The following is a 72,089-nucleotide window of genomic DNA, read 5'->3' as shown; positions in this document are numbered from 1 at the left end:
CAATGATACAAACTTTACTAGTAGTGCCGTCCAGGATGAGGTGCAGAGAGTGGTGGTGCAAAGCATAGTTTTGAATGGACAGACAGAAAACGTCTTTAACAACTATTAATAGTCATTTTCTTAAGTATCCGGCTCACATTTGTTGTCTAAAATTCAGGTCAATGTTGTATTCTAGATTTGATCGGCCCTCCTAGCCGTGCAACCTCTCTAGAAATGGAACAACAGTTTTTTCGCAGGTTTTGAACAGTTTCTTTTGTGAATGATCTTATCAGTGGATTGATTGTGGCAGTGTGCTTCCTATTTGAGAAGAAAGGACCTCGGCGTCCTCTTTCAGAAGCATCAAACACATGTCCCCTTCCTTTTTGAACATGAAGGCCAAGGGATCTGAGACTGCCTTGATCATTGGATTGTAGTGATGTTGGAAACTATCTCACATTAAGATTGCATAGCATTTAATGCATATCCAGGAGCCCATGAGTGATCTTCGCAGATCAGGTGAATACCCAGTTCCTCTGTCTGTGTGTGTGTGTGTGTGTGTGTGTGTGTGTGTGTGTGTGTGTGATTTTAACCCTCACTGATGTTTTTTGATTTAAGGAAATGTTTGGTTAGAGATGCCACAATCTATTACCTCATTGTTGTCATTTGTCCACTAGCCTTACTTCTTGTCAACCAGCTGCTGGAATTTTTTTTAAGTAAAACAGTTTTTCTGTTGCTTTATTTATAATTTCCAGATGAAAGTGTTGGAATAATAGCCATCTCCAATAGTAGAAAATGACTGCTTTTTTTCTTTCTATTTTTAAAACAACATAACAATTTGAATAATTTTGTGAGCAAAGGTTAATAAAAACATTCCCCCCTCCTGACTAAGAGTTTGACCTTCACTTAAGGGCTTGGCTGTGTTTCCCTGGAAACACAGAAAGAGGGGAAATTAATAAGCACTGTTGCTTTTAGTACAAGTTTACTAGTACTAGTAAGTAGCCTGTGGACTCAAGGAATGATATCTCCATTAAACCAAAGCATCAATTTACACTGAATGTGATAGCTTAGGGGAGAGGATATGCCAAGGTGTAGCAACTCCTGTGAGCAAGCAAGTTCTCCAGGCAGGGTAGCTTTTACACCCTTCCAAGGTGAGCTCACCTGCATGCTGCTGAGGTCTTTGAGATGTGCATTGAAGAAGGCTGTCCATTCTCATATCAGAGGGTGATTCCTATCACCTCATAGGACCCCTACTACCCAAGATATATGACACTCTTCACCATACTAACAGGACCCTTTGCTGCACTCTGAGAGTATTTCTTGTATTGTGGTCCTTACTTAAATAAGGTAGATAATCTGACACAGGGGAGGAAAATCCTGTATCATTAATAACTCACCCTCAAAGTATGCTTTGGTTTGGCTCCCAAGACCTTAATGGGAGCAAGATTTCTAAAAACACTTTTTGTGCTGCTGCATAGCAGTATGATGTTGACAACTAAAGGAGCCCAGGAGTACTGCCACATGCCATTCTTATGATACAGGGGAAGGTATCTAAAAGTGATTCTCCCTCATTTTTTTATTTTATTTTACTATGTCCTCGAACAGAGCAGGCTCAGTAGTATACGCCTTCACCTTGCATGTGCTCAGGAAGAAGCCCACTTCATCTAAGTGGTTTTATTTTCCATATGAATGCACATGGGTCTTCTAAATAAAACTCCCATACTTCCTTTGTTCTGGGAGAGAAATTATTTGAGAATTCTCTCCTCATCTCACCTTACCTACAGGTAATAAAATCTCCATTTGTTTTGTTTATCTCTTGTTTGAGTATTGTGATCTTAACAGTCACTAAGATTCCACTTTATTTGAGACAGGGACACAATGGGGTCTAATGGCAGAACCTCACACTGGACCCATCCAGACGTGAGTCAGACGTCTAGTGAAGAAATTGTTAACATCCGTTTCTAGACAATCTCTTCTTAAAAGAAGAAGAAGAAGAAGAAGAAGAAGAAGAAGAAGAAGAAGAAGAAGAAGAAGAAGGAGAAGGAGAAGGAGAAGGAGAAGGAGAAGGAGAAGGAGAAGGAGAAGGAGGAGGAGGAGGAGGAGGAGGAGGAGGAGGAGGAGGAGAAGAAGAAGAAGAAGAAGAAGAAGAAGAAGAAGAAGAAGAAGAAGAAGAAGAAGAAGAAGAAGAAGAAGAAGAAGAAGAAGAAGTAAGGAGAGAGACAGGAAGCCTGGGGCTCTAAGGTGAAAGGGTGGATCTGGGAGGAATTGGGGGAGGAGAGAGGGAGTATACTTAAAATACACTGTATGAAATTCTCAAAGAATTAACAAGAAAATATTATTTTAAAACATGAAAAGAAACTGAAGACTGTGTTCCTAGGGTGTATTCATTACAATGAAGAGTATGTTGGCCTGAGCCTCTTTTATTAATTGAAGTACATGATTTTGAAAGCCCGTGCCCATTATGGCGATACAGCAGGGTCACTGACGTCATTATGTAGTTATGCTGGTAGTTCTCCTTACCAACGTCAACAGGCTGACTCTGTTGTTACTGCCTACATGACCGAAACACCTCAGAACAATAATACGAATAATGGCATCAATACCATGACTACAGAATACAGAGTGTTTTCAGGTTGTTGAACTTTGGACCTCTAATACATGCGCTGCTAAACTGTCATGTCTTTTTCCTTTCTTTAATTGAAAATCCCTACAATATATTCTGATCATGGTTTCCCCTTCTTCTATCACTTCCCAGATCTTACCCACCTCCCTATCCATCAATTCAATGCCTTCTTTCTGTTTTGCCTTAGGGAAACAAAAACAGAAATCAGTCAATCAAGCAATCAATCAATCAATCCATGGCACAGGAAACACACAGGTGAAACAATTCTTTTCTCTTTGTTGTAGCATTAACTATGTATAAAATTGTTTTATCTTTCTCAAGATGATTATATTTTCTTTTCAACATCAAATGAGCATTAGAATTTGTAAATTAGTTGTTGGTTCAGAATTAAAACCTCTTAAGTATTTATAACCTGAAATGTGGACAAATATTAAAAAAAAATGACAGAGTAACAATGCATACTAACTTCAGAATTGCACTGACAGCTACCTGATCCCCAACTGTACTATATCCCAAGTATGAACTTAACAAGCCTGTCTTATTTTCTTTATTTATTCAATGCATATAATATTTGAAAACTCCTGGGCATAATAGTGTGCAATAATATTGATGTGGCTGTTACAAAAAGGCAGTTATAAAGTCAACTTATGAGTCCATATATCTTACATAAGTTGTTACATGCCAAAATATTCCATAAGTGACAAAATTGTATTAAACAAAATTTCTAATATGTTCCTCAGATTAGCTACTAATGCTATAAGGAAATTGATTAACCTGACAAAGTTTGAAGCCATAAAGAAAATTTCTTGGAAAACTAAATTGCTCATAAAAATATGCATATCCAGTTATTAAATCACTCCATACTGTACCTCTTTGATATGTTATTTTTTTTTCTGTGTTCTTCTTTTGCACATTTTTAGAGGCAGAGACCAGGCAAGTCTTGAGCTTCAAATTTTGACTCTCATACTGAGGGTCAGCATCTGAACATTGTCCACCTTCCTTAGTTTATCATAAACTCCAGGATCAGATATTTGAATGATAACTATTCTGTGAAGCAAAGGGATATTGTACCCTGGAGCAGTGACTGTTCCCCTGATATGGTTACCCCCGCTCAGCAATAGAGACCCCCACTATGCTGACATGCTCTGGTCTTCAAAGCACCCAAGTTCTAGTGCTTGCTCTTTGTCCATAGAGCCCAACAGTCGCCAGGGGTGCAGCCCTTAGCATTGCCTTTCCAGTGTGGCGACATTATAATTAAAGTTCTTTTTCCAGATTTCTTATCATATCTTCCCTTTGTTTTCCATTTTTGGGTATGTGACAACTACTTTTGTCAGTTTGGACCACCACCGACAGGCTTCTGTTCCGTGACTCCTGTAACACTCAGATGCTGTTCTTAATAAATGGCTCATGTTAAGGTGCTTCTGAGAAAGAGAAATTTTCCCTCCAAGAAAGTTCTGGAAAAGAACTAAAATAACTGGGAAAATAAAACTCTGGCAATTTACTTGGTACAATTGAGCATCCATGGTGGTGTTCCCATGTTCCTTTGTCATTTCTTTATCATAAATGACTCAACTGAAGCCCAGTAAGATTTTTCTAAGTGCTTTGATAGCACTAGGTTGAGGAATTCCCTTTTCCTGTACTTCTTCCTGACAACAAGAGTTTCTCTCTATCATGTATTATCCACATTACCTTCTTGCTTCAGCAGATACCCCAAAGCAGCTAGCCATAAGTTGTATGAATGTCCTACTTAGGACAAAGATGGAGACAAAATGCAAAATTCATAATTGGTATTGGTACTGTGCTTGTTTTCATTTGTTTGCTGAGCAAGAATTGGGTTGAGGAAAGAACAAAAGAGAAATCACCAAAAAAAAAAAAAAAAAAAAAAAAACAGAACCTTTCTCAGACAAAGTAGAAGTTAAATACGGTGGCTCATGTTTAAGTTGGGGATCGACAAGACTCTCTTTGATTTTCCTATACTCTAGATTTTCTCAGACTTTCTCTGCCCCCCTTCTATTTGGCCATGAAGTTGCCTGCAGACCTCCATTGCTGAATATACCTGCTTTCTCAGACTCTAACACAAAAGGTGTGGTTTTCTGTTTTGTTTTGTTTTTTCCATTTCTCTCATCCCAGCAGGTGCAAACATTCAGAGTTTTCCTACTATGTTATTTTTCCCAAACTAATAAAATTGTCCTGGTGCTGCTAAAAAAGTTCTACCAAGATAAATATTATATACTTACATTTTTTAGTTTTATTGTTCCATTTCACATAAATTCCCCATAGAATATTGTACTTTCTGGACCAAAGACCTCCTATTTTCATTCCCACATTCAATATTATTTTCCTGAACCTACTTGTAGTTAGCATAATTAACAAACTGAAGCCAGAAAGAAAGAAAAAGAAAATTATGTGGATGTGAGAAAGAACCACTCATGCAAGTCTGAGTGAAGCATTTAGTCATCTGAAAATCAAGAAATCTACTAACAATCACAACTGTGGCTGTGGAAACTATCTAGACGGAGATGTGTCTTTTATAGAGAGCTATTTTCCAATGAAGATGTTGAGACAACAATGACCATATATAGATCCCCAATTTGCATGCCCCTCAATACTACTAACCCCTCTCCTAGCCATGTTCCCGTTATCCCGTTAACTTTTGTGTAATGTTGATTTCCTAACTTCATAAATGCCTATGTTCTAGAGTTTGCCTTATCAGATGGAATCCTGTGTGGTGCACCCCAGGAACCACCCTATGAACTTATGTAGACTCATCATAACCCTCTGAAGATAGCTGCTTCAGAACTCATCAGAGAAACATGTCTACTTCTTATAAACACAATGAGATGTAAATTCTCCCTTAAACACCACAGATGCTTTTGTGTGTATATTACTCTTTTCCTAAGCCTCTTTCTTTTTATTTTTAAGCAGAAAGTGATGTAAGACTATATTAATTATTAAGACAACACAGTGATTACAGTCCTATCTGTAATATCTTTTAACTTTTATTTATTTTTACTTTTTATTTATGTGTATGTGGTTTTTCTACATTCTCTCTCTCTCTCTCTCTCTCTCTCTCTCTCTCTCTCTCTCTCTCTCTCTCTCTCTCTCTATTAACCAGCTGTGCTTTAAGCTCTTAGAATTTTTCTTGTAATAAATTCCAACTCATCCTAAATTTTTTTTTACTTTTGGCAAGCAAAAGATCAGGCTTTTCTTAAGAAGTAAACCCTAAAGGATAAGGAGAGTCCTAAGCTGCTGACAGTGGCACTTTGCTGTGCCTTCTAATGTGCCCGCTATTGGCACAAGGTACCCAAGTTTAGAGTTGAGACCCTGTAAATGCATAACAATTCAAACAAACTATGTGAAATTGAGAGGGAAAACTTTCTGAAAGAAACATTAGGAGAAATGGATGGAGAGAGAGAGAGAGAGACAGAGAGAGAGAGAGAGACAGAGACAGAGAGAGAGAGAGAGAGAGAGAGAGAGAGAGAGAGAGAGAGAGAGAGAGAGATTTATGCTTACTCAATTTTGAGTTTGTAAACAAAAGTAAAATATTTCTGGGGTCAGGAGACACACATCACACTGAAACTGCTGGATAGCTGATTAGTTTCAAAGAATATGGAGAGGTCAAAATTGTTGCTGGTCCAGAGCTTGATTTAAATTTATCTTGGACTATTTTAGCCCCATTAATAGTCACTCCTTTCCTACCCCTGTGTCTGAATGAGCACTCTTGTGACTATCAGATGAAATCCACAATTTCCTACTTTCTTTTTATTTATTTTATTAATTTATTCAGATTACAACTCAATTGTTATCCCATCACTTGTATCCTCCCATTCCTCCCTCCCTCCCACTTTCATCCTATTCCCCTCCCCTAGATCTATGACCAAGGGGACCTCCTTCTCCACTATATGGTCATAGGCTATCAAGTCTCATCTTGGTAGCCTGCCTATTCTTTCTTTGAGTGCCATCAGGCCTCCCCACCAAGAGGAGGTGGTCAAATGTGGGTCACCAGAGTTCATGTCAGAGTCAGCCCCCACTCTCCATATAACTGTGGAGAATGTCCTGTCCATTGGCTAGATCAGAGTAGGGTTTTGATGTTTACTACTTGTATTGTCCTTGGTTAGTGCAATAGTTTGAAAAGAACATTGTGATGGGTGGATTGGGGCCCAGGGGACCTGCTCAAATTCCTACTTTCTACCAACAACAATGCCATGAATCTAAAGCCTAGAGTTGAAACTTCCCCCTGTGGCTCTAACCTGCTTATGTGACATTTCCTCTGGTATATTTGAAAAGTGCCTTGAATTATGACCTCATTCTGTTACTAGAAAAACTTCATCAAGCTGTTACCATATAAGACAGGGACTTTGGAGTAACCTAAATCTCTATTACTGGGCCATGGCTCTTCATGTATTCCTCCAGAGTGAACTATCACGTATGTTCTTTAAAATGAGATGAGAGCTGTGAGAACTATGATTTTGTGTTGATGGGTTCTATATTATGTAACAAGGGACATACAAGCTCCAACCTCATGGGTTTAATATTAAGCAATATGGATAGTAAACAACATAGACAAACTATGTTGGTAATTAGCTGATGTCCAGCTTAGGCTTATAGAAACAAAAGCTATTTTGGGAGGGGGGGGTGAAGTCTTTGGAACTTCAAGAAAGAAGATGAACAAAGGGAGATGACTTCACAAGCCAGTTCACTCAGACAGGGAAAGTTTGCGGAGAGACTGTCAGTGGGTTTACCTCAGAAAAGCCTTTCTATGACATCTGTGTAACAAGGGGCTATAGAACAGGCTAGTGTTCATATCAATACAAACACACACATTCTTTACATCAGATGAGTGTATCTTTATATAGAAAATCCAAGTTCATTATAGCTGAAGGTTTATAGGATTTATAAGCTTGGTCTATTTATTACTTTAATCCTAAAACCAAAGAAAAGATGACTTGACTATATCTGGGTGTAGTCTGTGAGGATTCCCTTACATATTTAGTAGGATCTAGTCTTGCAAAAACACTTGAGAACAGACAAGATGAAATTAGAAGTGTAAGTTTTAAACTGAACATTTTATAGGTTCAGGACCTCATAGGTACTATCTGTGATTTTTCTTTTTTAATTTTCATTTATTTTAATTTTAACTTATTATACTTTAGATTACATCAGATTCCTATCCCCTCGATTGTATCTTCCCGTTCCCACCACCCTCCCTCTTCTGCCCTATTCTCCTCTGATAGGCTTCTGATGGAAGGAGACCTCCTCCTTAACCATATGACCATAGCCTATCAGGTCTCATCCTGATAGCCTGCTTCCCCTTCCTCTGTATGCCTGCAGGGCCTCCCTACCAAGGAGAAGTGATAAATTTGGAGACACCAGAGTTAATGTCAGAGGCAGTCCTCGCTCTTCCCACATCAGTGGAGAACGAGTTGTTCATTAGCTATATCGGAACAGGGGGGTCTAGGTTTACTTCATGCATTGTCCTTGGTTGATGCAACAGTTTGGGCAGGCCCCCCTGGGTCCTTGTGGGTATCCTGAACCCTCTGGATCCTCCCATTCACCCTTTCTTCCATGCCACTCTGAGCACTCCACTCAGAGTCCAGCAGAGAATCCTAGCATCTGCCCCAATCATCTGCTTGGTGGAATCTATTAGAGGACATCGATGTTGGGCTAATATCCACTTCTAAGTGAGTATATACCATGAATGTCTTTCTGGTTCTGGGTTATCTCACTCAGGATGATTGTTTCTAGTTCCATCTGGTATAATCTAATTTTTATTGAGATGCATGGCACTGAAGAAATAATTTTCTGACTCAGTCTGAAGTTTACCCATGGAAATACAAATGATGGTCAGTTCAATTTGATGTTCTATGCATGCCAAAGGCCTGGCTTTATGCACAATTGTCTCTTACACTTTTCTCTTTATTGACCTTTGTATTGGTTGAAGGAATCTCTTTCCTGAAGTCAAAATTTTAGAAGTACCCCACTTCTCATTATAAAAATGCCTTGTCTTTAAATGGAGAACAATACCTTCCACAAACAAACTATTCATTACTACATAAATTGTAGAGTCTGTTGTCATCACTAAGTTCTTGATTTCATGTTCTTCATAATGTGGAAGTTAGAATGAACTCAAGTTTCAAGAACTTGACTACTTGGTTATGCCATCGTTGGCATTTTAATAGAGTGGACCCTTGACATTTGCGGATTTCGTGCTTCAAGTTTTGCCTATTCATGAACCAATATGTCATGTTGTAATTTGTAAATTTGTCGAGGCATAAACTCAAATCTCAAACACAGACAGCTAAAGCCACCAGTAACCTCTGGAGTGTTAAAAAGCTTATTTCTATGTGAAAGATGAGATTCAAAACTGCTTGTGTTATTGTGATGTTGGGGAATCTGGACTACTTCCAGATCTCTCTCAGAGTGGGTTATTTAAAATGTTCAACCGAGTTCCCTTCCACACTTAAAATTTCTTAGAGAATGCATGAAAAGCTGGTTGCCCAACAAATAAAAATAAATTATTGTCTATGTTTAGATTATTCTGGATTTCTGAACTACACCATATGTTTAAGGAAAGATTTGCAAGCTACAAAGATTGATACACAGATCAGAAAGCGCAGCACTGTTTGGATGATCGAAGACAGTGAATGACAGGGTGCCACATGCTACCTGTGTCCCATCCCATCATCCGATGCTTGCTTGTGTTTCTCTCCTGACCTTCCTTGTATTCTTATAAGCTAAACTGGGCATTTCTTTCTTCAAAACAGAGTTTTCAGTGTGCATTAAATACAAATGTGTTCTTCTGAAATAAGATTCAATCTGTACATTTCAGATGTAATTGTCACTATAACAGCTGTGTAGCTAATTCTCCTCTTTCCGTTAACACTACTGTAAGAAGTGTGTAGCTACCATGATTCTCCATCTAATTAGTTAAGAAAAATATCTTTCTCCTTCCATTCTTTTGAAGGATTTTGAAAGTTTTGTAAAACCTTTAGTTTTCAGCCTGCAAGAGAATCTTTACTATTACTTTGAATGTCTTTATTGATTTTAGACGCCAACTTGGCTGGATATATTTTTGGTTACCAATTTATTTCCTTACCATCCATGGTGACTTTGTAAAAAAAAAATTACAATTACCCTTCTGTGTATATCAACTAAGAATTTGTTTTTGTTTTTGTTTTTTAATTTTTTTATTAATTTATTCTTGTTACATCTCAGCATTTATCCCATCCCTTGTATCCTCCCATTCTTCCCTCCCTCTCCCCCCCCCATTTTCCCATTCTTCCCCTCCCCTATGACTGTTCCTGAGGGGCATTACCTCCCCCTGTATATGCTCATAGGGTATCAAGTCTCTTCTTGGTAACCTGCTGTCCTTCCTCTGAGTGCCACTAGGTCTCCCCCTCCAGGGGACATGGTCAAATGTGAGGCACCAGAGTATGTGAGAAAGTCATATCCCACTCTCCACTCAACTGTGTAGAATGTTCTGACTGTTGGCTAGATCTGGGTAGGGGCTTAAAGTTTTTTGAAGATGGTTTTAGATATTGAAGTTTTAGATTTCTCATATTGAATCCACAACCTTAAAGCACTGCCTGTAACAATAATATATTATTGATCGTCAATCCCTACAATGTCTAGCATGGTGCCCACTGCAGGATATTCAAAAATGTATGCAGCTTGTCCAAAATATGTATCCGCTATAAGCATATTTGGATGAACTTGTTATTATTTTCCACAGGAGGCATTGCATATCTCTGGTGCCACATCAAATGCATTCATTCAGATGCAGTCTTCCATAAAATATTCTTAATCATGCCAAAGTATGACTGTTCTTTCCAAAATAGATATTTGATAAGCTGCTGAGTTTCACATAAAGTGTAATTGTAAGCTTCTGTGTGTTTTAATGGTAATACTTGATAATAAGATCACGACCATTATATACTGGTCATTCAAAGCATCATGGGTAATTAGGTTCACACCTGACAGATGGCTTTCTTCTCTTTAATTGATTCAGTGTAATGTAACTTCTCACAAAAGAATTCACAGATAATTCATGGGAAATGACATTGATTTCTCTGATGAAAGCACAGCTATAACTTGGCATCTGCATTTGAATTGCATGCAGTTTTATTCTTCCTCATTGCAAAACGCTTGTGCAAGAATAGTGTCAATGGATCTGTGAGCATGTCAAACTTCTCAGTGATTAATTGAACATTTACAGAGAAAGACATCAAAAATACATCTTTTAAATGAGCACTACTGGTTTCACTTACTGAATTGTATAGTTTAAAATCCAATGCAAGCTACTTGAAAATAAATTACCAAAAAGCTTTTAAAAATATCTCTGTTTAGTCATCTATATAATGGGGGCAGTAATAACTTCTCTTTTAGTAATTTAAGAAAATTTGTTGGTACAGTGAATGCAGGTGAGGTATTATCACATCTGCAAGCCATGAAAGAGGGCTCAGAAACATTTGCAATTGTAGCTTTATCTTTTTTTCCTTCATTCTTTCCTTCCTGTGTCTGTATTTCTTCTTTCTTTCTTTCTTTCTTTCTTTCTTTCTTTCTTCACTATTGCCAAGTATAAGCTTAGTGAAATACTTCTTTAAATTACTTTATTATTTTTGAGATAATATAATTACAGCATCCCCCTTTCTTCCATTTTCTCCCTTCAAACCTTTCTATATACCCCTTCTTGCTCTCTTTTTAGATATAACCTCTTTTTTATTAATTGTTGTTACATATATATATATATATGCCTAAAAATAATAATAGCTAAAGATAAATACACCCTCCTCAGCCTGTACTATGTTACTTGTATATATGTTTTTAGAGATGACCATTTATATTGGATAACCAATTGCTATCTTCTTCCCTAGGAAAGATTATTTCTCCTATTTTCAGTATTCCTTATTTGCCTATCATTCCTTATGTAGGCTTGAGGTTTCATGAGCTTTCCCCATCCTCATTGTCTATCGTTGTTTTCCTTGTTCAGCTACTGTTTAGGCAGTAATGCTGATGAGATTTTGCGGATGTAGCTTCTGATATTCTGCAAGCCACAATCTTATAGCAAACTCTCTGGCCCTCTAATTTTTACAATCATTCCATTTCCTTTTCTGTAATGATTCCCAAGCATTAGGTGAAGAAGTATTTTGTAGATGTATCCATTGACACTTGGCTCCATACCTATGCATTTTGATTTACTGTGGTTTTCTGTGATGATCTGTCTGTTGCAAAAGATGGTTTCTTGAAAAAGAGTAAGGAGTAATCCTATCTTTGGGTATAAAGAAAATGTCAAGAATAGAGGAATTATGATTTTTAGTAAATTGGTAATTTTACGTTCTCCACCAAGATCCATGACTTCACAATCCCTGGGTTTCTGGCTAGGTTTGTAATATTAGTGAGGTTTTTCCTCTTTTTGAGTCTGTTTTAAGTTCAATGCATAAGGATTTGATTACCAGTTAGGTATGTCTGCCACAATATATCCTTAGGGTTCTTATACCAGATTAGTTCTTGTACCACACAGATACCATAGATGGGTCAGACTTCTGCTTGCTTCCCACCTTTAGAAGCTTGAGCAATGCATTCTGGTACCATTAAACCTATCCCCCAGGGAGGAAACTTTCAGGTCAATTCCAGCTCAGGCATCTCTGAAGTTCTGAAGTGCATGGTGTCTTCTGCAGTAGGGACTTACGTCCCACCTCTGGGTAGCCATCAAGGAAAATGACAAGAACCTTTAATGTTTTGGGAGTCTATGGACAACACTGACCAAGGTCTCAGAAAGGGACTCTCATCCTATTATTGAGGGCTTTATTACATGATCTCTGACTCTTGGAGGGAACATTGTCAGCCCAAAATAGATTTTCATGTAAGCTATGTATGTACTTGTTTTCATATACTTGTAGGTACTTTAGTGTTTTGTTGTGAGGGATGGATAGTTAATAGTATGATTAATTCTGATTTTTTCAAACATCTATCCTGTTATTTTGTACCCATTTTTCTTTCTCCTGTATTTTTCTGCACAGTTAAGGAAACAATTGACTAGGTAAAAATGGAGACCATAGAATTGGAAAGAATCCTTGACAACTATCTATCTGATAGAGGATTAATATCAAGAATATATAAAGAACTCAAAACAAAAACAAAAGGTGTGAGTGACTGAAGGGACTCTGACCAGCTAGAAAGTGATGAACAGGGCTCCTCAGGCCTTGCCATTCTACCCCATTCCCTCTGCCTTGTTAAAGCTTTTTAATTTACATTCTTAAAGCTAGCCCCCAAGGTCTATGCCCTTATTTGACCACTTCCTCCTACTGAGACTGACCACCAAGGTCCAGCTATGAAAGTATTGAAGGCCAGCAATCAAAAGCTCCTTTGACTCATCTAATTAATATGCTTAATTAAAATTAAACACCTCATGCTAATATGTGGTTTCCCATTTTACATTTATAAACAGCCTTTTTCCTACAGGTCATATTTGTCTCCCCTCTATCCAGAGACTGTCCTTTGTCCCCACCCCCAACCCAATATGTCTCCCCCACATCCCTTGTCCCTTTCCCCTTCCCTCTGGTCAATCTCCTTCTTTGTCTCTTATTTCCTGCCATGTGTCCCTTTGGGACAAATAAATCTCCTTTGTGCTGAGAACTTCGTCTTGGGGATCCAGAGCCGATATCATTTCTTCCAATGACCCATAACAAAAAAAGGACCTAGGGCATGAAAGAGTTCTCAAAAGAAGGAAAAAAAGATAGAAAATGTAACAAAGATGTTCATCATCCCTAGCAATTAGAGAAATGCAAATTAATACAACTTTGAGATTTCATTTCACATCAGTCAGAATGACAAAGGTCAACAAAATGTCTGGCAACAAATACTTAGTGGTGTGTGTGGAGGAGGACTTCTCATTTATTGATGGTAGAATTGCAAAGTGATATGCAGTCAACACAGAAATTTTCAAAATGATGAAAAGATAATAAATCTATCATATAATCCAGCTAGATCACTCATTGGCATATTCCCAATGTATAGGCAAATACCTACATCTGACATTCTACTCCACAGATAACTGCTAAGCCATGCTCATTGCTGCTCTATTCCCAATAACTAAGGAATGGAAATAACTGAAATGTATTTGATCTGATGAATGGATAATGAGAATGTTGTATATATAAAAAAGAGAATACTATTGTGCTGTAAAAAAATAAAATAATATCATAAACCTTTCAGGTAAATTAATAGAACTAGAAAAAATCATGTTGTGTGTGGCAACTCAGATCCAAGAAAACAAATGTCACCTGTCTGATTCTATGCCAGTACCATGCTGTTTTTATTATTGTTGCTCTACAGTACTGCTTGAGATCAGGGATGGAGATTCCTCCAGATGATCTCTTATTATATAGTATTGTCTTTGGTATTCCAGGTTTTGTTTTTTGTTTTTTGTTTTTTGTTTTTACAAATGAAGTTGAGAAGTGTTCTTTCAAGATTTGTAAAGAATCATGATGGCATTTTGATGGGAACTGCATTGAATTGATTTTGATAAGATGGCCATTTTTACTATGTTAATCCTACTGATCCATGAGCATGAGCAATCATTCCATCTTCTGATATCTTCTTCAATTTCTTTCTTCATAGACTTGAAGTTTTTTTCCATATAGATCTTTCACTTGCTTGGTTAGAGTTACACCAGGATACTTTATGGTTTTTTGTGGCTATTGTGAATGGTTTTGTTTTTTTAATTTCTTTCTCAGTCTCTTTGTCTTTTGTGTAAAGGATGGTTACTAACAATTTTCATAATTTAATCTTTTTTAATTTTCTCTATAAGATTTATGTTATATTTAAATGTAGACAATAATCATCAAGGATCATCTGTATTATTTTGTGAATACATGACTCTCTGGGAAGTGAACCAGGACTCATGATTTAATTTTATATCCAACTGCCAAGAGGAAGGTGTTTATCAATCGTAGGAGAGTCTTGGTAGAATCGTTTGGATCACTTATCTATCTACAAATAGTGATAGTTTGACTTCTTCCTTTCCAGAGTTTAGCCCTTTGATCACCTTTAGTTGTCTTATTGCTCTGTATTAAAGAGATAAGGAGAGAGTGGACAGCTTTGTTATGTCCCTGATTTCAGTGGAATTTATTTAAGTTTCTCTTCATTTAGTTTGATGTTGGCTAAAGGCTTGCTATATATTGCCTTTACTATGTTTAGGAATGTATGTTGAATCCCCAATCTCTCCAAGACTTTTAACATGAATGGTTTTTCAGTATCTAAGGATGTGATCATGTCTTTTTTCTCTCAGTTTGTTTATATAATGGATTACATTAGTGGGAACTGAAGACCAAGAAATAAGTTCATAAACTGATGGAAACTTGATTTTTGACAAAGAAGCCAAAACTACACAATGGAGAAAAGATAGCATCTTCAAAAAATGGTGCTGGTCTAACTGGTTGTCTAACTGTAGAAAAATGCAAACAGACCCTTATTTATCATGCTGCACAAAACTGAACTCCAAGTAGATTAAAGATCTGAACATAAAACCAAACACACTAAATCTGTTAGAAAAAATTGAGGAAGAGCCTTGAGCACACTGGCACAGGAGCCAACTTCCTGAACAGAATGCCAATAGCTCAGACTCTAAGATCAACAATTAATAAATGGGACCTCATGAAACTGAAAAGCTCTGTCAGGCAAAGGACAGAACAAAATGACAGCATACAAACTAGGAAAAGTTCATCACCAACCCTACATCTGACAGAGTGCTAATATCCAAAATACAATAAGAACTCAAGAAATTAAACACCACCAAACAAAATAATCCACTTAAAAATGATGTACAGAGCTAAACAGAGGATTCTCAACAGTAGAATATCAAATGACAGTGTAACACTCTGCCATTCAATGTCCCTAGTCAACAAGGAAACAACCCTGAGATTCCATCTTACACCTATCAAAATGGTTAAGATTAAAAAAAAAAAAAAAAAAACTCAAGTGGCAGCCCATGCTAGGGAGAATGAGGAGGAAGAGGAACACTTCTTCATTGCTGGTGGGAGTACAAACTTGTCCACCCACACTGGAAAGCAATCTGGCACTTAGAAAATTGGTAATAGTTGTAACTCAAGACACAACCATACTACTCCTGAGCATATACTCAAAAGATGCTCCGCAATACAACAAGGACATGAGCTTCACTACGTTCATAGCAGCTTTATTCCTAACAGCCAGAATATGCAAACACCCTACATATCCCTTAACAAAAGAATGACTAGAGACGCTGTGGTACATTTACACAATGGAATCCTACTCAGCTATTTAAAAAAAAAGGAAATCTTGAATTTTTCAGATAAATGGATGAAACTAGAAATTATCATCCTGAGTGAGGTAACTTAGACCCATAAAGACATGTATGGTATATACTCATTTATTAGCAGATATTAGCCACATAATGCAGGATAACCACATTATAATACACAGACATAAAGAAACTAAATATCAAGTAAGACACTATGGAGAATACTTAATTCTCATTTAAAAAAAAAAAACAAATAGTATAGACACAGGAAGAAGTTGAAGAGAAGGAACAGGAAGGGAGCCTACCATAGATACCCTTGGAATGACTCCACCCAGCAGGAGATCCAAGCAAATGCTGATACACACAGCCCAATTTCAAGGTGGAGTGCAGGGAGTCTTTTGGAAGAGGTGATGAATAGAAGGACCTGGATGGTTCAAGATCTCCACAAGGAGACTGATAGAGCCAATGAATCTAGGCATCTAGGGTGATGCTTCAGAGAGCAAGGACCATGCATGGTGGGAACCTAGACCCTCTGCTCAGATGTAGTAGACAGGCAGCACAGTCTCCTTGTGGGTCCCCTAACACAATACAGGAAGTAGAGACTACTTTTGGAATGGACTCTGGTCCCCACACATTAATCACTTCCCCCTGGTGGGGCAGCCTTGCCAGGCCACAGAGGAAGAGGATACAGGCAGTCCAGATGAGACTTGATAGGCTGAGGTCAGATGTTAGAGGAAGAGGGCTCCCCTTTCTGAGGACTAGGGGAGGGAATGAGGGGGTAAGAGGGAGGGAGGGGAGAAGAGAGGGGGCCACAATCCGATATAAGGTGAACAAATTAAAAATAAATAAATAATAGTAGTAGTAAAGCAATACAAAACAAAACAAAAAATGTCATGTGTTCTCTCTTACCTGAGGCTCCTAGCTCTATATATTTAGATGTGAGCTTCTAGTCTCCAGTAAGTACAGAAACTAGGAATGCATAAAGGGCCCACTGGTGGAGTTGGGGTGCAATAGAGGAACAACAGAGAAGGGAAGAGCAGGCTACTTGTGATCTGATTGGAGAAATGGAAAAAAATGGGGGCAGGGCTTAAATTAGGGCTCTAATTACAGATTAGATAAATAACCTGTATTTTCTTAACTATGATTCCTATGACTAAGATCTCTTTAAGAAAAATATTATTATTGGTATGAAGTCCAGTGTAGACATAAAAGGAACTTGGAAACAAATTTATGCCCCCAAGCGACTGAATTTCTAGTGGAAAGTGAAGAAAAGACTGACAAATAAAAATCAGTTAGCATGAAAATAATTCAGAATCTAGAAATAGTCTACAAATAAACCAGATTGGATCCACTTCCCAAGATAACACATAAGGGTCCAAGCAGAAGGAGAAGCTCCTAGCTGGTTGCTGAAGGAAAGAGAGTGTCGGAGGAGGACACAAAGGAAGCATGGGGATGCTTCAGAAAGAAAGTACTGGGGAGGTAGGAAGAATCCTAGCTTCTGAGGAACAAGATGCATGCTAATTTTACCTGCCTTCAGGCAAAGTGATGAGATATGGTTATGAGTTTCAACCCTCCATATGATATTTTTAAAGCATAGTGAAAGTTAAACACCAAATAGTTCTAACTTTCCTAGATGGGGAAAGTGTATAAGTACCAAGGACTCTTAGATTGGATTGAAGTAATCAGGGCCCTTCTATCTCTGGAACAATGATTTAGTAAAAAACATAAGATATCCAAACATAAGACAGTACTACCTTAGGATGTTTGAGTAATCCTTGATGTGGCACTTACTAACTGGCTTGATGTTATAGAAGAGACTGGAATATTCCAGAATAAAGGCCATACTGAAATACCCAGAAATGTGAAGCTTAAGAACTAACAGGATTTAAAGCCCATAGTATCTTCCAGAAAACACAGCCTTGGTGTGGTCAGTGATCAGCGTCTTCTCTTCATTTTTCATTTCCTGTGTGGATGGAAGCCACCACAGTCGCTTCACACAACAGTAACCTCTCAGTTGGCACCTGTGCACCACTGTCACTAATCTTAGCTGTAATCCTAACTTCTTATGATTGTCTCCACAACTTCCTCATATACCAAGGCTTTAGAAAACAACCTCATAGATGGAGTCTACTCATCTTTCTTTCTGGAGAAGGAAACAAGTAGCATGCTAAATATAGATCATGAACTCAAACACTCCTGATTCCCAATGAAGGAGGTTTTAGAATAGTGTAATTGTGTGGCTTGCCACTCACTAGCCTCATCAAATCGTGAAGAGCATATAAAGTGACATAGCCTATTTGTATACAGGACAGTTTCCCAACCAGGCAGCTGAGATGAATGGCTGACCCATATGAGTGCTTTCAGTCATCAATGTTTTTTGTTCCCCCAAGGAGTCCTGGAACTAAGATTATTTTAAGGTCAATACCAGGAAGGAAGCTGCCACCAACATGGTTCTGGATACACAACTTCAAATAATTTGTCTGTGAGTCATTGAGTAGATAAACTGGAGAGTATTTGTAAACTACTGAATTTCCTATAAAGACTATAACAAGCATTCAGGATAATGCTGCAATGTTGGCCTGGGAATTAAAAGGAGATTTTGTAGGGGAAAAAAGGTTTCTAGCATCCTAGAAGAATCCTCCAGATAGATGCTTTTTCTGGTGAATTTTCATAAACATGAATAACTTTCTCTTCTGCAACTACAAGGTAGTATGTGTCTGAATTACTTGCTCTAAGATCATACTTTGCAAGGATATTTACTGGGTACAATAGTAATGCATTGCAGAAACAATTGATTCAAAACCAGTATGTATTTGGTGATGCAAGCCTGGGATAAAAGTAAGATTTTGAAAACATCTTCAGCTCAACATTCATGCAAGGCTGCCCATCATAATCAAAGATTACCCAGGTCAGTCATTTCCTTATGGTCCTAACAAATCATAACAAACATAAATTAGATAGCTGGTGACTTAAACAGAACTACAGAAGGGAAGCTTGCAATGCCACCTCTTACCTCAATCTTCTCAGTCTTGGTGATATAGCTCTACACAGCAACGTTTCCTCTTACACTTCTCCTTAAAGACCCGTGCTACGCAGCATCAACTGATCAGCATTCCAAATTTTCAGGTGTGTTCAGAATCGTAACCAAAATTGTTCTGTGGAGCACTGCTCAGATCTTCATCAAAGTGGTCCTAAATTAATGAGAAAAAGCAAGAGAGCCTTCTCTGTGCCTCTGGGGTTACAAACTACAATCCAGAAATGTAAGCCTTGTAGTATGTTATGAGATAAACCTCCTCTACATCCTTTCTTTGTGCCAGGATGATATCTTGTCTCGTGCAGTAGAGGATATCTTATATATTAATCTTAACACTTTATAAAATAGTAAGCATTTTCTATAGTCTCTAATGCTGCTTATCTTAATTCACTGAAACTATTCATCTCCAGAGTGTATTTCAAATATAATACACCTTTAGGGGATATTCTCAGTCAGGCCCCGTATGCACATACACACAACTATTGCAAAAAGATCAACATAAATGAAGGCCTGTGTTTAGAACCAAGTAAGGAAATATCACTATTGAAATTTGCATCACAGAAATCTCTTCTTATCCCTACCTTATGTCTGGTGGGGCAGCTGCTGACATTAGAACAGAAGAAAAAGGTGGACAAGTGATTCCAGGGATCAAATAAAGATATTAGAAAAGTGATCACCCCTTGCAATTTTCACATAGTTATTGTGTATTTAGGAATATATAAAGTTGCCTAAGGGGATACTTATACAGTTGAAGAGTAAGACTAAAAAGTTGGAGAGTTCTAGGAATAAAGGCATCTGGTAGAACATATGTCCATGGAGGAAGCTGAATAGGAGAAGGAAAATTGTCATCTTTGCAAGCATCTAGGATAAGGTGGCAAAGGCGGTCAATCAATAGTGGTAGCTATTAGAATTTCACACTTTTCATGCAACTCTTCATTGAGAGTCAGATTTTCAGGGGAGCAGAGACTCCCTGGGGTGTCTAATGTCACTGTGATATGACATTTATTACACTCATAAATTATAAGATGTTTTACAAAGAACAGAACTATAAATTAAAATGAAAGCTGGCCTCCTCACAGGCAGCTGCTGCTAAGTGTTCCTACAAGGTCATGTGATATGGGGGTAAAAACTTTAATCCAATAGCTTTAGAAAATAATACTTTGGGCTTGACTTTTAAAGCTAAATAAAGACAGGTCAGTGAGTTCAGCAGTCATAATGGGCTGTTCTTCGTGAGCTTTCAGAATTCCGGCAGAATCTCCCCTAGGAGTTAAACTCATGACTTCAGATCACCTTGAAGTGCAGTCTTGAAATACAAGTATAAGCGCACACACACACACACACACACACACACACACACACACACACGCACACGCACACGCACACACACACACACATACACACACACATACACACACACACACACACACACACACACACACACATACACACACACACACACACACATCTCAATGTTATGTTGCTTTTTCTTTGAATAAAATTTTAATAAATGTTCTCTTGGCCATCTTAAATGATTTCTTCTCTAAATCATGGTTTAAATACACTATGGTGTTCCCTTTAGTTATTTTATAGATTACCTGAGCAGGCATTTACTGACCTAAATACTGATGGCCACACAAATTTAGTTTTTAATCTACGTTCTTTTACTCCTGCCTAAGATGGACAGTCCAGCTAGAGTGAGAAAACAACAATCTCAACAAAAACAAAAATATTAAAGAAAATGAGTATTTGAAATGTTTATTTTTTATAAACATTGTTATAGGATTCCTTGTTTGTTTTTAAAGTATCTTTCCTAAATTATGGTATAAGTTAGTAAAACAAAAGATAATCTACATTACTTACAATGAAAATACTGTGTAGTTTGTTGTTTTAATTTTTTTCCTTAGAAAGGACTGAATGCACACTTTTAATTGTTTGGAGGGAAATACTTACTTTTAGACTTAGAGGGTTTTCTGCCTCTCATTTCCATATGTTTTTGTTCTAGAGATCTATTCAGTCTTTTTAGTGTTTTTAAAATTAACTTTAAAATTTTAATTCCTAAGCCTTATGTCCAATGCCAGGTTAGGAAAAGTAAGTTGTGTAGACAAGTTTCCACACATCACAGAAAGAGTGTCTCCATCTCCTCATCAGTGTACAGAGGTGTGGATTGCTTCCCAGTTCTACTTCAGAATTCAAAGAAAGAAACAGTGTTCTCCTCTGTGCTCTTTCTAGATAATTAAAGAATTGCCTCCACAGTATCTAATGGGCTTTGAAAAGAGGGCAGATTTCTTTGTACCTCTTATCCATGTAAAGAAGCTGAGACTTGGAAAAGATGAGGTGATTGTGGCCACTTAAAAAGCCCTTTGACTCCAGGTTAGCAGCCACAAGATAAAAGCAGGCAGGCTGTTGATTTATATTCAATAAAATGAGATTTAATTGTTGATAATTTACTTATTTAAGACATACTTATTTATTTGTGTCTGTGTGCATGTGCATACATGCGTGCATCTCTCTCTCTCTCTCTCTCTCTCTCTCTCTCTCTCTCTCTCTCTCTCTCTCTCTCTCTGTGTGTGTGTGTGTGTGTGTGTGTGTGTGTGTGTGTGTGTGTGTTTCTGGAACTGGAGTTCCAGGCAACTGTAAGCCAACCATGGACTGGGAGCCAAAAGCTAGTCATCTGCAAGAGCAACAAGCAGTCTTAATCATAGGACTGTCATTTCAGCTCTGATTGTTGGTTTTCCTGTCTTCCATATTGGGGAGCTCCTGAGTCTCCATGACTCAGTGTTCCTCATGTCAAATAGAAAACCAAAGCATTACCTCAGAGAGGAAGCACTTCATGAGCTAAGATGATAAAGTGAATAATTAAGAAGATTTAGCATTCGACTAACTACTTTTCTTATTATTGAGGTAAAACTACCGAATAAAAGTCACTTAAGGACAGGAAGGGTTTGTTTTAGCTCACAATTTGCCAGGATATACCCATTGTGCTGTGGAAGGAGAAAGAGCAAGAGCTTGCAGCAGTTGGTCACACTGCATCTGCAGTCGGGAATCAGAGAGAGAGGAAGGCTGCTGTTCAGCTGCCTTTTTCTCACTGACATTGCCAGAGATTTATTTCCATGGCTTTTCTATACTGTGTCAAATTAACAGTCAATACAATCCATCACAGATAACGCTGAGCAGGGAAAAGAGTTAAGAGCACCAGTGGCCAGGAGCACCTGGTGAGGCTGTTAGGGTTATCTTTGGCAAGTTTGTGAGCAAGGGGGGGGGGGGGGAACACCAGGAGGTTGAGATGTCACCAGAGCTGGAGGCCAAGAGGACAGCCAGCAGAAATGCACTCATGAGTCTAGGATATGTTGTTGCCTGTGCCTGTACCATTCAGCAAAAGCTGGCTCAGTGGGCTCTGAAGGCAGCAGTGGCTTGGCTCTATATAAGCATCGGGATTAATCTAATTTATGACCAATAGATATTTTGGGAGCTTTCTGAAATGTGTAAAGTATGAGAGCTACATGTGGTTGGGAATCTTTTACTTTAATTTGTACTTAAAATCGATATGTGGTGTCAGAAGAAATAAGTCAGCCATTAGAACTGCTTGCACCTTGCACAGAGACCAGAGTTCAAGTGCTAGCACCCACAACAAGAGACTTTCAACTTCATGCAACATCAGCTCCAGGGAAGTTGATCCCTCTTCTGGCATCTTCAGGCACCCACAGACACATGCAGAACACAGGCATATATATATATATATATATATATATATATATATATATATATATAAAACACTTGTCTATGTGCGAAAGTTGTAAGCTTGGCTCTACCTTTTCAACGGTAACAGCATCACGGTGTGAAGAAGAGAACAGCAGAGGTCTCATCTGCAGAGGCCACCTGGGGAACGTTGATGTGACAGCATTACCACAACCAAAATATCAGGGGATAGGTCCAGTTCTGGCTTCTGCTACTAGGAGGTTTACAACTGTACTGCATATACATGGCTGTCTATATGAACATGTTTTTCCCCAAATGGCTTGCATGCCTTCCATTGAAGACAAGACAATGATAGAACTCAAGAAGCAACACAGGAAGCATGACCAATGGTATATTTTTCAAGTTCAGAGTCCAAAACTGAAGATGGCACATGCTGACCTTTAATCCACTTATAAAAATAAAACATCTTCATTTATTGAACTGGAGGACACGACTATCTGAGGGCCTATTGCCTGTGTGCGCATTGAACATCTCAGTTGCTCCATCTCCAGCTCGCCAGGAGAGGCTGCTGCAGAAGCTGTATGCCCACAGCTCCAGAGCTCCCGAGAAGAAGGTCAGGCCAGTAGAGCCATTGGTATCTGTCTGATGCAGCAATTGGCACCCCCTCTCCGGGAAAGCTGCTCCTCTTCAAATGTGGTTGTGTGTGTGGAGTAGAATACAGTGTTATTCACACAGTTTCCTAGCATCCAGTTCACTGAAGCTACAATGGGAAACCATGGCATTTAGCTCTAGTACAGTAAATATTAATTGCAGCTCAAAACATCTTAAAGCTGGCTATAGTAAAAAGTCATTTGAGAAAGTATAAAAAAAATTGAAAATAATGGCCAACTACTGAGGAAAATCTTTTCAACACTCCAGAAATTTTTGCACATGTTATTTTGCCATTCAGTATTTTAAGGGGACTTAAGACTCTGTTGTTATTTTCCAAAACATAAGCACCGATAAAGAGCGTGCTTCTCCAGCTATAATATTCTCTGTCCCTATTGGAATAGGGCACACATCTAAAGAGGACTACTTTGGAAAAACAGGCTTACAATTTCTACCAATTTAGTAGCACCCAATTTGGAGAACATTGATCATCTGTTTCTAAAATGTCAAGTATCTCTCCATTTAAATATTTTTCTGAAAGATCTGGAAGTTGTTTAGCGTCCTTTTTCTTCATTTTATTTTTGGCATCTATCTTCGTGCTGTGACGGCTTCTGAGACTAACTCGACCAAGCATGGCTTTTCAATAACTTGAAGACATTGCCAGGACTTCCAGATGTCCTCACTTATATTCCCCCTCGTCAAATAAAAATGGTACCACAATGGGGCATAATATTTATTTTCTAAAAATAATCCAGTTTTTTTTCCTTTGGGACAATGAGTCAATCTGCTTCTGGTTTCATAGTTTATTCACTTAGGATTCCAGCAAATTGTTTTCATAGTGGAAAAAGAGAATCGGGTTTATGGCACAATGCAATGTAATAAGATTTCATTTCTGAAGAGTCTGCAAAATGCTAGACAAGGTCAGTGGGTTCCAGAATGATTTTGAGTTACAGCATAGAAGATAAAATACCCTGTTTAAAATCCTTGCCCGTGGAACATTAGTCTTTTAAGAACCCGAAAAGAGGTCAGAACAGTAAAAATAATAATGATGATGGTGATGGCTGCCCCAACGTTTTACAAACTTAATTCAATAACCTTGGATAGGCAAAGAGACAGAGAGAGAGAGAGAGAGAGAGAGAGAGAGAGAGAGAGAGAGAGAGAGAGAGAGAGACAGAGAGAGACAGAGAGAGACAGAGAGAGAGGACACTTTTTTAAATGACCATCAAAGAATAATTTGCTTCTAATTGTTGCATGATGTTATCACCTCAGAAACAGTGGTTGTCTTATTATTTCAGAAACACTGGTAACTCTCTTGTCTCTTATGCTAATACGCGAGCTTTCTTCAGGGCCCTCGCTACCAGTGTTTCTTGGCTGCTTCTGAGTTTTCTTGTGTTAATTTCCATTATACTCAAGATTTCATTTATGCTAATAATATTCCAAATCTAATAACCGTATGTTTCTAGTGTAGCAAGAATGAATACAATATAAGTTAATAGTATAATACAATGCTCTAGGAATTTGCTGACACGATACAAAACATCAGTGTGCTATAATTTCCGACAACAGTCAGGACTCATATGCTGACAAGCAGAGCCAACTGAGGGCTGCATCTTGAAGGTTATTTCATTTTTTGGTTTCTGTTTCATGTCTCAGTTTCTTCATCTTAAAATTTGGGGTAGCATCACCTGCACTACCTGCCACTGCCATTTTCTTTGAGAGGCTGTGTTCACATTCCTTTAGGAATCTGCATTGCTGCATGCAAACGCGGTAAGGTGTGACTTTGATTCTTCCATCTGAGACTGCTCAGTGATGTTATCATAGCCTAGGAATCATTAGCCTTTCTCTGTATGGCCCTCTAATAATTACACGAAACAAAACTAGGAAGACCTGTTTCTCATCACACACTAGAGTCCGATGCATGAATGGTTTGAAAATCCTAACAGAAAAGAACAAGCAAGACTTTTATTTCAGAAGTTCTTGACTTATCTCTAGCCAGGGAAGAACTAAGTCTCAGCCAGGCCTTTCACTGTACTAATTTAGAAAAAGACTGCAAGTGATGGGGCCTTTCACAGATTGCTTTAAATGAGAGAATTCTTTTGAATTTTTAATTTACATTATTTATTTTGTGGATGTATGCATGAGTGCGTGTGTGCATGCAAGTGTGTGTACGTGTGCACATATGCATGCATTCAGATATGTCGTAGATGCTAGCTTGTGGGATGCAGATCTCCCCTTCCACCATGTGGGTCCCAGAAATGGAAGAAAAGTTTTCAGCCCTGATGACAAGTACCTTTACCAGCTAATCCATCTCATCAGCCCAGAATAATATTGATCATCGGCTACTTAAGTCATCGTTCAGTGAACCCCAGAGTGCGTTATGAAAAGAAGGCGATATTCTAAGTGATGTGAAAACAGTCTCAATCTCTGAGTGGGTTGGGAATGCTCCGGCTAGGTGTCAGAGCACAGACAGAATAAGGTTGGTTTGTCACATGGTCACAGTTTATTTTGTCCGTAACTGAAACCTGCGCATGGGTATATCTACCTAGGAATGATATTAACAACTGTAACATCGCAATTACTGATGATAATCGGAGAAGCCAAGATGGGAGGGTGGAAAACTGGACGAAATTAGAAATCCGTCAGGCTTATTAGACACACGGGCATCAGAGCACAGCAACGCGGAAGGGACAGAGGATGACAAGCCCATCTTTCTTTTTCTTTAGTCTTTGTTCTTCTCCCATGTAACAGCTTCCATTCTCTCTCCTCCTCCGATGCCCGCTCCTCACAACTTCTCTCCACTCAATCCACTGCTCCTCAGTTTCTCTTCAGAAATGAGTAGGCCTTCCATGGCCTAACAAGATGCAGTAAGACTAGGCACAGACAAAGCAATCCCAAAGTCAATAATAAGATGTCTGAATACAGAATAAGCATACAAACATTTATCACAGAGTTAAAGTAGTTCTTCAGTGTACAGAGAAAATTACCCAAACCATTTGAGCAATGCTGCTTCCTAAAATTCCAAGGTTAGCTCTTGGTACTCATAACAAATATAGGCATGTGTTAATTTATTCAGATTACAACTCAATTGTTTTCCCCTCACTTGTCTCCTCCCATTCCTCCCTCCCTCTTTCACCCTATTCCAGTCCCCTAGGTCTTCGACAGAACAGGACTTCTTCCCTCACCATATGGTCACAATGTATCAAGTCTCATCTTGGTAGCCTGCTTATCCTTTCTCTGAGTGCCCCTAGGCCTTCCCAGAATACTACTCAGCTATTAAAAACAAGGAAATCCTGAAATTTGTGGACAAATGGATGGAACTAGAAATGGCCGTACTGAGTGAGTCAACCCAGACGCAAAGAGACCCTCTTAATATGTGGTCTGGAATGTAAGCAGCTGGTAAGCAAAATCCTGATAAGAAGAACCATCTGAGACTGTGGGCTTGTTGTGCCACAAAGAGTGCAAATAAAATGTCATGTTGACTGAAACATTTTGTAATTTAGAGACTCACCCACAGTAGCATCTGGAAAGTTTAACTGAATATTTTATAAGCATGATATTATGGGTTTCCTGTGAGGTCACTGAGCAAAGATTTCATAACCTCTAACAGAATGCTTCCTTCTCTGAAATAACTTGCCTTTCCAGGAGAAAGAAAAGTAGAAATAAAAATAAGAAGCCATGCTATCTGCTGCATGTGCTGCTTTATGTGTCATTATTCACCTTAAATTTGGGGCTATTTTATAGCTTCAGTGTCCTCCTCCATTCCTCCTCCCTGGCGAAACCACTCCCAGATTCCCTTTTTTTTACTATCACAGGGCTCAATTGTTTTATTATCAGGGGTATTCCTAGTCTGTCTATAAAAACCCATCTTAAAAGAAAACCTCTCTGCCTTCATTCTTCAGTAAAGAAAACATACTATAATAATTAGCATTAAATACTGGGCTTATGCCTGGCAAATACAATTCTGATTCCTATCAACATTCTGAAAAGAACAATTCCTGATACCCTGTTACCAGGTCAAACATCAACATGAAAACTTGCCAAATAGATCCAGCCCTAAGGAGTAAACCCTTGGATCATAGGTGACTGGAATGCAAAAGGGGTTTTAAATTCTGTCCTCTATGGATTCTTTAGAACAGTCAATCCCAGAACCAAGAGAAGTCGGAGCACTGTACTCTGCTCAGATCAACCCCACAGCTCTCTTGTTCTCTGCTCATCTCTCTAGGTGTCTTCTTTATCCCCCCAAGATTTTGCTTACCACAACGAAGACAATTTCTAACTTTATTTTTAAGGTGTATTTTTTTTCTTTTATGTTGGTTGTGCATGAAAAGTTGTGCACATGAGTGCAGCTACCTGCCGTGACAAGAGGAAGACAAAGTGTCCCTGGAGGTGTAAGCCTGCAGATGTGGGAACTGAGAATGGAAATCTTGTACCCTACAACAGCAGTCTATGTAGCTAACCACAGACCTATTTTTCTCTATAAAACATGGCATTTCTTTTCTTTTCTTTTTTCTTTTTTTTTTTTTTTTTTTTTTTTTTTCATTCTCTGAACTCTGACATCTTTTTGTCCCAAATGTAAGCCACATGACTCTGCCCCTTGGAACTGCGTCTTCTGCACTAGCACAACCCTCTGTTAGCTTACAAAGTATCCTGTTGAACAGTATTCAATAACACGAACGACATAGATGCCCTGAGGCTGAGAAAACACACTGCACACCTGAGGACACCATATAGACAGGGGAAAATCCAGTATGCTTTGGTTGGCAAAACCCTGAACAAGTGAAAGAAAAACCTAAGGACAGAGCTGAGCTTACTCACAAGGGGTACACACTCTGAGCTATTATAACGTACTGTCTAGGAAGAGTTTGCTTGTATGCCTAAGGCTATGTGCCACAATATACCAGTGAAACCAGATAGTATTACTCTAATGATACGATTTCTCTCAAGTGTCTAATTTTACTCTGGAGGTCAGTCATGTAGAGTTACTACATGCATGTATGTGCCCAAGCCTGTACAGAGTTACTACATGCATGTATGTGCTCAAGCCTGTGAAAATCTGGTATGCAAGACGTGGATGATCTGCTCTCCTTTAGCATCCTGATTTCAGAGATTTAATTATTTCTCCTGTGAAACCACAGGAAAAGAGGCACCTGGGAACTCACGTCTAGTTTATCTTAACTTGCTGTTTTGCTTTTCCTAATTTTAATCCCTAACCTCCCAGTATCATGAACCCTGACCATCCCCAGCACTTTTTATAATAGTGCTTAGTGTCTTAGTGAATCAAATCCCAGCATGGTTTTAAGGACAGCAATCAAGAGGAAAAGCATGAGGAAAGACCCTGGGTCAAAGGGTACCTGGTTGCAGAAGCCACTGGCTTTGCTAGATAACATTTACTCAAAGGCGACAAGCCTCACAGAGCTGCAGCATGTACTCTGAAACATTTAGTCATGGAAGAACATACTGAGGATGTCTGGTAGAGTTTTCAAAGGTGTGGAATATGCACTGACGCATTCGCCATTGTACATTACAATGTGCTCTAGATCTGTAAGAGATGAGTCTAGAAACTGAGGAATAATAAGCCCCATTGGCCAATTTAATTGTAAGTAACCATGCTTCACGCGTGGATTTAGCTATCTCATCTCATGACTTCCCAAATGATGCCTCCATTCCATGCATTCAAAATAGTTCCTCCAAAAGCATGTTCACTGACAACTTACCATAACTCTCACTTAATCATTTAAGGTGCTGGGCTATTGAGGAAGATAGAAGAAACCGTGGTATGACCTGTGTTCAGCCAAGATTATTACTGGGAATGGCCAAACAATAGAAGCTCACATGAAATACTGGAAAATAGCAACAAGTGCCCGAGAAACACATGTTGATAATGTCCTAATCTATTCTGCAATACATACTGGTGCCATCTTACCCAAAAAGCAATCTAAGGTAAATGAAAAAAAGTGATTAAAACTTGTCCAGGATCTAGCGTGGAGGGTAGAAGACAATTATTATAGCTCCCACAATGAATGAGGCTAGCATTTATGTTAAATGATGTATTATTAATATATTATAAGTGAATTTCAACATTTGGCTTAGCTATCATAATGGATTTCATCCTACCATGTGAGGCTTTCATACCAGGTCATGGTCTAGCTTCTATCACATAAGGACAGGACTGAGATAACCACCATGCCAGGTGAAACGTTATCTCCTTGTCCACAGTGATGGCCACAGCCAGAGTAGAATTTCCCGATGCACTGTATCTTTATTTCTACTGAAAGATGTCTCATAGAGTATGTGCACCATCCCTTCCTTTTCTCTCCCTTATACATGATATATGCTATGCAGAAAGAAAAATAAGATTATAGGCCAAAATACACATTGAACGTCTAGTGCAGGATAGATTGACGGGATGAAACAGTTGAGATTCGTATTAAAATTCCGGTAAAATAGATAAGAAAATACAGTAGAAGACTAAGGAGGAGATGAGAGTGGCAGGAATTAGAAAGGGACTATATAAGGATGGGAGAAAGAAAGATGGACAGATGGAGATGAGGGAGAGGGGGAGAAAACATGCAAACACACTGTAGTGTGTCTCCCCTTTTCCTTGTAATATTTTATCATATGACAATTCTATTCTTATGGTCTTGTGTAACTTCAACTCTCTCCCGAAAAGCCCTATTTCTTGATGCAAGGCCTTGATTTTTTTTTCTTGTATCCACCACATAGAAGTTAGATGAAGATAAGACAGCCAACTTCATTATTCTCCATTCGTCCTCGTAACTTAGCAATGTTTTCTAGATGGAAGTTGAGAAAGGCCTGCTTATTTGCAGGGACTAATGAGGAGACAGAGGCAAACACAAAGGAATAATGTATCCTGAAAATTCACTTAGAACCTCTAACTTTTCTATTAAAAAAAAAGTGTCTCAGTTAGTTGACAATTTGTGATTCATTATTCCTTGGCACAATACAATCAGGCAAGTCTAACCAAAATGTAAAATAATAAGGTCTAAGGAATAACATGCAAAATGTTTTACTGTAAAATCAAGTTTATTTTTATTCAGTAATAATTCAGGATAATTGAAGATCAAAAGTTAATAGCTTATATTAAGGTACATTAAGGAATGATTGGTAGTCAATATACAGTTGTCTATAAATTTTAAATAATATTGCCCAAAGAATGTATATTTCAAAGATAACAATATGTTTTTATCTTGCATTTGCTCATGTATACAACATTTATTCATTTATTTAAATAAGCATTTTTATTTTCCTGTTTTTTTTTAACTTATCAAACAACTGAATAACGAAAATGTTAAAATAGCATGTCCAAGTTCACAGAGCTACAAGAATATAGTATTGATATTCCAACAGAAAAAAAATCCACCATTCTGAACCTCAACCTCATACCAAGGACAAAAATAGGAAACAGTTCCAATATCAAGGTGTGTGTATGGGTTGATTCAATAGAGTAATCATACACATGGGATGGCTTATCCACACTCTAATGTTGCTAAGATTCTTTCTAAAGCCTGTGTATCATTACTGTATCCCTCAGTATTTGAGTCACAACCCAGAGGGAAGAAACAAAATCAATAATTAACACAGTGCAAAGTCTGTTGTTGGGATGTACCATGATGTATGACCCAAGGCTGAGGCGTGGGAAGCATTTTCGTGGGAAATTTCCTCCCTGGGATTTAAATACCTGTTGTTGTCATCTGCCAAATGTATTGACAGCATCATTTTAGGACTTCAGTCTGTTTAATAAACGTTTGTCTTATAATGGGAAATTTAAATAGAGATCACCTTGGATGCCTCGTAAATCTAGTGTCCTGGAATTGCTTTGTGAAACTTGGTGATTTATCTAATTAGTTAAAGACTACTCTTGGAGCTGTGCAAAGATTTATTGAGTTCTGCTCCTTGAGATATTCATGGAACAGCCTTCAAAAATACCTATTTGTAAACATTTTAATCAAAGCATTTGTGCTATCACTCAGTGGTAGGCTGTGGGAGGAATATTAAGACACTGGAATGCTACATCATGCTTAATAGCTAAAAAAGCACATTTAGCTTTTACATTCAGAAGCAATTTCCTTTCACAATATTGGCAGGAAGAGGGCAACAGAAGGGAAGGCTCAGCAGCTAAGGCTAAGCTAGGCTAACCTCATAGAACTGCTTTTAAAATGCCATCAGAGAAAAAGTGACAAAATTGAGTCACCTGTCTCTGGCTTTAGAAAATGCAGCTTGCCCATTCCATTACTTTTGAAATATCAGCCAAAATATGAAGGTGAGTTTTGTTCTGTTTCTCCCCTCCTTCTGGGGGATAATATAAAGTCTACAGAAATAATGATATGATTGACAGGTCATGTGATTGGTAACGTGTAAATGAAGTGGCATAAATTGACTGGAGAGACCATTTTAAGTACGGGTTGTGATCATCAACACTGACTGTACTGAAGCGATAGAACACAACACTAAAAATGTTCTGTCTTTCGAGCAACACAGACTTACTCACAGTAATCTGAATATTTAAAGTTAGTAAACAAGTGAAGAGAGAAAGTCAGGGTTGACACCCCTTCACTAATGTTATTGCGATACTCAGAGGAGCGGAGAACTTTAAAACATGATAATGTGGGCTTCGCCTTTGAGAAATTCTAAACTACAGTCTAAGTATGTATTTGAGGGAACACTCTAGATTAAATCTAAAGCTTGCTCACCAGTAACAGCTTTTAAATGTCTGAGTAACAGACTAGTACACAGAGGCAGTCATAAAGGTACAGTTGCAGGTATAAATGAGATAGAGGTAGAAATGATAGATTTCGATGAATGCATGTGGCTGGTCACGTATGTGCATGTGGGTGCATATATAAACTCTTATTGAGCTGAGGATGTAACCTAGTGTCAGATACTTGCTTAGCACAAATAAGGACCTAGTTTTGACTACCCTAAAAACAAAACAGTATTTTGTTAGGGAAAATGATAAAGATGGTACACAAGAAAAACAATCTTTTTTTTTTTTTAGAAAATGTGGTCTATAAAATATGTATTTAGGAAGAACTCATTAAATATTTTATGAAAAATTAATACTTTTATGTAAAATTTGCTGAGCATTTCATCTGTGCTCTACAGATGACTCCATATTTTGTAAGTTTAACTACAATTTCAATTATAAATATTCCAGGAACGTTCACTAGCTTATGTCCAAGAAACTGGAAATTTTATCTCATGTGGGCTGGAGAGACAGACATATCTAGAAATGAATAGCAGGCAAGAATACACTTCAAGAGTAATAAAATGTGGAAGGCAAATCTGATGCTGTGGAAATGGTCTCAGAAATTGTAGTATAAGAAATACATAAGTAAATATATTTATATAATGGAAGTCATCAGGAGACATCAGTAGTCCCAGAATGATCCTACAAGGTCTCAATAGATTCAGAGAACTAGGTGTGTCTTAATTAGTGTGTATGGATGAGGAGTGTGTGTGTGTGTGTGTGTGTGTGTGTGTGTGTGTGTGTGTGTGTGACAACAATTGCAAAGTTCTAGGAAGTCTTGAGGTTGATGCTGGGCCACAGAAGGCATAAGATGAACTTGCTGTAGTAATAACTCACTAGTATTTCTATGGTTCTTCCCTCCAGCATGCACAGTCTTGGAAGAGAACCACAAACACACTCACACCATGGCAAACTGACATGGAAAATATTGTTATGGATTAAAATTAATCTTCCTTGTACCACAGCCTGAGAAAGTAATTAAGGAATGATGAGGTGAGCCAAGAGGACAGCTAGAAGCATTTCCAACCTCCTTTTCGAGGAAAAGAAATGAGTTTCAAAATTAGTAATAATGAAAATGATGAGAAGAGCAAATAGACAACGCACAGGATGAGTTTCTCTGACAGAGTATTGGTGCTCATAATATACAAAGAACTCAGAAAGCGAACAAACAAAAGGAAATAAGCAATTCACTTTTAATATGGTGTATGGAATTGGTCATAAAATTCTCACTCAGAGGGGAAATAAAATAGATATCCAACGTAGATGGAGAGAGAGAACTGGGTGGAAGAGGGGGTAGGGAGGAGAACAAAGGGGGTAGGGAGAGAGCAAGAGTGAGGAGAAGGATAAAAAATAAAATAGCTCTTTAGATAATAAAAAAGAAAAATTCTCAAAAGAAAGGAAAAGGGCCAATAAACACTTTTAAAAGATTCTTAGTATCTTCAGCTATGAGGGAAATTAAAACCAAAACTGCTTTAAGGTACCCTCTTACCCCCATCAAAATAGCTCTCAGCAGAGCACAAATGACAGCAAACATTAGTCTAAATGTGACAAAGAGGAACTCCCCCAGACTGCTGTTGGAGCATGGAAACTCTAGTACAACCACGTTGGTAATCAGTCTGAAAGTCTTACACACATACGTACACACACACACACACACACACACACACACACACGCACACACACACACTTAGACATAGGAGTGGCATGTAATCCAGCTATATCAATCCTGGGCATAGACCCATGTGACTTTATACCCTACTTCAGAGATACTTATACATTTATGTTTATTTTCACTTTACTTGCAGTAGGTAGAAAATGGAATCTACCTAGATATCCATCAATAGATGAATGGATAAGAAAAACGTGATTTGTACACACAATGGAATATTAGTAATAAAGAAACATAAAATTGTAAGTTTTGCAGTTGAATAAATGCAACTGGAGGTAAGTCAGACCCAGGAAGACAAATGCCACATGCTCCCTTAATGCGAGGTTCCTATTTCCAAATCCTGTTGTGTGTTTAACTTTTGTGTGTTTATTCTCTTTGTGGAAGCCAGGAAAGTAGAAATGGGTTTGGAATGGGTAACATAAAGGGATGGGAGAATCCTAGACTATAAGTGAAATGGAAGTAAATGAAATACTAGGGGTGTGGGGTGGGAAGGCTTATGCAGCAGGTGGCACAGCGTGTGAAGGGAATCAAGGGGTGCAGGGGAAGGCTGTATTGAAACATCTGATCTAACAACTGAGTTTAAAAGTTGAAGTGTTAGCATAATATATGTAAAACAACGACAAGTGGTTAAAATAGTGAAGCGAGTAGGAAGATAAAAAGAGGAAGGTATTGAATAAGTTAACAAAAATTCATTAGTTAGCAATTGGTAAGATATTAATTAGTAACAATTAATTAGTAAGCTAAGTTAAAATACAAATTTGAATCATAAACACACAAAAAAATTAAGAGTTCAAATGGAATTGCTACCTATGAAGACACAATGCTGCTCCCAGATGACATGCAAATTAAACGAAAAATCACAGTATAGGGCATGGGATACCTATCTATGAGTTCGTGGACTAGAAAGCCCCCAGAGGTCTCAAAAACAACATGGGTCATTGCCACTGTCCTTGGTTACCCAGTGTACATACATGGTAACACTCTATATGGGCAGGGAAGGGCAAAGGAAATCTATCTCTCTCTAACCTGGAAACTTCCTGTGTGTTGGCTAGCTTCTATAGTGCTGGAAGGTGTTCTGCAGACTCAGGAAAAAGACATCAATGTTTTTACCCAGTGTGTGATCCCTTGTGCTTTAATACCATCCTGCTGGGCAAGATTTACCCTCTATTGCAATAGTGAGGTGACCATTATGCAGTAATTAATCATAATTTTTATTGGATTTAAAACTTGATCTATAGAAGGGAATTTCATACCAGTATTACCATAATGCTAGTTTAAAGCCCTTGCTTGGAAAGGTCATAGCTTTAGCATAGAACTTGCTTTGCTAAATGGTCACATTGTCATTGTACCTTTTGAATAATTATGTTTACACTCATAACCTGGACTACTCTCTGTGTTGGCCAGAAAAGCTTCTTTTTCCAGTAGGCAGCAGTCAACACGAATGCACATGACTGGACAATTGCAAAGAATAGGACGCTGAGGGTTCCAAGCCCTGAATACAAACTACACCAATACTTCCTCAAGGCTAAGGGAATGTATGTCTCAGTGAACCTACAAAAGACATGGCTACATGCTCAAGTCCTGCACAAGATAAAGTCAGACAAAGCTCTGAAGTAGATATGGTAGATAATGCCCAAAACCCACCCCTCGCTGAAGAACTATTGTGAGTAGTAAGTTTCTGTGGAAGGAGAGTGGTTCTTTTTGTAGCAACTGGTAAGACTCACGTGCGTCTGTGGAGAGTGCCATACTCTAACATATAGGCAGCAGTAAGTGGACCTAGTGGTTATCAAAGAGAGAGAAGCAACTAAAGAAAAATGCATGAAATTGGGAAGGGGATGTGTTGGAGGGATAAGGGGGCATTTGGAGGGAGAAGTCAGTGTCAATATGGTCATATTTCAGTATACATCAAATGAAACTCTCAATAAGGGAAAATTTAAGAAATCGGAATGGTTTTAAGGAACTAGAGCATCGGCAATCATCATCAACATCGAATTGAATAGAAATCCCAGAGTCCACACAGATGTAAGCCAGTAGATAAGGTAGGCAGGAGCCGTGCTCTGCCCTGCAGTAAGTAAAGAAATAAAATATATGGAGCTATGCAATTCTGCCACCTCATATCCATCATCAAGGGAGTTGTGCAAATAATTAGCAGCCAGTGAAAAAAACTAGTGGATGAAAGTTTAATGTAGAAAAAGATGTTTGCTTAGTGTCAAAAAAAAAAAAAAAAAAACCCTATATTCAGTTCACATTAACATGTGACATTTAATCATTTACTTTGTTGTAAGGAAAACCAGGAAATCATTGCAAGAAAGTGAAAATGTTTTGTCTACAGAAGAAGCAACGGACATCCTCCTGTCCAGGTGCAGGAGAACAAAGACCAGGTTACTAGCAAACTTCACACAAAACACACCCAGAATAAGAAGTGGCTGTAAGTAAAAGGATGTTCGTTAATTATATTATCAAAGTTACAAGCAAAAATTAAATACAATGAATCTCTAAAAAATAGAGAATAAAAATATGTGACAACTAAATATTCAATCATGTATAGGAGTCTGGCTCTAGAATGAAGACTAGTAAAATAATAGGTGAAATTCAAATAGATTTGAAGGATTCGATATTAAAATTGATGTTCAAAGTTCTCTTTACTATGTTAAAAGGCACAGACAGTTTACTTAGGAAATATAAACAATCATCAAAGAGTAAAATGGCAACGTATTTATAACTTGCTTCCAAATGATTAAAATAAAGTGTGAGTGTGTATATTTGAATGGAAAGAACAGAGACTTTACAATAATTCACAAAAGTATAGCAAAGAATACAAACCCATGACTTAGCAGAGGCTGTGAGGTTGCTCCCTGCTCCATCAGTCAGTTCCATAACTGCAAACAATTTTTTTTAATTCCAAGCATCTTATAATCGCATACATTGCTATAATCCAGATCTTAAATGCCTATCAAAGAACATTATGATAGGCAGATTTGGGCCTAGGGGTCCCGCTCAAATCAAGGCACCTGCCAAGGACAATACAGGTGGTAAACTTTAAACCCCTACCCAGATCTAGCCAATGGGCAGAACATTCTCCACAATTGAGTGGAGAGTGAGGTCTGATTTTCACACGTACTCTGGTGCCTCATATTTGACCATGTCCCCTGGAGGGGGAGACCTGTTGGCACTCAGAGGAAGGACAGCAGGTTACCAAGAAGAGACTTGATACCCTATGAGCATATACAGGGGGAGGTAATGCCCCTCAGGAACAGTCATAGGGGAGGAGAGTAAGGGGGAAATGGGAGGGAGGGAGGAATGGGAGGATACAAGGGATGGGATAACCACTGAGATATAACAAGAATAAATTAATAAAAAAATTTTTTTTAAAGACCATATATATCCAAGAGTCATTATTCAGCTTGTGGGGATATTTGTAGATGGCAAATCTTTAAGTAGAGCTTTGTGGAAGGCAGTTAAGTGTTCGGAATTTCTCCTTCAAGGGTTCTTTTTCAACCCAGCCCCTGTTCTGTCATCATTATCTGGTTGCCAAGAGGGGGGCAGTCTTCCTACTTCAGATAGTGTTTCTGTCACTGATTGTGGGTCCAACAGGCAAAAAGAGACCAGGTCAAGCAAACACAAATTGAAACCTCTGAAACTATAACAGTAAGTAAACATTTTCTCCCTTGTTATTCTTTTTTTTTCTTTTTTTACTATATTTTATTAATTTATTCATTTTATATCTCAATTGTTATCCCATCCCTTGTATCCTCCCATTTCTCCCTCCCTCCCATTTTCCCTTACTCCCCTCCCCTATGACTGTGCCTGAGGAGGACCTCTTCCCCCGTATATGCTCATAGGGTATCAAGTCTCTTCTTGGTAACCTGCTATCCTTCCTCTGAGAGCCACCAGGCCTCCCCACCATGGGGAAGTGGTCAAATATGGGGCACAAGAGTTCGTGTGAAAGTCAGTCCCCCCTCTCCATTCAACTATGGAGAATGTCCTGTCCATTGGCTACATCTGGGTTGGGGTTCAAAGTTTACTGCATGTATTGTCCTTGGCTGGTGCCATAGTTTGAGCAGGACCCCTGGGCACAGATCTGCCTGTTGTAATGTTCTTCTTGTAGGTTTCTAGGACCATCTGGACCCTTCTATTTCCCCATTCTCCCATGATTTTCTCACTTAGAGTCCCAATAGGAAGTCTTCCCCTCTGTCCCACTTTCCTGGTAGGTGAAGACTTTAATGGCACCTTAGGCTAGTGTCCATATATGAGTACATACCATTTGACTCTTTCTGCTTCTGGGTTAACTCACACATTTCTAGTTCAATCCATTTGTCCACAGATTTCAGGAATTCCTTGTTTTTAATAGCTGAGTAGTATTCCTCAGTGTAAATGTACCAGGTTCTTTATCCATTCTTCTACTGAGGGACACTTAGGCTGTTTCCATGTTCTGGCTATTATGAATAAGGCTGCTATGAACTTGGTTGAGCAAATCTTGTTGTGTGCTGGAGCTTCTTCTGGGTATATTCCAAGGAGTGGAATAGCTGGGTCTTGAGGAAGCCCTATTCCCATTTTTCTGAGATAGCACCAGATAGATTTCCAAAGTGGCTGTACTAGTTTGCATTCCCACCAACAATGAAGTATTCCTCCCTCTCCACATCCTTGCCAGCATGTGGTGTCACTTGAGTTTTTGATCTTAGCCATTCTGATGGGTTTAAGAAGGAATCACAGTGTCATTTTTATTTGCATTTCCCTGATTACTAAGGACGTTGAGTATTTCTTTAAGTGTTTCTCAGCCATTTGATATTCCTCTGTTGAGAATTCTGTTTAGTTCTGAGCCCCATTTCTCAATTGGGTTATTTGATTTGGTGGTGTTTAGTTTCTTGAGTTCTTTATATATTTTGGATATTAGACCTTTGTCAGATGTAGGGTTGGTGAAGATATTTTCCCAGTCTGTAGGCTCTCGCTTTGTTCTGTTGACAGTGTCTCTTGCCTTACAGAAGCTTCTCAGCCTCATGAGGTCCCATTTATTAATTGTTGACCTTTCGGCCTGGGCTGTTGGTGTTCTGTTCAGGAAGTTGTCTCCTGTGCTAATGTGTTCCAGGATCTTCCTCACTTTTTCTTCTAACTGACTTAGTGTCTCTGGTTTTATGTTGAGGTCTTTGATCCACTTTGACTTGAGTTTTGTGCATGGTGACAAATATGGTCCAATTACATTTTTTACATGTAGACATCCAGTTAGACCAGCATCATTTGTTGAAGATATTATCTTTTTCCATTGAATAGATTTGGCTTCTTTGTCAAAAATCAAGGGACCATATGTGTGTGGATTCATATCTGGGTCTTCTATTCGATTTCATTGATCAAGCAGCCTGTTGCTGTGGCAGTACCATGCCATTTTAATTACTGTTGCTTTATAGTACAGCTTGAGATCAGGCATGGAGATTCTTCCTGAGGATTTATTATTGGCAAGATTGTCCTAGCTATTCTGGGTTTTTTGTTTTTCCATATGTAGTTGGGAATTGAACTTTCAATGTCTTTAAAAATTGTGTAGGTATTCTGATAGGGATTGCATTGAACCTGTAAATTGCTTTCGGTAAGATGACCATTTTTACTATGTTAATTCTCACGATCCACAAGCAAGGAAGATCATTCCATCTTCTGATGTCATCTTCAACCTCTTTCTTCAGAGTTTTGAATTTTTTTTTCAAACAAGTTCTTCACTTGCTTGATTAGAGTAACTCCTAAATATTTTACATTGCTTGTGCCTAATATGAAGGGTGTAGTTTTCCTAATTTCTTCCTCTGCATGATTGTCATTTGTATATAGGAAGGCTACTGACTTTTTTGAATTAATTTTGTATCCAGCCAATTTGCTGAAGGTGTTTATCAGCTGTAGGAGTTCTCTGGTAGAATTCTACCACACCTTCAATGATGTGCTAATACCAATACTCTTCAAGCTACTCCAAAAGATAGAAATGGATGGGACATTACCAAATTCATTCTATGAGACCATAGTCACATTGATACCTAAACCTCATAAAGACCCAACAAAAAAAAGAATTTCAGACCAATTTCTCTTATGAACATTGGCCCAAAAATACTCAGTAAAATACTCACAATGCAAATACAAGAACATATCAAAGATATTATTCACCATGACCAGATAGGCTTCATTCCAGGCATGCAAGGATGGCTTAATATACGAAAACCCATCAATGTAATCCACCACATAAACAAACTGGAAAAAAAAACCACATGATCATTTGATAAAATCCAACACCCATTCATGTTTAAAGTTTTGGAGAGATCAGGGATACAGGTCGCATACCTCAACATAATAAAGGCTATATACAATAAGCCAATAGCCAAAATCAAATTAAGTGGAGAGGAAATTCCTCTAAAATTGGGAACAAGGCAAGGCTGCCCACTCTCTCCATATCTCTTCAATATAGTGCTAGAAGTTCTAGTGAGAGCAATAAGACAACAAAAGGAGATCAAGGGGATCCAAATGGGAAAGGAGGAAGTCAAATAATCCCTATTTGCAGATGATATGATAATGTACATAAGTGACCCCAAAATTCCACATTTTTCCCTTTAAGTTGATTACTTTGGGTACTTTGTTACAGTAAGAGAAGATTTACTAAACGTTAAGAGGTAAAAATGTGTAGACTTTTGTAGCCAGAATATGGAAACATTCCACACCATATAGTCTCTTTCATGCTGACATTCCTGCATCATTCCTGTTATATAAAAGTGTCTTCTTGCTACAGAAGAAGTAATTCATTTTATTTTGGTGTTTTATTCCTAGGTGGTTTTAGAAATTCCAGAACCTTCTTTTTCTTTGCCCATTCAGAATGAGGTTGTTATTCTTGTATTATATGGCTGAAATCTGCTAATAAGTGTGTACATGCCATATGTGTCCTTCTGGGCCTGCGTTCCCTCACTCAGGATGACCTTTTCTATATCCATCCGTTTGTCTTCAAATTTCACAATTTCTTTATTTTTAATGGCTGAATAATATTCCATTGTGTAAATGTCACAGTTTACTATATTACATTGAACAGACCCAAAGAAGATAAGTAAAAATGGAGGATGCTTAACTCTCACTTAGAAGGGGAAATAGAAAAAAAACAGAGGTAGTGCATTAAAGAGAAGAAAAATGACAAGAGCGGGAGTGTGGAGAGGTGTGAGTGTGGAGACACATATTATAACAGCAAGTGCATGAGGACAAAAAGCCTGTAAAGAAAAGAGAAACTGTGGACTAGGGCATCTCTGTGATAAGCTGGAAACCTAAGTCAAGGAAGGCTCCTGGAAGGATATGAGGAAGACTATAGCAAAGACTGCTACTATCAAGCACCATACAGACTGAAGAGGACTCGCCCCAACTAGACAAGACTTCTAGTAGGAGCAGGGGAACACAGCCCACCCACAAAAACTTCAACTCAAATTTTTCCCTGCCTATAAGATGTGCAAGAATAACGATAGAACAGACAGAACAGAGATTGAGGGAGGGTCCAATCAATGCCTGGCCCAAACCAAGACCCACTCTATGGGGTGGGGGGGAGCTAACTCTTGAAACTATAAATGATGATCTGCCATGCTTGCAGACAGGAGCCTAGTATAGTTGTCTTCTGAGAGGATCCACTCAGCAACACTTCCAAACGGATGCTGAGACTTGATGTCAAACATTGGGTGATGCGCCCTGCAGAAAAGTGGGGGAAAGGAGAAACAGACGTGGAGGTTACAGGAACTTAACAAGAAAACCAACAAAGCCAACTAACCAGGACTCAGAGAGGCTTTATGAGACTGAAGCAGCAACCAAGGACCATGCATGGACTGGACCTAGGCACCACAGCACAGATGTACCTTACAGGCAAATGATACTTCATGTGGGTCTTCTAATAAAGTGAGCAGGGCCTATCTCTGACATGCACCCTGTTGCCAGTTGTTTTCATCACTTCCCTGTGGCAGGACTGCCTTCCCAGGCCACAAGGGAAAGGACACACATGCTCAGTCTTGATGTAACTTGAAGAGGCAGGGTGGATGGGAAGGGAGGCTCCTCTTTTCTGAGGAATAGAGAAACGGGAATGGGAGAGAGGGAAGGATACAACTGGAAGGAGAAGAGGGATGGGGCTACAACAGGAATGTAACGTGAATAAACAAATTTAAAAAAAAAGAATGAGGTCTACAACAACTACTACTTTTGACATGAAGCAAGCTTACAGGTCAGTTTAAGAAGCCTTAGACATTTTATTTCTTTCATCAGCATTTTGTACTTTCAGAATGAAGAGCCGGGGCACATTTTCTCAAACTTATAGCTAAGTATATACATGCTGCAAAAGTCAATTGTAAACGATAGTGCTATTTTAAAAATTCTGTTTCTATTCCTTTATGCTAATACAGGTGCTCCTTGACTTGCAACGGAATCACATCCTAAAAAGCTCATCACAAGTTGAAATTATCATCTACTGTGAAATGTTTGCATTCATCCTAACCACAACATGCCACACCTCTGCACACCAGAAAGTTATTATCAATGGCCACTTGCTTCAATGGCCCCTGGGTAACTGGTAGCTGTGGCGGCGGCTGCTACACATCAGCAGAAGCAAGCCCTGTACTGCCTATTGTGAGCCATAGAAATTTCACAATTTGAGGCATTTCTTTCACACCAGCATCTGACTACTAATCCATGACTTTAATTTTATACATAGAATTGTGGCACCTGATACTTAGTCCATATTCAAATAATTTCATTTCTAGAGGCACCTGGATAATGCTAATATTAAGCATGTTTGACCTGATTTTCCCTTTTCTTTTTCTGTGTGGGTTTAGCATGTATTCTTTAATACAATTGTGATCAGTGACCTCAAATAATCCTTACTATTGAAGCAAGTCTGCCATAAGTATCTAATTTAAAATGTACATAAATTAATGCTTGTTGATAATTGTAAGCTATCAGATAAGATGAACTGCTCCTCTGTGCATACTTTCTTCAGAAGCATCGTGGCATTCCTGTTGAATAGCTCGCTGACAGAAGAGAAGGTTATTTCCTGATTTTATCTTTGTGTTGTGACAGGGAGCTAATATGGAACAAGCCAAAATTTATTGCCACAGACCTTCCTCAGAGACAGAAAATAAAGGTGGGATGATATTCCTCTAATGAAATAGGCCTCACAAGTGATTATTTCTAACCAATGCTTGAGCTTCATATAAGACAGATGGAAATAATAGATTGTGTCTTGCCAAACAGTGGAGCTGTTTCCTGCCAGATGTTGACCAATAGTGAATATTTAATTCTGAGGCTAAATGTTTTACTTTATTTTCATATGCGATATATGGTGTGTCTGTTTTTATTTTCATTTTCTTTTCTGGAAGCCAACAGCTACAACACTGGTTTTAGAAGAGAAAATATCTTCAAGACAAGCTCAAAGGCTATGGATACTCATTGCTTGGAAACAGATGACTAGGCAAAAGTGGCCACCAGAATCCTTCTAGAGTACATGATTTCTTCTCTGGGAAAACTTCAAGACACAAAACAGAGCTAACATGCCCTGAGCTCCAGCAGCGGATTTCAGGTTGTTGGTGACATCATGAACCCAGGCCAGGGATGAGTTCGAACGGCAGGACGGGAAACATGAACCACTGCTGCATGGTTGAGTTGATCCCTCTTAGGGCTCCCTGCATACCTTGACCAGGAGACCCCTGAAAAGCAGGATAAACCAAGAAACAACCAAAACACCCAAAGGTTGCTGCTGTTTCTCAGGTAGCATGAAAGCATTCCATAACTAGTTCTTTCTGTGCTGCTTTTTAGTGTTTGGAGAGATCGCTGAAAGCATCGCAATATTCATTGGACATCAGTTAAAACTAAATATCTATCTACTATGCTTAGAACAAAAGTATTCTAGAATGGAGAGAATTGCTGGCGCCACTGTCACTTAGGAAAAGATGAATACGTGTTTTGGCATGTTGAAGCTTTTTTCCTGTGGACTTCTTTCCTCCTGTTTGCGTTTTGAGAGTAAAAAATAACTGGTTGATACTAAAGCTACTAAATTTGAAATAAATATTTACTTATGCTTTAAATGTTCATCTAAAAATAAACACCATTTCAATGTACGCAAGAGAAAGCATAGCAGGGAACTCTAACTAATCCAATGAGCAAGAAGCATACACATTGTTACAATAACTTCAAATAAATGAGTGTGTCATTGTAGGCAATCAAAATGAGGTGCGTGCTGACATAGCGCATACAATGAGGAAAAAAAATGCTTGGAGTGTTTCAGCTGCTCACGGGACATTTTGTCACTGTATGATGGCGGCAGATAAAAGTCTTCCTGATTTGAGGCTGTTTGTATTTATATTTGTAGGTTTAATTTTTATTATGTCCCTATAAAAAAAATTTCTCCCCAAAACACAGGGCTTTATTTCCATTCTTGGGCAGGGCTTCATAGGCCTCAGCAGGGCAGGGAGTAGGCTCTTTATAGAGACAAGAAGCCTCTACTCCACTTGCCTGTGATGAGTGGGTTCCGCAGCGCCAGGATCACTTGAGTCCCAGCGCAGGAACATCTTGGGGATGTAGCAGTCCTTGTTGACAGGCTTGGACCCCTTCTTCTGGTCGTAGCCGCTCAGTGCACATCTCCTTCACTTTCTCCTGCGCCATGTTGCAATGCGTATCAAAGGCCTTCACCTGGCCCAGAAGCTTCCTGTTGTCACCACAGTTAGTGAGCACTTGTGTCTTGTTTTTGACAGACTGTGTGAGCACTGGGAGGAAACCTGTGTTGAACTCCTCCTCCTTCCACTTCTGTGTCTCCTCTGGGGTCATCTCACTCTTGGGTTTATTGAGAAGACTCAAGGCAGAAGTTTCTTTCACAGATCACTGCTGCTTCCAGAGTGTTGCTTTACCCTCTCCCTATAAAATAAAAATATAAAAATGCAGTTTACCATTTTGTTATGAGAAATTACTAGATCATCTATTCCTTTGGCTACATTTTATTAGAAATGCTAATATTATATAGAAATAAATGAAAAAATTATATATGACATGACACAATCCTGAATGAACTTTTAAAATATACAGGATAACAAATTATTTTAAATTATGGTATGTGAAAGGGAATATATTCATATTTATGTCAATGGAAATAATTTATATTTCAGTACTTGTAACAATTGCACAGACTACAACATTATCTTATAGAAGTTCCAGTTCACTTTTAATTCCTCAGAGAAGTAACTGCTAGGGCTTTTGCTGATGCCTTTTTATTGAAGCAACTGTTGTTTTCCAGACTCGTGAGAATTTGTTACTAAGGAAATCACACTTGCTTTTAGCTTCTCTTTTTCACTTTTGATCTTTGACTTGATGATTTCACTGCCATTTTCTCCCACTTTCTGTGGAAAATATCAAAATATTTATTTAAACCAACCTACTGCCACATTTGTACGCTTTGGGTTCAGCATTTGATACTGCATTTGGAAAAAGAAACTTTCTTATGTTACTTTGAATTATATTTGATTATGGTGGTAATTATATGTAAATACAGCAGTTTTAGATTTAGCTTGAATCTATTCTGGAAAAAGAAATTTGATTAGGAGACGTGGTCTCTAAGATTTTAGTTCTCTTCATCAGATTTGGAAATAATTCTCTTGTTTCCCTTATGCTTAAGGCACGGTAGTTAGATGGCCAGTTCTCACTCACAGGAATGATAGGTCTTCTGAAGGAGTTAAGATAGTTGAGTGGAGAGTGGGGTCTGACTCTCACATGTACTCTGGTGCCTCATATTTGACCATGTCCCCTGGATGGGGAAACCTGGTGACACTCAGAGGAAGGATAGCAGGCTACCAAGAAGAGACTTGATAACCTATGAGCATATACAGGGGAAGTCCTTCTCAGTCACAGTCATAGGGGAGGGGAGTAAGAGGAAAATGGGAGGGAGGGAGGAATGGGAGGATACAAGGGATGGGATAACCATTGAGATGTAATATGAATAAATTAATAAAATAAAATTTTAAAAAAGATTTGCTTTTGTGTTCTTGCCTACAGCCATTCTGAGCATTTCTAACTGAGAGTATTTCTCAAGCTATTCTAAAGTTTTTTCTTTAGAAAATGTTTATTTCAGAGGCCTCATGGGCATCGTGAGAAGTCACAGTTTTTCATCCAGGAAAAGATGCAGTGAGAGAAGTGCAGGTGTGAAGACAGTATTGAAGGGAGTGCTAATGTGAGAGTGGGCGGGGCCAGGAGGAGAAGTGAGCTGCAGGTACTGACTGAAGAAGCTGGTCCTCCTCCACTAGGGTACCAGGAGCGCACCCATCCCAGCCAGTGCCTGGATTCAGGCCATAGAATCCCGATTTCAGACTTTCAGTCACGAGAACTCAAGAATAATAATTTACTTTGCTTTAAATCATTAAATCTATGATAATTGCTTGACTATCAAGGAAATGCACAAAATTACTTTCTCCAATGAAAAGAGCTACAAGAATGAATAAATCCTCACCAAGGGGGAGGGAAAAGAACCATTACAGTAACAATGCAAATTTTCATATCAAGAGTGATAAATATGACAGAGATAAAAACTATTCAAAGAAAATATTAAAGTGTTTTGGACAAATTTACATCTTTAGATTTGGCAAGATAAGGTGGGCATCGTCCTGTGGAGCTTGTTGTAACAAAAAATAGCATAAATATGGCAAAGTGAAGTATATCTGTATTAAGATTACACTTCTAATTAAAATCATCAAACCTTCTGACACAACATCACTGCAGGTGATAAAATAAACACTTTTGATAGTTTCCTCTTTCACAGAAGGTAACAGTCAGGATCAGCTGACAATCTTCAAAGTAAAGATTGTAGGAAACTGGAGAATTCAGTCAAGAAAAATGGGCAGACCTTGGCAAGCATGCTGACCCTTCTGCTGTTTCTATCTTTTCCTCACGACTTCAGCTCCAATCCTAATAACAATAGTCCATCAATGGTCCATTCTAGACAGAGCAGAGTGGGAGCTGGGACTCTTCCAAACATGTATTCCCAGGTGCTGCTGCTATGTAGCCTGTCCTGTAGTTCCCTGGAGCGCCCACATAAAGGGTTCATTACAAATCATCCCAATTTCCTTGCTAAAAAAGCCCTCCATTGGGGTCGTTTTAATTTTTTTTTTCATTACCGTGTCAACTAAGATGGTAGAATGAAATTGGATTAAGTTGCCACACGTCTGACTTAGCTTTACTTGTCAACTTGACACAGTCTCGAGGCACCTGAGAAGAAAACCTAAACTGAAGGATTGCCCGGGTTAGATTAGTCTGTCTGGAGGTTTGTAGATTTGTCTTCATTATTAATGGAGGTAGGAGGGCTCTGGTTATCATGGACAGCACAATCTGTAGGCAGGCATCCATGAGCTGTATAAGAAAGCTAGGTAAAGATGAGCCTGTGAGCAAGCCAGAAATTGAGCCAATAAACAGCATTTCTCCAAAGTTCTCCCCTCCAGGTTTCTACCCTAAAGTCCAAGGATGAGATGTGACTTGAAAATATAAACCATCACCAAATTCCTTTTCTTCCCCCAAGTTGCTCTGCTTCAGAGTGTTTTATCTCATCAACAGAATGAAACTAGAATACTGTCTGAGAATCTCCAACAAAAAGGAAGAATAGACTGTCCAAGAATAGCACTGAAACGACTGTATTTTCCTTTGATTTTTAAGGTCATGTTCATTCCTGTTTGTCAGAAGGACCCAAGCTCTGATCTCTACCTAGGCATCATCGCAGATGGGAGTGCTCCTCTCTTTCCATGGCTGTGAGTTTCCTGTTTGACTGAGACTTTTACTCACTGTGCTCTATCTGAAATGCACTTACGTCTGTAGCATGCTGTCCTCAGTACATCCTATAGCATCAGAAATATTTCAAAGAGATATGCTTAATTGCAGGATCACTTAGTTTTTTGTTTGTTTGGTTGGTTTTTGGTGTTGGTAATTTTTGAGTTTTGGAAGATAAGAATAACCCTCATTTTTATCAAAATACACCCTGGTCCTTTAAAAATATGCTTTTCCTAAGCATTTATAATTTTTTGAATGTTAATGAGTATCTCAGATTTATAATTCAGCTGCTATTAAGCATGTTATGACAAAAGACTGTAATTAGATGGACTAGAAAATATTTGGCATAGTTAAGGAAATGTGGTTAAACTGCATAATTCCATTGGATTAATCTTACACTATCCCATATAAGTTATATTTTATGAGCTTTAATAGTAAGATTTTCTTATAAATCCCAGCTTCATATGTTCTTCCTTGAACAATGGTAAAAAAAGGAAGAAATAGATAAAGTAGTGACCAATGGCAGGCAAAACAGAACAAAAGCAAGTCTGATGTTAATATACTGATTTTTATCCATTCCTGTACAAGTGAAACTGTGTTAATAGTTCATAAAAACTTCTCTGATACATGAAACAGTTAAATTAAAAGGTTTTTGAGATATCTTTTATACATTTGGATTACATTAAAATTACTTATCTTACAAGAGTAAATGTTAAGTTATAGAAATGCCCAAATGCCTAATATCATCATGGCTTTTCCTTCTTTGATTTTGTAGTGTCACTTTCTACATTTCACTGGAATTCTAGAATTTTCCCAGACTACTCTTCTGCTCCATCGTTTCTAATTTTTGTGTTGTCTTTGATTTGCCACAATGGCATGGGAGGTCCTAACTATGTAAGAACACATTATGCGTTAAAAAAAACTGACTATGTACAGATCTACTAATTCTTCATACTTGTTCAAAGGCACTACATGGGTACTTCTTCCCAGTCCCGGCTTCTTATCTTCCTCTCCAAATCCAGAAACCCTGCACCTTCCTACTAGTTGTCTTTCCAAGAAATTAACAAAATGACCTTGGTTCAAAAACTTCAAAAACAGTCACCTAAGAACATCTCCAAACAGAAGGACATCTCATCCAGGATGATAAAGCCATCACTGCCAGTTTATTAATTTTGCTATAGCCATTATGTGTACAGGTATTTTGATTACATGCATATCTGTATACTGTGTCTGTTGCACGTGCAGTCCAGAAGAAGACACTGGATCCTGTCTTGGTTACTGCTCTATTGCTGTTAAGAGGTGCCACAACAAAGGAAAAACTCTTATTTAAACAAATAAACATTTAATTAGGGACATGCTCTGTGTTAGAGAGTTAATCCACTATCACTATGGCAGGAAGCATACAGGCATGGATACTACTGGTGCAGTATCCTGAGCTACAGGCAGCAGGATTTTTAAGAGCTAGACTGAGCCTATGAAATTTCAAAGCCCACCCCAAGTGACACAACTTCTCCAACAAGGCCATATCCGCTCTAATAAGATTATACTTGCTAATCCTTCACAAACAGTTCCACCAACTGCAGACCAAGCATTTAAACACATAAGCCTGGTGAGGTCTTCCTCACTCAAACCACCACAGACTCTTTAGAACTCATGTGGATGTTGGGAATTAGACACGGGAAGCACAGCCCCTGCAGAGCAATCTCTCCAATCTGTTATTCTGAGTGCACAGCATTAGCAGGATTTTCCCCTACTCTAACACAGTGTGTTCTGATGTCAAGACTGATCTCACAGCCCTTCCCCTTGATCACATTGCAAAGGTTGATTACTCACTCAATGAGCATTTCTTGAGGAAGCAGAGTGGCTTCCTGAGCGAATCCGCTGATATTTAAGTATAAAGGACTTACTGAAGCTTTCTGGCAGTTAAGACTGGAAAGGATGTCGGAGTTCCCACCCATTGTGCAAGACTTGAACATTTTGAGTATCCACCTATCAGGGAAGCAACAGACGCAGAAGGGAACTGGTGAAGCCTGGAGTTTTTCAGAAGTCAAATGCCAGCACTGATGTTCAGACTCTGTGAAATCTTCATTGCCAAACCTAGTGAACTAGTCAAAGGCACTGGGCTTTTCCTGGAACCTCAGTGCCCTGGAGGTAGAGATGGGAGGCCTGAGTATTCAAATCTAGCCTGACTGACCCAAATGGAGAAAGATGAACTGTAGTTACTACAGCCACATCGGCTCTGATCCAGGCTTTAGGTCTTTTTTCATACAATCCCATTCTTGACAAAGAACTGCTCACTTTGGGGGTTTTGACACTTCATACAGTTCCTTCCAGAAAACTAGTTATGGTCTCTTACTTTTGTGGCTGTGATGGGTAGATTTATGTCAACTTGATGCAAACTATACTCATCTGAGAGGAGGAAACCTTGTTCGAGAAAATGGCTTCATAAAGCATTTGTGAAAATTAGTTATTGATGGGAGCAGGCCCATCTCACTGTGGGTAGTACCATCCCTGGGCTTTTGATCCTAGGTTCAATAAGAAAGCAGGCTGAGTAAGCCATGTGGAACAAGCCAGATAGCAGCACCCATCCATGGCCTCTGTATCAGCTCTTGCTCCCAGATTCCAGTCCTACACGAGTTCCTGTCTTGGCTTCCTTCAGTAATGAACTACAATATGGAAGTGTAAGCCAAATAAACCATTCCCTCACCAACTTGCATTTGGTCATGGGGTTTCATCATAGCAATAGCAACCCTAAATAGGACTGTGACTTCTGTACTTTTGTACCAATTTTTCTTAGGTATGACAGCCCTACAAATCTCTTTACTATTTTCTCCATCTGAACAAACCTAATATGATCTACTTGATGAGGTTTTCACAAATAGAAAGGAATGAACAATTGTCTTCATGATCTTCATGTCAGGTAACTCTACCTCCTAGGAGACAAAGGAGCATCATAGGACCATCAGCCTGCTGGAATCATAAATGGATAATGGATCTGTAGCTCATTGATTTTCCCCTCTCAGTGTGTCACAGGGCACTGGGATATCAGACCATACTCCCACCAAATAGATATTATTCTCATAAGTACAGTACAGAGTATATCCCCCTTGGTGCTCAGGCTTCTTCCATGGAGATATTGAGACTAGGAATTTTCACCAAAGCTCTTCTGGCTATTCTGAGTCATTAATTCCCATATTCTCAAATTCTAATTCTTGCATGCAGAACCCTAGATTTCAGGCCGTTCTTTTCAGGACAGCTATCCCTCACCATTTCTGTGACAATATGATGGTAATTCTTCCCACTGAGCTTGTCTTATGTCTGAGTCCCTTGTATTTCTTACCCTGTGAAGACCAGTGGCAGAAATGGAGAAATGACCAAGATAAAAAACCTCATTGTTGGGGCTGGAGAGATGGCTCAATGGTTAAGAGCACTGGCTGCTCTTCCAAAGGTCTTGAGTTCAATTCCCAGCAACCACATGGTGGCTCACAACCATCTATAATGAGATCTGGTGCCCTCTTCTGGTGTACATGCAGGCAAAACATTGTGCATATATGATAAATAAAATAAATTTTTAAAAACCCTCAGTGTTATTGTTGTGTTGGTGACTGCTTTTAACTGGTGTGTGTGTGTGTGTGTGTGTGTGTGTATGTATGTGTGTGTGTGTATGTGTGTGTGAGAGAGTCATTGCTTATAACTCTTGAGTCTCATGTTTCCAAATAAAAGCTTTCTCTGGGATTCTTTCTTTCTTTTTTTTTTATTAATTTATTCTTGTTACATCTCAATCTTTCTTTTACATTGTTTCTTCTACAGTCTCTCCTTCTTCAGATGTAATTAGTAGTAGAGCACTTGCTTACCATGCTCAATAACTTTGGTTCATCCTATCCCTCACCTCTGCTCTACAGAAAAAGAAATAGCTCCAAACACCAACAAGAGGAAGGGAGAAAAGGTAAGAGGAAAGAAGGGGTGGGAAGAAAAACAGAGGGAGGAAGAGAGAGGGAAAAAAGAATAGAAGGTAGGTAGGTGTTTCTTCGGCTGAAGGGAATAGTATAACGGTCTTCTGCCAAATAATTTCATGATACCTGGTGGCCTTGGTGCAGGGCTGGCCACTAAAAGCTCACATGGGATTGCCCTAATAGATCCAGAATAACTATGGAAAATATAAAGAAGTAGCTGCCAAACATTGAGTATGTTGAAAAATAATTCAATATAAATTTTTTTCTATTCTCCTAGTTCATTCCTGATACTTTATGACATGTTATTTTGATGGTCCCACAAGTACAATCTGAATGTCCCAAATAAGAGAGTAAAAGAAGGCCCTCTAAACTACATCACCAAGAAAACAGTCACTTTTTGTGTTACCAACACTGTAAGGATTTAAAAGATTATCATTCTTCCATACTGTGTACAAATATTCTGAAACTATGGCTCCCAGCTGTCAATCTTCCCGCTTGTATTTGTCCACTTTCACTTGATTACTGTGTTTCTGGGGAATGCTGAGGACGGCTTAGTTATACAAGTGTACAGTAAAAGGCAGAAAATGAGTTTGATTTCTGAAAATATATCAATTTGCCCTGAAAAGAACTTTTCTGAGTACATCCTGAAATTGAACAGACCTAGAGAGACATGATGTCATCAGCAGTTTTTATTCCTCTTCACGGGTGATGTTCTCCCTCCTATGCTTAAAGTGTGATGGCTTCACAAATCCCACCAAAGGAAATGGTGCTAAGCATTATCTTCTACACTATCACCCGCTAGAATACAAACATCAAAATAATAATATCACACCAGCAGATAAAAGATAAAGAAAATACCCTGATCACATCTAGTACAGAAATAAGACCAGAGTCTCCTGTTCAAGAACACAAACTGCTTGTTGACTGACTCTATAAGATGATGGGCACAAATTCATAAGAAAGATTTGTTTCACATGGTCTCTGCATGTAAAGAAGAATAAACCTTTCATTGCACTGTTGAGGTGGAGCTAGAGGCATTTCTATTAGTGATACTTAGTTATTTTAAGGCCTGGTCTGCAAAGACAATGCCAAATGGTCCTACCCATTAGTGCAGGCCTGTGAATTAACCCCTTTCAGGATGTGGAGTAAGACCTGTGGCTGAGCTGAAATTCTGGGCTAAGTGCAAATAAAGAAAGAGACTTTGGAAGATAAAGTAAGTAGTGTGATGTGATGCTTACCAGGGCAAACCGCTTTTGGCAAGTAGTAGATTTTCATGCAGCATCTCCATTGTTTAACATATGCAGTGGTGAATTCCATTGCTCTTGTTCTGTTAACCTGATAGTTTCACAGAGAGACAGTTTCTGAGGCAAAGAGAATCGAGCACAAAAATAGGGAGCTTCTTAGATTTATTTCTTTTGCTGTCCTAAGCACCATGACCAAAAGCAACTTGGGAAAAGGGTTTATTTCAGCTTAGCGGTTACAGGCCATTATTAAGGAAATCGCAGCAGGAACTTGAAGTAGGAACCACAAAGGTATGAAGTTTAACCTTGCATCCAAACTCACATTCGGCTACCTTTTTATATAGCCCAGGCCTGTCTACCTAGGGATGGGAACTCCCACAGTGGTCTGGGCCCTTTTTACATCAATTACAAATAAATAAATAAAATTTCCCCACAGTCGTGTAAACAAGACAACCTGATAGAGGTAACTTTCAGTGGAAGTTTTCTATTCCCTAGGTGTGTCAAATTGACAACCAAGACTCGCCACCCCAGGGAAGCAACAGAAACGGAGCAGGCTTACTCTCTGGGTCTTCACATTGGCATCGAGGTACGTGAACAGTTATTAGATAAACTACAAAGGCTATTCAAACCATTTAACAACATGCCTCAAATATGCATCCACCACTTATTTGACTTCTCACACTCTGTGAGCAAATGCCAGCCATAGCCATGACTCAGAGGAGAGATTTTTGTGCCCTCCACTCTGCAGAGGGTTTGGTGATACAGGCTGCATAGACCTGTCCATAGAAACTCTCAGTCTAAGCAGAACCCTCCTAAGTGAGGGATAAAGGAGCAGAAAGGGCATATTATGTGTTTACTAGGATAATAGTCTTAATTCAAAATGTACAAGAAGAATATTTGAAAGAGGTGAGGGACATACTGCTATGCTAAATAAAAGGAAGCAAAATTTATGAGCCAGCACTGAACAGGGCTATAACTGGATATTCCATCATGGATCATTGGTTTTCTGCTGGGGATAGGTAGGACATAAATACAGTTAGAGTGAGACAGAAGTTTAGTTGTCCTCTTACTGTCTTCTGTGCCTTCCAAATCCAGTGACATTTCTCAATGCTTTCTATGCTGAGACGCATAGGGCATTTGTATTTTTAATGATACCCCTTAATTTTGCTTTAGAAAGTGTAGCTTTAGTTAAACACACACACACACTCCCACATGCACAGCATGCACACAATCACGCGCACACGCCCTTGCACACACACACACACACACACACACACACACACACACACACACACACACACACACCATAAATGCAACTATCCTTTTCCTACCCTTCTCACAGCTTCATGTCCTTTGCTGGCTCTACCTTTCTCTCAGTTCCAAAGTTTTAAGGTTCAGCACACAAATCATCACTCTTAAAGAACTTCTTCCTTGACGTCCAGCATGCTGTGAAGCACTGTGGCCCACAGCTTGTTACATTTTCCCAGGAAATTACGCTATTTTGCTTCATAATGTAGTGATTTGTGCCTTTCTTATTTCATGGACTAGAGAGCAGTCATTTAGAAGCAAGAACTTGTTCATCGTCTGTGAATGGCCTCCTGCATTAGTGAATAGAGCAATAACATATTTATGCTCTATATAATATTCTAAGAAAAGACATGCAAAATTGAACTAGGAAAAATGGAAAGCTTGATGCCTTATCTATTATTTAGTGCTCTAACAGCACTATTTGAAAGCCCTCACCTTTTCTCTTTATGTGCTCTTTTTTTGTCCTTGACCTATCATAAACACAGACCTACATTTCTTACAAGGGTTAAAGGAGGATGACTCTAGTGACAATTGTAATAGGCACCTTTGCTTACATGGCTGACTTCATCCATATGGCATTAGAATTAGGAACCTTGGGAATAGCAGGACTTCACATTACAATTAAAATGTTTTATCATTGCTTTGAATCTGTGAGGCACTGGCTTTTGCTTCAATTGTTCTTCTAGACTGAGACCTGCCAGGAAGCAAATTCTTCTCTAAAAATATTCTGCCCAGGCAAGAGCCAGCAAGAAAAGCTGTTTCAAGGCTAAAATGAGAATATGTTGTAGTCCTTTACTTTTGAAAAAAAAATGCGGTTAAAGAGAGTATAAATATATTTATACAAAGAGATCTGAAATGTTGAAACAAAAATTATGGACTAGTATTTTTTTTTAATGTATTTAGCCCTCACATTTGACCATGTCCTCTGGAAGGGGAGACATGGTGGCACTCAGAGGAAGGACAGCAGGTTACCGAGAAGAGACTTGATACCCTATGAGCATATACAGGGGGGAGGTAATGCCCCTCAGTCACAGTCATAGGGGAGGGGAATAAGGGGAAAATGGGAGGGAGGGAAGAATGGGAGGATACAAGGGATGGGATAAACATTGAGATGTAACAAGAATAAATTAATAATAAAAAATTTAAAAAAATAAAAAAATAAAATGTATTTAGCTTAAGAAAGTTTGACAGTTTATAAATGTTTGGGATTTGATGTAAGAGGGATAATAACAATGAGAAGCTAAAATTTAGGTTGATATTCCCAATCTGACCAATTGTTAGATTCTAATTAGCTCGTAAGCAAAGGCTTGATAAAAATCCCAACTTTGAACCTCAGGGCTGTGCATGAATTTACATTTCCTGTGCATGGAAGAGCTTTGCTTACTGAACTCGCCAAAGCTTCTATGTTAGTTTGCATAATAATGTTAAACCACATACTACTTTTAAATTTTATTTATTTTATTTTTGTGATTATAATATTATTAAATGTTTCCCCATTTTCTTTTCTCCCTCAAAACCTTTCCATAAACCTCTCTTTTCTCATTTTCAAATTTACGGCTTCTCTTTCATTAATTATTGTTACATATGTACATATGTATTCTTAAATATAACCTGCTCTCTCTGTATAATGCTAATTTTATGTATGTTTTCACAGTTGAGGATTTGGTGTTGGATAACCAATCACTGTGATTGATTTCAAGTCTTCCAAGAGAAGACTATTTCTCCTACTCTTCTCATTCTTTAGTTGCCTGTAGGTCTTTGTGCATGAAACCTACAAAACTGTCATTTAAAAAGGTTATTAGTCCAAATTCTAAAGTATTTTTTAAAATGTATTTATTTATTCATTTTACATAGCCCCTTCCTTCCTCTCCTCCCATTCCCACCCTCTCTTCTTTTTCCTCTATCCCCCTCCCCTACTCCTTAAAGAAGTGGACGCCCCCCAACTCACCCCTGCACATCAAGACACATCCTCTTCTCCTGTGGCCTTGCAAGGCACCCCCTCCAGTGGTATGGGGTCAAAAAACAAGCAACATATCCCATGTCAGAGACAGCACTCACTCCCATTGCTGGGGGACCCATATAATGTCCGAGCTTCCTGTCAGCAACATCTGTGTAGGGGTCCTAGGTCCAGTTGATGCATGGTCCTTGGTTGGTGCTTGAGTCTCTACAAGCCCCTCTGGTCCCTGGTTAGTTGTCTCTGCTCGTCTTCGCTGTCATTTAAATTTATTTATTCATTCACTTTATATCCCTGTTATAGGCCCCTCACTCCTCTCCTCCTATTCCCACTCCGCCTCTCTTTTTACTCTATCCCCTTTCCTCTACTCCTCAGAAAAGTAAGTGGAGGGGGGAGAATAGAAGTACCCAGAGGAGACAGGAGTTCTACAAGAAGACCAACAGACGTCATGTGGGTGACCCAGTAAGGGGAGTGGGGCTGTCTCTGACATGGACTCTGATGCTTGCTTTTTCATCACTTCTTCCTGGTGGGGCTGCCTTGCCAGGCCACAAGGAAAGACTTGATATTCTGGGGTGGGTTGGTAGAGGCGGGGGGGGGGAGTCCCCTTTTCAAATTCTTTAGTGTTAGACCATGTTTAAAATGAGCTACCCAATTTCAGAAGGACTCTCTTGTGTATTGTCTGGATGCAGCACCTGTCAATTAAGAAACTTATGGCTTATAGCTTTGGAAGGATGTAGGAGGTGGAACATGCTGTAGAAAGAAAGGATTCTGGCATGGATCCAGGCATAGGACAGGTAGGAAGATGTGAAGAGGAGGGGTGCACGGTTCCTAGGTTCAAGTAACCAGCCATGTGGCAGAATGTATACTAGTGTAATGGGTTGTTTTAAGTCATGAACTAAGCAGAGAAGAGCTTAGCTTTATGGCCTATGTATTTTTAAATAATTATCTTCAATCTCGTGAGTCCTTATTCTGAGATCATGGGGACTGGAGGAAAAGCCACTCAAAACACAGGTTCTACTACACCCAATAAGCACCATTTTTTACATGAAAGTAATTAGATAGCTTTATGCTTTTTTGTTTTTGTTTTTGTTTTTTTGAGCAACCTTGGAATGTTTCATCCCCATTTGATGAAACAAGTGAGTTAATGAAATTTTGCTCTTTGATATGATAGATAATTGTGACAGCCATTTGAATGACACCTAAGCCAGCTTTTCCAAAATAATGTGAATACTATATAAAAATTTTTTCAGCATAGGCCTAGACAGCAAATGACAGAGATACAAACTGCCTTCATCTATAATTTACATAATCATACATGTTTATAAATGTCTTCTTAAGAAAAGTCCAGATTTCTTATAAAGAAGATGCCACAGCACAGAGCCACCATATTTCCATCCACTCCTCTTCCCAAAGACACTAGGAAATCTCTGTTGCTACTTTGTTCATATTCTTAATTTTGCTTGTGTCACAGGTTTTCTAAGGATTCTTTAGATTAATAGTATGCATTCGTTTTCAAAAATACACAGTGAATTGTGTGGTTTGAGTGTGTAATGTGACCCATACACTCACTGAAGTAGCCTCTAGCTGAAGGAAGTAGGATGGATGGGGTTGAGGTTTCTCAGCCCTGCCTTTTTTGTTTCAGTCTCGTTCCCTGACAGCAGACAGAGTGGCCAGTTGCATCACCATGCTCCTGCTACCGGGTCTTTCTGTAATGGTTGCTTTTGTTCCCTCAAACAATAAGTTTGCATAAAACCTATAAACACTGCCTCCCTCAACTTTCTTCTTGTCAGGCAGTTGGCCACAGTAGCAGAAACAACAACAAAAAGTTGATGAGCAAATGAAAGTATGAACAGGAAGAGAGACCCATCTCCTTCCCTTAGCTTTGCAGCTCACTGAACTACCAAACGAGCCCTGAACAACTTATTTTACTCACTGTTTATCAGGATGAGTACAAGAAAAGAAGAGCTCTACCTTTAGGACAAGAGCTACGGAAAAGGACAAAATTGATACGGTAAAAGAGATCCAACGAATCCACTCAGAAATGTCCTTATAGACAAATATGTTCATATATGAAGCAGAAATTGGACAACCAATTCAAAAGCATAATTCATATGGGACAATGTGAGGAGAAAGAAATATGCATGTGCAGGTTGACCCGAATAGTGGATATGTTTGAGGGCTGGAGATATGGTTTCAATGTGTAAGAGTACGTCTTGATTTTCCAGAGGACCCAAATTCAGTTCCCATTATTCATGTCATTGTCTATAACCCCCTATGACTTCACCTCTAGAAGATCTCCTTAATACATCTCTTCTCTGCAGACATCTTTACAAATGACAATATTTTCTAAAAACTTGGAATATTGTATGAATTAAAATTAAGGATGTTATTTTTATGAAAGATGATAATTTTGTTAGAGAAGGGCCAGGGAACTTAAGTCAAGAACTAAGTTGAAGGCAAGACCATTGCTATCACTAAGAGTCCAATCTGAATGGAATAAGGTTGTGGGCAGTTAACAGCTCTGAGGAGCTAGCTCTTTTTTCTTTAATAGAAGGTAAGAAGTGGTAAGAGATCACTCTATGTACGTTGATCTGCATGTCCCAACATCCAACAGTGTCGTGTGTTTAGAGATGAGTAAAGCTTGTGAAGCGTTGAGGTCTACAGACTCAGCCCAGGCTGACTTGCTATAGTGAAATCATTTGTTCTTCCCTGCACAGTGAGGTCAAAAGACACAGGATGGGAGAGATAGTAGACAGTAGCATGACAATCAGTGAGGGAATAATTTCCTGCTGAATACCTAAGAAGGTATATGTCTCCTCCCACAACTCCTTCACCTTTTGAAACATTCTCACTCAAGGAGTGAGGTTCCCAGCCCAGTGAAATAAGGTTTGTGGGGAGAAAAAGAAGTTTTCCAAGGTTCCCTTTGTGTACATGATCTAAGTTTTGTCTGTAGACACTATAAATCATCAATATGTTCTTTCCTTGTCATCTACATCATGCAGAGCTCTATAGCATGGGCAGAACTGTATAAAAGCCTTCTTGTAACTGACTAAACATTTAAGTCCACAGGACAATAACATTATCTCATTGTTTGGGTAATACTAATAAATCTAAATAACTCAGGCCTAATTTGTATGCTGGTTCACACAAGGCTTGCGCTACATCTCATTCTTTTAACTCATCTGTTTTGTGTGTGATTCACCATCTCTTCATTAGAAACCACTTTCTCATCCTCCTAGGCAGGAAGTGGTGGCTGAATCCCACTGTATGGCTGGCTTTAAGAACCCCGTGTCTTCTGATAAATTGCCTGGATGTTGTAGCCAAAGGAGCTCTCTTTGTCACTGGCTCTGAAATGTAAGTAATAAGAATATCATTAGTTCTGGGAAGTCATAACAATGGGAGGAAATTAATGTTAGCAACTGCCAAATATGGAGATTTACTAACCTTAAATACTGTCAAGGAGGGAAAAAAATGATGCTGTACTGTTTGTTTTGGATTTTATTCTCAACTCATAGGTCTGTTAAAGATGGAGAGTGTGAGACAGCATAAAGAATTCCCCGAAGACAATTCAACGCAATAGACAGACAGAGTCAGAGGTGCTAGGTGGCTTAGTCACGTGCTTGTATCTTACTGCACTTTATGCTGGTCACATCATTGGGAAATTCCTTTAAGAGGTACTAGCAAAAGGCAAAAATCATAATAAATCTAAATTTGCAGATTTCAATTGTGTTTCATCATAAACCTAGAACACTGCAGAGTTCTGGACTAGAAACATTTCAGAATGGCCTTCCACCATCACGCGGGTAGGTAGTATTTATAGCAAAGGGAGGGGTAGCAGGAGGAGTAGTTGGCAGCAAGAGGCATGGTGAGCAAGGAAAACCTGAATGGTTATGCCTGGCTTCCATCTAACTTGAACATAGTTTGCACAGTCCCTGTTTGGGATTAACTGGAACTTTGTTATTTGTTACACATGTAGGTTACATGCAGATGGTTTGCAGTTTAAATTATATTACAATCTGGTTCTTATAGAGAAACAGTTAAGTCACACTTAAAATGTAAGAGACCAGCTTTAGACCAAATGTAAATGTATAAAATCTCTTTCCATATGTTGATTTTGAACATAGTGAATTCAAACAAAAACAAAAGAAAAATAACCCTCCCACAACAGCATAACAATCCCCTCAAAACAACAACAACAAAACCAAAGGATACCTGGGCATCACCACTAGATCCCAATCCTCTGTTATATATGAAATTATCAGTAGTTTTATGGGTCAGTACTGTTAGCCAATAGGTGCTAGTTTCATGTTTATCCATCTAGAGAAGTCTAATAGTGTTCAGATCACAGGTTGTTTTTTGAGTCTGAGACCCAGAGCAGAGTGGCTGTATAACTTAACAGTACCTCCCGTATACCTGTCCCTTTCCTTTATATTGAGTATAGGCTATAAGAAAGACCCACCCTCTGTGCTTGAGAGGGAAGACTGCCATTGACTCTATGAATCACATGAGTGCTCAATATCTGAAACCTCATCCTACTAATTACAACAAGAAGCTGGGAGTAAGCAAAAGGCTGTTACCAAAGCTGACTGAGGAGGGAAGGAGAAAATCAACCTTGAACTTTCGTGTAACATTTCTTGCAGCAAAGATTAGGGTGACATACTCACGCCGATTCCTTGAATTGTAGATGCCCTTCTATAAATGCATGGCAAGTGTTTTCTTTAGCCAATTCTCCAAGCAGGCTACACAATGACAAACAAGAAATACAGGCTCTCAGACTAGCCCTTCCTTCAAGTTTGAATGCCAGCCTTCTACACCCTCTCAGTAAAAATGAGCTGCCGCTCTAACTCAAGCATGCAGCACCTCCCAACTTTAGTAACAAGACCCCCTACACCAGAAATGGCTAAGCATATACTCCATAAGGCAGACAATTTTATTTCCATTTATGAGTGAAGAAGCTGAAGTGTATGTAGAATTAGAAAATCAGACAAGGTCATAAAATTATTGTCAGAGCTAAGGCTCAAACTCCAGCCCTTGGGCTCAGGGCTCTCACCTATCTTGGGACCTGTGCTTTAGGTGGCCAGTATTGTTGCTATGGGCTTTTCCTGCTCAACAACTCTTCAGAGCTTCGGTTTCTTTAAACTCTCAGCCCCACAGAAAGAGGAGTTCCTCAAGACAGAACCCATGCAAATGAGGGCAAAACATTATTTTGATTTTGTATATCAACCAATTCCCTGAGTGCCAGGCTGTTCTGGGCTGGAGGAGCTGTAGCTGTTGTCTAAGGGTATGAGCCTCTGTGTCATGGCAAGGAAAGACTGTGGACCAGTGATTGTGCCATAGAATCAACAAGTTAAACTACTATCAAGATGTTTGAAGGCTCATATAGAAGTTCCCAAGGGCAGATGACATGGGTTTCATGAGGTACAACATCCAGCAGATGGGGAAGTGACTTTAAGGGCTGGGAGCCTGATCAGATCCCCGGGGTATGGATGTGGCACATTTCAGGAAAACATAAGGGTGTCCACAGAATTTGTAGCAAAATCTCATTCAGCTTCTCTCCAGGGAGGTGGTGATGAGCCAAGCCACCCAGTGTTGTAGGAAAATGATTCTAGAACAAGGATACTTTGTAGCCAAATGATTCTTCCCAGTTGTACTTTGCTATGCTGAACGTTATCTGCATGATCATATTAATCCAGAACTGCCTTAGCTCAATGCCAGAAATAAAATATCCAAGTTTCTGCATAGAAAATTTGCTACTTTCCACTGGCTAGGGTACTGGCTGCTGTTTATTGACACTTTGGCCTAATATTGGGTCTTCTGAGGAGAAGGAGTATCAACTGAGGGGTTGCTTCTATCAGATTATTCTAGGAGAATATCTGTGGGAGTGTTTTCTCCATTTCTAATTGATATAGAAAGGTCCAGCCTACTGCTGGTAACTCATTCCTAAGCCAGTGAGCCTTGAGTGCAGAAGAAACGTAGGTGAACATGAGTCTGGGAGCAAGCTAGTAATCAGTGATCCTGTGTGTTTTCTGCTTCAAGCTCCAGTCTTAAGTAACTTCCTTTGCTTGCTTGAATAATGGACGTAGATGCTGAATTAAACCCTTTTCATTCCAAGTTGTTTTTGGTCAGATCTTATTTTTTAAAAGACAAACAGAAAATAAGCCTATGACCTGTTTTCTCAATCTCTCCTGTTGCTTCTGCTCCCATCTCTGAGGATATTTGGGTGTGAGTAGTTCAGCTATCATGTAAAAAAAAAAAACCTCCACACAGTCTTCACCGGGTTCTTTCCACCTGGTGACAACCATAATGGTGCCTTCTCACCCTCCTTTCACTTGTACACCTAAATCTCATGCAATGCCATAAAATATTGAATTAAATGCCAATTAAAATATGACTATTCCACACAGTTTTCTTTCCGCTTTAAATTTTCCCACATTCTCATATAGCGTCAATAAGCACGGCGGCGATACTTTTTTAAAGGTCACTTGAGTTATATGCATTTACTTTTCAGCTGATCAAGGGTTGTATCCAGAGAAATCAATTATAAGTTGAAGGCATCGTGTCAAAAGTGCACTGACTGCAGACAATTTACATCTTTGTTTAACGGTCAGTACTCTCTGCAGATCATATATTAGTCCGTTAATGACTGTGTGTCTCACTCCAGCATTACAGAAGAGAGTAACACCCTATGGCATTAGCCTGGAAATCACTTTCTCACCACTTCAAAGTTGAAAATGAGACGAATCAAACTATCATAATGGTTGGGTACCATTTGGTTTTGAATAATGTGTTATATAAATAAATGCCACCCTGTCCATTTAAAAAACTGCTTAAGTTTTTTTTTTAATATTCTCAATTAAAATGCACTTATATCTTATTAAATGTGGACAGTAGATGAAAACAGAAAGATGATTTTGATTGTTTTTCACAGATGAATTTTCTGTTGCCTGAAATAGATTCTTTCTTGTGGCCTAGATGACTTGCAAAAATTTGACTCATTTCTTCTGATGGTATATGTGTGTGTGTATGAGAGAGAGAGAGAGAGAGAGAGAGAGAGAGAGAGAGAGAGAGAATTTGAGGTGTGGCACAGACATTGGTGCACACAGCACAACTAAAATGGTCTACATGACTAAGGGAAGGTCAGTCATAAGGTGAAATGCCACTTTTATCTATCCTCTGGTGGTTCAGACAGAGTTCCCACAAAGAAACATTTATCATTTGTCTAGGAGAAACAAATCTCACGACTATGCTTTTTCTGCCTATTCAGTGCCTGCCTCTCTGGGGACTTGCTGGAACTTTCCCTCACTAACATCACATGGTCTTGAATTCAGTTTTCAGATCTTTTTACCCCTATTTAATATATTCAATTCACTCAGTGTTATTACATATAGACCCTTATTACCTCAGCACTTCTAGCACTTTCTTTGTGATTGGTTTCTGCAATCATTCTATTCCTATAATCTACAGAAAACTGAATTAGGTAAAGAGACAATCATGCAGGTTAGAAAAGGGATTAGAAGGCAAGGCCACTGGTTTCACAGTCCACAGGGCTAGATGAACAAAATAAACTGTAGAATACAGTCCATATACAATGTTCAGCTTCAGAGCTCACAGTGAGTTTTGTCCATGAGATGTAATGCGGCCACAGACTGAAGACTGAATGCATATAATTGAAGTTAATGTTCATTCAGTCGTACTTAAGCAACATTGAATATGTAGGAAAATATTGCAACCTTCCGTTTTATCACTCACCACCCTGAGTGCGCTTCCTTCTCTGTGAAGACGTTAAACGGCTGGTGAGGATTGTGTCGTATTTAGTAAGTGCCTACAAGTGTACATTAAAAAAAAAAAAAAAAAAAAAACTAAGGTAGTGTTTGTCTTCTCCCTGTCAAACCCTTAGCCAACCACTGCCTGAAGGTACAAATAAAAGATCATACACAGGCAGAGGAAACACAGGAGGAAGGAGTATGGCAGGTGCGGCTTCACACGAAAAAGCAGTTGAGAAGGGTCACTATTTAGTGAAAGAGCCATGGTGTCTGAGAGGGCAAAACACACAACCATGTATAACTGTTGCTTTAGAATATGGTTCCTAGCCACTGGGCGGTGGTAGTGCACGCCTTTAATCCCAGCACTCAGCAGACAGAGGCAGGTGTATCCCTGTGAATTCGAGGCCAGCATGGTCTACACAGGGAGTTCCAGGATAGCCAAGACTACAGACAGTAACCCTGTCTTGAAAAATTAAAAACAAAACAAAACAAAAAAAAGCAATGACAATAACCCCCACCCAAACTCAGTTTTAACACCATGCCCTGTGCTGGCCACCCCAATGGGGGCAGCCAAGGTCCCAGTGAACTTGGCTACTGTGTTGCTATCCTTTGAAATGGCACCATTTGGAAACTGCAGCTAAGGATGAGTGAAATCAGGCTGAGGCTCTTATCCTTGGAGTCTTTGGTTGGCTCAGGGACACTGAGGACGGCATTCATCAGGTAGCTGTTTGGAGTCTCTCTGGAGCCAGTGGAGGAGAACTTGAAGGAAACAGATACTTTCAAGACTGAGGAGTAGTAGCAGTAGACCTGTTCCCAAATGCAGAGAAAACCAAGATTAATTTTGATATGCCATCAGGTATTTATTTCCTTCATTTCTTATTATCAGAAATATGTTAATATGCACATACAGGCAAGCAACATTCCTGGTACATCTTTTCTTATCACTATACTATTGTACTGAAATGTTATTTTAACAGTGGTTAATGTTATTCACCCTTTCTTTTATTTATTTTTCTTGATAGTTCAGAGATGTAGAACTGGTGGCATAGATACATTTGTTTATAAAACATTGCATTTGAATTCTTGCATAGTTTGAATTTGGATTACTATTACATTGTTTTCTTCCAGCTGATTTCACCATTCTTTTTTCTCCCAGAAATCATTGTTTCCAGTACCCAGTGGTGGTCCTTATGGCGAGACTGTATTCAGAATGTCTTCAAGGCCTCTAAGGAAGAAACGCAGTGGCAATCGCTCTTCTGGGACTCCTACTCACAGCTCCCATGTCATCACAAATACTGAGATGCAAGCCTTGAGGAACATGGAACTTCTGTGATAATTTTCAGTGTTTAGTCTTGATTCTATACTTATGGTCAATAGACAATTGACTATATGCATTTATTTTGTAAGTCAATTTTGTAAGTTATATTCTATAACTAGACCCAAAATAAGAGCCAAGACAAGAGGAAAGGAATAGAAAATCCCATAGAAAAACAGGGAAATACACAGACTATGTAGGACCATCACACTTTATTCTCCAATTTTCTATATTTACAAGTGTCACATGTAGCTCTATAATCATGCAGAAAGTACGTGGATAAATTAAATATCTGAAATATGATTAGGATGATAATTACCACAGAACTGTTATAAAACCCTAGAGATGCTTTCTCTAAACTATTTGATAGTTTAGTAGAGTGTCTGAAGTAAATTAAGTAGAGACATATCCCTCTGTCCCTTTGGAAGATGGTATTTAACTGTAGAAAAGAATTTTCCCAGCTACAAAGGGAAAAGTCTGATAAAATGAAGAGATCATTGGCTTGAAACCAGTGGAGAATAGTGGAGCAAATCAGAAATGGACAGCTAATTCTCTGGAGAGAAGAGCAGCTGAGCCAGACAGCACAGTGAAATGGCCTCCGGGCTGTTCTTCCCCCAGGACGCTGTGTTAATCTTGAGCTTCGGGTATGGGACCAAAGGTCCTTCACAGACTACAGAGAGGCAGAATTTAGAAGAGGCTTAGTATACCTGTACTGACATCAGAACATAACGGTTTATTTTTATTTATCTTTTTTTTTTCCTGGGCTAGCATGGCATAAAGAGATGAAAATCAACATAAAGTCACTGAAAGGGGAATCATTCACTCAGAAATGCTGAGAAACAAATATTAAAGGCCCTGACCCACCAGGAGCAGCAACAGGAACGATTATTGCCTATAATTGTATTTTAGATGCAAGGAAATTAGATGACAGAGCCCAGCAAGGATGCAGTGTAGAAAGTTCTGGCTCTCTGAGTCAGGCAATACTTCTTGTAGTCTGGTTACCAAGCGCATAGCCATTCTCCTTTCAGGCTTCATGATGAAATGGTAACAACTACTTCTGTGACACATGCAATGACAGTCACTCTAACCATGGAAGTAATACAGTGTACTAGAGGTCCCAAACTGGGCCAGGAGCAAATGGAAGAGAAAAGCAAGCTGTATAGCTCAGAAAGAAGGCAGAAATCACAAAGTCCAGAGCTATTACCTACAATGTTCATATGGAGATGACTTGATCAGTAGAAAGTAGAGACCAGAGCCCAACCTACATCTATATGGTTATCCAATTACTCGCATGTTTAATACTGAAGCCCTACTTTCTTTTTTCTTTTTTTAAATTATTTTTTCTTTTTTACATATACTTATATTATTACAAATATATAAAATAAACTACATACAGCAAGAAGAACCACAAAACTATCAGGAATATATACATATATATTACATTCATAGTATTTTGGCCATTTGTATTTGGCAGTCTTGAAGAGTCTAAAATTATGAATGCAAATCAGTATTGATCATCTCTCATCTTTATCAACTTAAAAATACCTATCTAGACCTAAAAATGTCTTAAGCCCTTAACAACTGAGTTTAATTGTAAAACTACACCACCTGGTCTTCAATCCCAAAAGAGACTCGAAAAGGAATAAAATTAATTACCTGAGTAGACAGGAAGTGCAGGTTAGCATCTTCCAAAATGAGAACATGGCAGAGACAGTTTGCTGCCTCAGCAGTCACCCAAGACTCTCTATGAAGTTGGAGCATCATCTTCATGATCCTCGAAAGATGTGTACTCACTGCTGTCATAAAGTTAGCGAAGCAGTGATGGGGAAAAGAGCACAGTTTGTTCTGTGATCTGTAAGTTAAGATGATAATATAGGTGATTTATTACACTGGTGTGTGGGACAGGGCACAGGCTCAAATGACTTGCACTGTGGGTGTAAAATACAGATTTAGGGAAAGGTAGTGTCAGGTCAGTGTCCTTGACAGAACAACTAACAGGTTCTTCCAAGCAGCTTTAAGATAATCCCCCTCAGGAACAGTCATAGGGGAGGGGAATAATGGGAAAATGGGGGGGTGGGGAGGAATGGGAGGATACAAGGGATGGGATAAACATTGAGATGTAACAAGAATAAATTAATAAAAAAAAAAAAAAAAAAAAAAAAAAAGAAAAAAAAAGAAAAAAAAAAAAAAAAAAAAAAAAAAAAAGAATTGGCTCCCTGCTAACAAGCAGGGTGCAAAACAATGAGCTAGGTGACTTTTTCTGACTTTCACACATAGAATGGTGAAGCCATGATTAACCATGGGAAAGTGTCGAACATCAACTAAGAAAGAGTTCAAAAAAGGCTAAATTTTGGGTGATATCACCAACTCACTGAAATTAAATAAATCACTATGCCCCAACATGTATTTTCATAGGCAAAGAATTTTTTTCAAACTTATCACAAAAACACTGGTGTGTATTTGTGTTTGTGTGTGTGTGTGTTTGTGTCTCTGTGTGTCTGCATATGTGTTTGTGTCTATCTGTGTGTCTGTGTCTTTATCTGTGCCTGTGTCTGTGTTTGTGTATGTCTGTGTAATGTTCTAAAGTTATAAAGCTTTTAATACTACATTTCATGGCTCCTTGACATATCTATCCCTTGTTTATCTTTGTGTGGGGCCAAAACTTGCTTAAACTCAGCTAAAAACCTGTGTATCAAAATACTGTCTCAAAAATCCTCACCACTATGTGAACAAATATGAATGTTTTGAAATGTGCTATTAGTGTTAGCTACTTTAATTATAAGTAAATTCTACTTAATAGACAAACATTCAAGCATATTATTAATTAGTAATGGTAATTCAAGACATTTATATTCTTCAAAGGAATTACCACCATAATATGTAAATAGCGCCTCCAAATCAATAAGCCAAACAAGTTGAACTCCAGTATTTGATGTATGTGAAGACTCATGTGAAGTTCTAAACCAGGCAGACCCATCACTGGTATTAAGTGTCTCGAGAGAGGTTACTTCTGCTGGAGGGCTTGAATTTCTGTGTGCAACAGAGAAGATTCTTTGGCATGAACAGTGTTATGATTCTGTTTTGAGCCATAGTCGGGTGTGGGTCATATAATGCTCTGTCTATGGCACCCCTACCATTGTTTGTATGTGTGATTCATGTGATTCTATGTGTGCATACATTAATGTATGTGCATACCTTAATGTGTGTATTATATGATACAAAAATTTATGACAAATGTGGTTGCACCCTTCAAAGACAATGATTTTTTTTTTTTTTTGGTCCATTTTACATCTTTTTTTTTTTTTTACATTTTTTACATTCTTTTCTAAGAAATAGAATTATACTAACTACACACAAAAGAATGACATGACTTTAAAAGGCCAAAAGAAATTTAATATGCGTTACATTCTCCAGAGAGAGTTCCTTGAAATGGGTATTTTAACAGATATTTCAGTGTCTTAACCACCTAATGTTTAATGAAGTAATTCAGGGGTGGAAAATGCAGTAAAAATAACATAAGTTAAATGCAGATGAATGTGATCTATTTGTGAAAAAAAGATAAAAAGAATGAAGATAGATGGATAGCTTTCCCTAGATTTCACACATTACTTTTAATTGGAAAGAGCAGTGCAAACCCAGTGGTTCATTAATAATTACTCATATGTCCTTTGGACTCTCAAAATAATATATAAGTGGTCATTATGTCATTAAAATAACATTCTTCTAAGGAAAATACAGAGAGAACAAAGATAAAAAATGTGATTGAAGATTTTTGAAAAAAATAATAGGATATTTGATGATTGTCTTTAAACTGATAATTACATATGAGATGAACTACAAATTTTTCTTCAGTCTACAAAAGAGTAATAATAAGATGTGATTTTTTTTTTTACTGTGGGAAGATAAATGTTCTGTCATTGCAGAGGAGAGGTAGCCTCATAAAGCTATCCTGAAATCTCCATCACTGTGACAAGAAATTGGAAGTATCCCCTACTTTACAAATGTGGTCCATGGAGCTGTGAATTTTCATCATTGGCCTAGAATTCATTTCAATTTTGTATCATATTGCATATGTCAAGTTATTATAACATCACATATTTTATGTAACTTTGTTCAATAATTTTTTGGAACTCTCAGAAAGAAAACAATTTAAAATATGTTCCTATTTTCTTTTTTATTTTCATGCCTTAGTTTGACAAACATTGCCCTGAGTGATCTTCATATTAGAAAGAAAAAATATTTTTAATTACATGGATATTTTTCTAGTCATGATGCTAGAAACGAGAACATTATGCAGGATGGGCAAGGGCACATTCACCCTCACTGAGATGCCTTCTAAGCTCTGATAACGCCCCTGGAATTAAAGGTAGCCTATTATGTTATATGATGCAGTTCCCAGTATTAACACATGGTTTTCTTCACTCTGAAGGGTTCTAGTAGGGCACATTTCCTGGTTAATTTTCATATGACAATAAAATGAAAACAAAGCAGAGAGCCACAGAAATCAGGAAGTCTTGTATCTATAGCCGCTATTGTGGTAATGGGCCTTTATTTAACCCTATATTCATTAAGTTGTGCCCGCTGAGTTTGTGTAGCTATTTGTAAATTTGTTACAAACAAAAGAACTAAGCATGATAAAGTCAGAAGGGGACCTCATTTGAGCACAAATCAGTGCAAATATAAATACCTATAATGAGGCTATTGCTCAGAAAGATAAACTTAATCCAGTACATAGGCTGTAATTGGAAGTAGGAATCCAGAGACAAGTGAGGCAAGAATGTCAGGCCAATGGATGGAGGCAAGGCAAGTGCTCAGGTGAGACGGTAGGAGAAGAGCGGGAGCTGGAGCCAGCACCAAACACTTGGTATTTGGATTCCATGTTCTAGTATTTCACGGTTTCACAGCAGATTTCCTGCCTTTTACAATCTTTCCAACCCCTCTTTGGAGCCTTAGGTGCTGTATTATAGGTAATATCAGTTAGAGCTAGGCAACCCCAAACAGTTGTACTTTGGAATTTGACCAGTTGTAATTTTCTGTAACGCTCCCTTCTCACTCTTTTCCAGACAAAAGTTTCCTTGAAGAGTGAGAACTACACTTATATATGATGATAGAATAGATATTTAGAATTCAGTTCAGAACAATGCTGTTTATTAAAGTGGTGTTGGCTCTCATCTAAAAGCCATGATCTCCCTAGCCACATATAGTTGCCCAGGTTTCCAATACTACAGATGATTTTTCATCCTGTTGAGTGGGCCCATAGTGGTTGGATGAGGTAAGTCCTCCTTCAGCCTTTAATATCTGAATACTTGGCCCTCAGTTGAGAGGGCCAGAACCTGTGGCCTTGCAGAAGACTGTACATCACTGGAGGGAGGCTTTGAGGTGTCAAGACTCCTGCCATTTTGACTTAGTTCTCTCTGCTTCCTGTCTAGGACCACATCTGCCTGCCTACTGCCATGTTCCCCTCCATGACAATGGTAGACTTATCACTCTGGAACAATAGCCCCTGATTAATGTCTTTCTTCTAAAAATTGCTTTAGTTATGTGTTTTATCACAGTAATAAGTAGTAAATAATATAGGGTGGGCGTTAAGCCCAATAAAACAGTTGTTGGTTATTGCCACAATAAGTGTGCCACCAATGTACATTTCTTCCCTCCTCTTCTGAAATGACTTCTCCAGAGTTAAAGGCCCCCTCCTGTTTTCCCATTTCCCCTTAAAATTTACTGTATCCTGCTACTCCCCTCTCTAGAACTTTGTCTTTTGAAAACTGTTTTTCAATTCACTAGCTTATATATAGTTGGGATTGTTTGTGGTGTTATATTACATTTGTGTAGACTCAATTGTCATAACCAAAATTTTTTTTTATTAACAACTTATTGACCGAACCTACATCAATTATAACCAACTTAACCAAAACAGTAGAAAATGAAGATTAATTGACACAACAACAAAACCTTAAGGATATCAGTCCCAAGGAACGATTCTCCAATCAGGAGCCGCAGCATTTCTTCCACTGGAACCGGGGGTAATAAGACCTCAGAGCCTCAGCAAGAGCCGGAGCTCTGAAGCCTTCCCTCAAGCAGATTTCTCTAGGAGCGTCTTGAAGGGCAGCGATGAACAGCCAAATCTATCCCAAGTCTCCAATCCGCCCAGCCGCCAGTTCTGGGCTCGTTTATATATCTCCTCCCAGAGCCTGTTCACAGGATCTTTTTCATCTGGTAGCAATTAAGATCCTGCCCGAGGTGGTTGCCCTGCTAGTGAATTAACATCACCTGTTCTCTTACTAGACCATTCGATTCCACACTTGGGATCCTAAAGAACAGGGTTCTCTCCTTCACATTTGGGTTCAATTTATAATTTAGTTATTAGTCCCATGTCATATGTTCAAAAGCAAAAGGTTTTGTCCCATTTTCTGGGCTATAATTTTATATGATTTTTTCCATTATTGTTAAGAAGCATTTTTATTTCATGGAGCCCTACATATCACTACGTAGTTTCCTGCACTATTAAAGTCCTTTTAGAATGTCCTTGCCTAACCTAGACCTGTATCTTAAAGTTTTTTTCTATTTTTTCTTTAATGATAATGGTTATAACATTAAAGTTGTTGATGCACTCTGTGCATCACACACACACACACACTATATATATATATATATATATATATATATATATATATATAGAGAGAGAGAGAGAGAGAGAGAGAGAGAGAGAGAGAGGAAGAGAGAGAGAGAGAGAGCATGCTAGTGACTCTAGCTATCAGAATTTCTTTCTGGGTTCTATATTCTATTCTATTGATTGATGTGCCTAGTTTTGTGCCATAATGACTCTGTTCTTATTACTGGTCAGTAACATAGCTTGAATTGAGGCACGGTGATACACCTAAGATTGTTTCTTTCACTTTGGATTTCTTTTACCTCTTGGGGTCTTTTGAGTTTCCATATATTTTAGTAATTTTTTATCTAGGTCTGTAACGAATAGCATTGTAATTTTGATGGCAAGTGCATCTGATCATTAGATTGCTTTCAGTTACAGCCATTTTCACAATATATAGTCTAGTGTTCCATATACATGGGAGGGCTTTCTATC

At 38.6% G+C, this 72,089-nt stretch overlaps 1 pseudogene; it reads right to left on the bottom strand.

Annotated features, from left to right (window-relative positions):
• Positions 1–44,151: 44,151 nt before the first annotated feature.
• Positions 44,152–44,519, bottom strand: LOC127205530 (small nuclear ribonucleoprotein Sm D2-like; annotated as a pseudogene).
• Between the last annotated feature and the right edge of the window lie 27,570 nt (positions 44,520–72,089).

This window comes from Acomys russatus, chromosome 22 (assembly GCF_903995435.1).
Source record: "Acomys russatus chromosome 22, mAcoRus1.1, whole genome shotgun sequence".
NCBI lineage: Eukaryota > Metazoa > Chordata > Mammalia > Rodentia > Muridae > Acomys > Acomys russatus.
This window is presented reverse-complemented; position numbering and strand designations above follow the sequence as displayed.